Below are 52,061 nucleotides of genomic sequence, written 5' to 3' on the forward strand. Positions count from 1 at the left end.
CTAGTAATAACTAAGCCCTTATGCCTTCAACCTCATCTTCATCTCCTGTTCCTTTGTCCTTCGCTCCTTCCTAGCTGCTTACTCCTGGCTCTCAGAAAACTCTACAAGAGATCTGCTTTACCCTCTGCTCAAGCTCTCTTTTCCTCTCTTCTCCCTGGCCACGCGGTTCTGTCTCTGCTGTTCCTGCCTCACCCTTCATTCTTCCTCTCCTCTCTCTGGCCATGAGGTTCTGTGTCTCTGGAATTCTGCTCCAGTCCTTACTGCAACTGGTTATGCAAAAAGCCCTATTGTTCTCAGTCCATTGCTCTGGAATGCCACTAGGCTTGAAGGCAAGGGATGGTATGAGCTTCATTTGCACAAGAAGCAAAACTATGCATCTACAGCCTGCTTGTCTCCTAGGCTCAGTAGGGGAGTTAGTTATCTAGAAGTTCAGCAGGTCTGAGGAGCTGAACTGTTTGCCAAATGGTCTGGGAATATTTGGGCATGCAAGAATTTCATAGCAGAAGATAGCTGAAATACTAAAAACTGGATAGCACCAAATAGTCCATGGTAAATGGCTTTCCTTTTGCAGACCCTTGGCTGGTCAAAGTATAGCTTTAATATACGCTGAATCTCTATAATATATTCTTGTGGTCCACAAGACATTCCAGAGCATAAACAAAAGCAACACACCTTGAAATAATAATCTACAACAGTGAAGAGCTATACTTCAACATCTTTGTCACAATTTTTAAGGACTCTCTTCAATAGCTTCCTGTCTAGAGTGTTTCTTTGGGGGGGGGGTTGTCACAGAGGCCCCTCATTCAGTGTCTCTCATTCTCAGTTAGGAATCTGCAGTCATCGATATCACTGTGAAAGAAGCGTCCTTGTCCATGGCGCTCTGTGGCAGCATGGAACACTGACTGACCTCCCATGGTCTCTGGCAGCAACGTGGACTGCAGATCGACTTTTCTTTGGGCAGCCAACTCACAAAATACGACATGGAGACTTATTATTTATGAAAGCCCTGTCTTAGCTTAGGCTTATAACTCTTATAACTTAAACTAATCCATTTATATTAATCTATGTTTTGCCTCATGGCCTTTTAACCTCTCTTGCATCTTTCACCTCGTTTCCTCTCCATGTCCTCAGGCTGGCATCTCTCCTGCACCTAGATTCATCTCTTCTTCCCTCTCTGCCCAGAAATGCTGCCTAATCTCTTCCTGCCTAGCTTTTGGCCATTCAGCTCTTTATTAAACTAAGCAGAAGGTGCCTTGGCAAAGACACAGCTTCACAGTGCACAAACAAATCTTCACACTGTGGACCATGGACCTCAACATGGTTTCCAGTAGCAGCACAGATCACAAACGCCAACAAGGTCTCCTGTGGCAGCCCTGATCATGAATATCAGCATGGTTTCTGTCCCAGCACTGATTGTGGTGATATTGTGTTCCCCAAAATATTGTGCACCCTAATAAACTTATCTGGGGTCAGAGAACAGAACAGCCACTAGATATAGAGGCCAGAAAATGGTGGCACACACGCCTTTAATCCTATCACTTGGGAGGCAGAGATCCATTCGGATCTCTGTGAGTTTAAAGCCACACTGGAAACAGTCAGGCATGGTGACTCACACCTTTAATCCCAGGAAGTGATGGCAAAAAGCAGAAAGGTATATAAGACATGAGGACCAGGAACTAGATATGGTTAGGCTTTTGAGCAGCACAGTTCAGCTGAGAGGCATCCAGTCTGAGGAAACAGGACCATCTGAGGAATTGGCAAGGTGAGGTAGCTGTGGCTTGTTCTGCTCCTTTGATCTTCCAGCATTCACCCCAATACCTGGCTCCGGTTTTGTTTTTATTAAAAAGACCTTTTAAGATTCGTGCTACAGCTGATTGTTAGAATTCCTAGCCACTTCCCCAGCTACATGACCACACATGTGCTGTCCGGTAGCCAGGCAAGATGCTTAATCATCCTAGGGCCTTATGTCCTATGTAATCTGTGTGCTGTGTGATCATGTAATCTATGTGCATACGTGGCGTAGCTATGTAAGCCCATATGCACATGTGTGGAGGGAACCTATAAAAGCAGGTTCCACCCATTCCTTCCCCCTCTCCCCGCACAGTTATCCCATAGGCCCATGCACACCCCTTCTGTTCCCTTCCCTTAATAAAGTCTTAGAGTGGGTTTTGTTGTGGCTTTTCTCCCATGGTAAACAGCACTGCTTAATGAATAACACTGATCCCAGACATCACCATCGCCTCTGGCAGCAGCAGGGACCACAGATACTAACATGGCCTCTCTTTGGAGGACGCTTAATCCAGAAACCAAGCCATCTTCATCTCAGATATCTTGTTGCTCATAGTCAGGGTGACCATGCAGTTGGGTAGCACCCTTAGACGCAGCACCTGCAAGAGCTCCAGGCTGCTGTACATCACCCCGCCCTTTGTGCTGGCCACCCTGCAGCAGCAGCTGAGGCCAGGCTTACAGGCTGAGCGGCGGGACCGTGGGCACCTGGGTGAGGTGAGCAGGGGGTGGCCCAAGCCCCCCAGCAGCCCAAGGACTGGCTCCTTTGTTTGCTGAGGAGCTCCCAACCACACCACAGAGACTCGAGTTCTGATTCTCTCTGCTGAGCGCCACTCCTTTCGGCTATCTTTTTCTGCAGTTCCATGACATCACTTTTTAAAAGCATCTTCCCGTAAGACCTCCTTTCTTTGGTTGTCCCAGAGACACTGTGTGCTCTGCAGGATCATCCTCCGCTGCCGAGTCTCCTCCGTGTGTCTCTCAGGCTCCTTGGAGCCGCCGTACAGCCTCAAGGGTGTGCTTCTGCCATCTTTCGGTTTATCTGTTTGCTTGTTTTTTGTTTTTGTTTTAAATGGTCAACAGCAAATAAAGGCCAGAGCTACAATCAAAACTTAGGTCTGTCAGAGTTCTAAACCCATGGCATTCACTATGATGTCTTTCAGCAACAGGAGACACCAGCCACTGAGGCTACCGTTTTATATGGAAGATTTCCTCTTAAAAACTCGTTATAAAAGAGAAAGGTGTGGGGGGCCCAAATCAGCTTGAACACACAGCTGCCATGACAGGCTTGGAGGCCCAGACACAGCTTCTGTGACAGGCTTACTGGCAGGCAACACCCAGACCCAGGAAAAGCCACATAAGCTGACCCCACCCAGGGAGGCCTACATCTAAGGGAAACTACTTGGTATCCCAAACATTCCAACCACTAGATAAGGTGGCCAGATGTCCTTGAGTCTAGCACACACCTATTTATGTTTTACAGATACCCCTAGACAAATGTCAGCCAATTAGGGTCCTGAATCCTGGAAATCCCCTCACCCCAACCTCTGCTATGATAAAAACTCTACCCCGCCTGAGCTCAGGGCTCTCTGCTCTCACCACTGTGTGGGACAGAGACCAAGCTTGAAAATAAAGGCTCTTTGCTTTTACATTTGGGATTTGGTCTCCGTGGTGGTCTTTTGGGGGCCCCAGTGATATGGGCATAACAAAAGGTATTGCCAGGTGGTAGTGGCATATTTTAATCCCAGCACTCAGGAGGCAGAGATAGGTGGATCTCTGTGTTCAAGGCCAGCTGGGTCTACAGAGAGAGAGTTCCAGGACAGCCAGGGAAAACACAGAGAAACACAGGAAAAAAGAAAGGTATGAGTAAGGAAAATTCTAGGTCAAAGCCAGCAGACCTTCTTTCTTGTGTCAGCTCTATCCATTCCTACCCTCATGACTTCACATCAGTGTTTCTCTGTTATAACATAATCCCTGAAGCTGGATAACTTACAAAGTAAAGAGGTTTATCTGACTTACGATTCCAGTGGCCGAGAGTCTTACAGGCACCTGCATCCTGGCAAAGGCCTTATGCCTGCTCCCCTCATGGAGAAGTGGAAAGGAATCAATCAGAAGCAGAAGGGGCTAATGGATGGTGTGGCTTTGCTTGGAAACAACCCACTCAAGCCCGTTGCTCCGGGAGATCAGCACTGATTTATTTGAAGGGCAGGAGTTCATGACCTAATTATCTCATACTGGGCCCCACCCCTTACAGTTTCCATCGCCCCCGTGCCACCCCACCCCACCCTCCTGGGGACCAAGCTTGCTGTGCATGAACCTGTAGGGACATACATTCAACTGTATACAAACCACGATTTTTCTTCAGGATATGTGGAGTTTTTGTGCCATGGCCAGAGCCCAGGCATTCTGTATAACGTTGTGGTTTAATCTCACATTTGCACTTGAGTGGGGTGTACTTAGGACAGGCCTTAGGGCCGGGGTGAAGTGCTACAACAGCTTTAGTGTTTCAGCCTCAGGGTGGCAGGTGAAGAGATCTGAGTGAGGAGACTGTAAGTCTCTGGGAACATAGGGACGTCACAAGGAGCTGATGAGAAGTGCTCTCAGCTTGCAAGTGTCTCTGCCACTGCCCCTCCAGGGCTGAGGCCATCTTCCCAGCTGGCTCCCTGCAGGCTCCTGTCTGCTGGCTCTTCAAGCAGCAACCCCGGCTATCACTCGACTTCAGCCCAGCCTTTGGAAGGACCCTTCAGTGGCTCCTGTGTCTTCTGGGGATAAAGGCCAAATGACCCTGTGTAATGGTCCCTCCCAGACACCCAGCCTAGTCTCTCAGCATCTCATGAAGGGTTCCTTGCAGTCCTCCCTTAGAGGGCCCGGGACCTTCGAAGAAGCTCCAGGCATCCGCACTTATCACCTTCTCAGACTAACCATACTCCTCCACTTCTTCACACTCTGCTCTGTCTGACTTCAGTATACCTCATCTCAGGCTTCTCCATTGCTGGGACAGACTCTTCTCATGGGCTCCCCAGGCCCACCCCAGATTTATGGGGTCAGAGTAATTATGACAATGTATTGTGATGTTCCTGGGTCTTCCAAGCTACTTTGCCACACTGAGGCCATGGGCCATGCTTTCTTCCTCTTTGTATTCTCTGCATCCTTTGTGAGCAAGGACTCAGTAAAGATCCTTAGTATGAAGGGAGGAAGGAAAGTCGGGGGCAGTGCCAGCAAGCACCCTGTGACCCCATTTGTAAAAGTCAGTTCTGCCCAATGACTTAGTATTGGGGACCCTCAAGACAGAGTGATATTCAGACAGCCTAGGAAAATGTGGCATACACAACAAATGAAGGCATCATGTGTCATTGAGCTGAGCTGTGCCCTCTCAAAGCTGCGTCATTAGAAGGGACCCAAGGAATTAAGATTGGAAACAGCAAAGAAAGCATTATAACCTTTTTGCCCGAGGAGAGCCGTCTCCCAGAGGGAGAGGATACATCTTCGCCCCTTTTCCTTCTGGTCACAGACTGAGATGGCTCAAACACTGGAGAAAGAGTGTGTTAGTTCACGGGAGAGGGCACGTCTTCACAGCTGCTGCTGTGTGTGAGGCTATGCCCCAAGAGGAGAGAGGGGAATAGCTCATCCATAGGAAAAGGCTGGAGCAGCTGTGGAAACTCGGGCTGATCCCCAACACCCAGCATTGGGGACAGAGGACTTAGGACACCAGACCGGTGAGGGTTCATCAGCTTGTATGCTAGTAGGCATGAGATGGAAGACGATATAATGTCCTCAGAAACATCTAGTTTCCTCAGTAATGCCTTCAGGACCGGTGGGTTCAGCTGGACTCAGCAAAGCCCGGAGCATTGCCCTGAAGGACATGCTGCGAACACGTGCCAGACCACAGGCATGCTATGTCTCCTTCATACCCAGAAAACATTACAAAAGGTGTAAATTGTTGGCAGTGCCCCCAGGTGAGGGGCAGGGAACAGGACCCTGTGGATCACATCCTTTCCTCACGAGGAAAGCACTGGCTGTTGTGGAACCGGTCCCAGGCAATTCTGGTCCCCTCAGCACTACAGTCATTTTGATAGTTTCATTAGCACCAAGCTGTCACCAGCTCCATGCTAGACTCTGGAGACAGAACAACCAGCTGGAACCTGTCCCAGCATGCAGCTGGGACCCGAACCAGACTCCCAGGAAGAAGGTCTCCAGAACCCTGCTGGAGGCATGTACAGTGGGGCACCAGTTTCCAGAAGGTTCTGACTCCTTTAATGCTGGCCTAGAGAAGGCTTGCTCCAGGACAGACAGAAACACTCAGAACTCTTCTGTATGTGCCTGTGTCTGAATATGTCCCAGATAATAAAAGAAAAATGTCGCCACCGGATTCAAGAGCAGGAACCCGGCCTTGCTGTGTGTGGCCCTGGGTGCTGGGCTTCAGGCAGGGCCGCGATGCCGCTTTCCTGCCAGATCTTTCTTTCTGGATGTCCGGGGCTGCTTTGGCCTGCTTCCTTGTCCTCGGCCAGGAGCTTTCGGCACAGGGTACACCTGAGACGTGCTTCGACTGAGTTGGAAGTTCACCTGCAAGGGCGAGGCAGAAGCTGAGTGCCTGTTTGGACTGTCCCCGTCACACCAGGTTCTAAGGGTAGGGTACTCCAGACTCGGCAATTATCTCCCAAAAGAGCGGTACAGAATCAACCACTAATGACATTAAGTGTGTGGCTGGATGGACTAAATATTAGCAAAAAATCCTATTCTCACCTCCAATCACGCTTTTGCTTACACCCTGCTTAGGGCAAGAGTGATGAGCGGAGGGGTCTCCATCTCTATTTCCCTCCTAGTGGCTGTGTGAGTCGCCAGTACCATGCCCATACCTGCCGATGAGCGTCTCAACCTCCTGCCGCACTGCACCGCTTGGCAACCGGGGTCGGAGAGGTAACAGACATTGCATGGCTAGATTCTTTTTTCTTTCTGAGATAGGGTCTCACTATGTAGCCCCAGCTACTTAGAACTTGCTCTGTAGCCCAGGCTGGCCTTGAAATCACAGAGATCCACCTGCCTCTGTCTCCAGAGTGCTAGGATGAGAAGGTGTGGCCACCACATCCTCAGTGTGATGGAAGGGCTGTGTACAGCTGCCCTCTAGCCATGGGACACAAATGGGAAGATGCTGTGGACTGGGCGTTTGGGTGTGGGGCACCGGTGTGGGGCACTGGTGTGGGGCACTGGTGTGGCTGCAGAGCCATCACGGCAGCAGAAGAGGGGGCGACACATGTCCTAACTACACCCCCCGAAACCCCTTCCTGTAACAGGTTCCACTACTGAAGCAGCGGGGAGTTAAAACCGCGCCCTGAGTTTCCTGCCTCTTCCATAAAAATCCATAGCCAGATTTTCTGCTGGCTCTGTAAAAGGGGAGGGGAGTCGGAGCCAACTCAATGAGACCATTTCCTACTTTCCCTTTAGTAAACACATAAACCCTGGAAAGGAAGAGAGGAGACCTCAGGCAACAGGGGAGGAAAGGCAGAGCAAAGAGAAAGGCTCCAGCATCGGCTGCAGCAGGGGGGTGGGGACAGCCGGGATTGCTGGGCCCTGGGAGAGGTTTTAATCCTCTTAATTGTAAGATGAAAACCCTTGAGGAAACATCCTTTTTTCTTTCCTCAGGAAAGCGGCTAACGGCTCTAAAATTAAAATGGAAGCCAAGCAAAGGGCAGTGCAGTCAATGAAGAGAGGTGGCTGCTGCTGCCTCTGAATATCACATCCAAACGGCAGACTGTGCCTCCGGGTTAGACTTGACACAAGGGATGGGTATGCTAGTTTATTTAAAGGCTATGGAGGGTGGGAGGGAGAGCAAACTCCTTCAAAACAGGCGTAACTCAAGAGGCTGTGGAGCTGTTTACATTTGGCAGTGAGCAGGCTTGCCTACATCGCATGGTTTATGGATGCGGCTGCTGCTGGGCATTTGATTTTAGGGTGAAATGGGGAAGAAAGGGGCTGGCTGGCTGGGAAACAGGGTTCTCCGTGATGGGGTTGCTGTCTTCTCTTCCTGTCTGTCAGTAGAAAGCATGTGCCATACAAGTGTGAAGACCCAAGTTTGAATCCCCACAAGCCACTTAAAGGAAGACACAACAGTGTGTGTGTGTGTGTGTGTGTGTGTGTGTGTGTGTGTGTGTGTGTGTGTGTGTTTCTGTAGTCCCAGTGACTGCAGCAAGACTGAAGGCAGAGATGGAGCATCCCTGGCAGCTCCTGGGCTAGCCAGCCTGGAGCACACACATTGTGCAGCAGACAATGAAGAGACCCTGCCTCAAATAAGGTGGCAGGCAAGGACCGACACTTGAGATTGTCCCTAGACCTCCATACAAGTGCCATGACACGTCCATACCCTAGCCTCCCAACACATGCTCATACATTCATATACACCACACACACACACACACACACACAGAGAGAGAGAGAGAGAGAGAGAGAGAGAGAGAGAGAGAGAGAGAGAGAGAGAGAATATGTAGGAGGTGTTTGAGGGGGCGGTGATCTGTAAGTTTCAGAGGAATTTTTAGAAGACCCGAAGCTCTCTTTGCTCTGTTGACTTACGGGGTTCTGCACACAGGCAGGGAGCACAGTGTGAGTCCCTGTGACTCATTAGGAGGTGAATCCCACCCCCACCATCCACCCACTGTGTGATACTGAACAGTTACTTACAGGTAGCTGTGAAGGTTAAAATGGGTAATTGTGGGAAGCTCTCCTACAGTATCTGATGCCCAGCAGCTACTCAAAAGGTACTGAGGACGGCATTCAAAAATAGGAGCTGCTTGAGTGCATGGAGGGCTGACAGCACTCCCTTTATGCTCTGAGGTTCTGACATAACATGATCTACAGTGAAGAGTTCCAGGCTGTAAGTCAATGCTTCTTCGCTTCTCATCCTCTCTATAAGGAGAGCATCAGAGGGGGCTGGTCCTCGGTGGCTGCAATGGGAAGTGAGCCTGAGACCACAGGGCACAGACGGCTTGCAGATCGCCACCTAGTGGTGGTCGCTGTTCATGGTCTTGAAGAATGCAACCAGCGCAGCCTGGGGAATCTGCAGGGCCCCAGCGCTTACAAACTAGCCTTGTTGTGCACCTCTGTGGACGTGTGCTTTGTCTTTGCAATCCGTGAGGAGGAAGTGTTAGCACTAATGTACAAAGGAAGAAGCAGGATGAGAGAAGCAGGCTGTATCAAAGAGACGAATCAGGAAAGGTCAAGGGGAACCCAGCAACGGGGCTGTTTAAGACGCTGCGTGACATTTACGGAGCAGGTTAAGGCTCGGCCAGACTCACCAGTGTTGGTCCTGCAGGCCCCACAGTCACAGTCACTGTTTTTGGGTCATACCCTGGTGCCTTGGCGGTGACAGTATAAATCCCCGGAAGCAGCAGACGAAAGTAATCCCCGTATTCACCTAGACGTCAGAAGGATGTAACTCAGCCAGCTGACTTCAAACCTACTTCATACAGAACCTGGCTATGAAAGTGATCTGGGGGTTTGAGCTGACCACAAGCCTGTTTTTGGTTTTGGTTTTTGTTCTCCCTCACAGCATGATGAAAAACCCATAAACAGCTAAACCATTCAGAAGTAAGATCTTCCACAGGGGTCACTCCTGGGAAGGTTTCATTGTGCTCTGCCTCAAACTACAGTCTGTTACAGATCCCGGGTCTAAGACAGACTCATGTCCAGTAAAAAGTCGCTAGGGAAGAGAGAAGGTGGATCTGTCTGTTACTATTTTGCCTGATAAGAAAACTTTGAGCCCTGTGACATGTGAAAAGCCACTGCAATGAAACAACTTCCGTTTGAAGAAACCGTACCCCAAGTCTAACATTACATGGAGGCAGACTTCACCAGAGAGAAGCAGAAGCTACCGTGGTAAAAAGCTGTCGAAGAAAGAAACGGACTGCGTGTACAGCTGTGGGTACCTGGGAAGTTGAACGGAGGCCCTGGACGAGCTACCTAGCTGAACACTGCATACTCTGTACTAACAATCCTGGGGATCCGGGTTGGACAACCAACACCCGGGAATGTTACACATGTGAGAATCGGACTAAATGATCACTAACGGTCTGGCTTGAAAATCTTGCTTTTCTCTTCTCCCCCCACCTCCCACCTCCTCTCTGTTTTGAGACAACAGGGTCTCATGTGACCCAGGCTAGCATCAAAGTCACTATGCAGTCTGGCCTCAAATTTATGATCTTCCTACCTCAGCCTTCTGAGTGTTGGCATTACAGGGGTGTGCCACCATGCTGGCCAGAGAATATTATTTTTAACATATTTTTAAAAAGACAGGGTCTTATATAGCCCCAAACTTGCTATATTGCCTGAGGATGGCCTCAAATGTATGAACTTTCTGCCTCAACCTCCCCAGTTTAGGGATCACAGTGTGCATTACCATGCCTGATTTGTGTAGTGCTGGATCTCATGCATTCCAGTCTGGTCCTTACTTCGCGATGTAGCCAAGGATGACATTGAGTGCTCCCGAATGCTAGGATTACAGGCGTGTGCCCCTATGACTAGCTCATTCAGTGCTGGGATTGGACCCAGAGCTTCTTGCACGTTAGGCAAGTACTTTACCAAGCTACACCCCAGCCCTGTAATTTACTTTAAAATACTTTAGCAATTCAGCGTGTTATTATGCACATGTTGGACAGTTTAGATTATATCCTGAAACTGTTATTATCTTAACTGGGTGCTCACACTCGGGGTAATTAGCAATTGTGTTACAAAAGCTCCATTCTAGATGTTTCTTCAAAGAGGCTGTCTTCACCTGTAACCAACAACAGGTGCCCTGCCAGGCAGCCCATCAATGTCACTAAGGAGAGGAGTGACATCTATTTTGCATAATGGATATTGAACACAGGGCCTATCCATGGTAACCATTCTTAGGGACTCTGATGTTTTAGAGACCTTCCCATCCTTGCTTAAAGGGGTGAAAACCAAGCCCAGAAGCATATGCTCTTGGGGAAGGTGCTGAGGTCCAAGCTCTGCGCTGGGCTGGAAGATTCCCGATTGTCGGCCAGACGGGGGTGACACAATTCTTTTAGAACATTGGCTTTTCCTTAAACAAGCCTGCCACTGAAGAGGCTCTGAGACTACCTTCAGGGACATGAAGCACAGATTTCATCCAGCCTGGACAGACAGCCAAGAGCTATGAGATGCCTGCTTGGTAGCAAACAAGGTTGTTTTGGGAAGTAAGTAGCTACGACATCCATGAAAAGCCAACACATAGAAACTCCTACGAGTGGTGAGCAGTTGACTGCGGGGGGGGGGGACGACTTTGCAACACTACTCTTCCATGAGATGACTCTGTTACCTGTCGGCGTTCACTGTCCCTTGACAGAGTCTAGAATCACCCAGGATGGGCTTCTGCATGCCTGTGAGGAATTACCTTGACTGTGTTGACTGGGGTGAGACCGCTCACCCACTGTGGGTAGCACATTCCCTGGCTGGGATCCTGGGCTGTGCAAGTGAAGAAGAGGGGCTGAGTCCTAGCGTGTACACACTCATCAATCTGTTTCCTGATTATTGATGTGAGTTGGCCAGATGCTCCAAGCTCCTTCCACCTCGACCCCTGACTATGATGGACTAGACCCTGGAAGTATGAGCCAGAACAAGCCCTTTCTCCTCTAAGTTGCTTTTTATTTTCAGAGTACTTTATCATAGCAAAAGCAAAAGAAACCAAGACTGTACCCTTCCAGCAGGTTCTAGGTAATTCCAAGATTCTCCTCTACTGCTGACCTTGCCTCAAATCAAGTCTATAGGAGGAATCTTGTTGTGGAATATTATTTTAAGGTGTGTTACATTTGTTTATGCTGTGGAACATTGCTTTAATGATGCAAAGATATGTTGCATTCTTTATGTTGCGTTTGTTTAACTCTGTGAGGCTGTGTTACTGTGCCTGTCTAAAACACCTGATTGGTCTAATAAAGAGCTGAATGGCCAATAGCAAGGCAGGAGAGAGAAACAGATGGGGCTGGCAGACAGAAAGAATAAATAGAATAAGAAGAACATTAGAGGAAGGAGGAGCAAGAAGAGAGATCAAGGATCAAGAGAAGGAGGACGCAAGGGGCCAGCCACCCTGCTACACAACCAGCAATGGAGAAAGAAAGGAAGGAAGGAGGGAGGGAGGGAGGGAGAGAGGGAAGGAGGAAGGAAGAAAGAAAGAATGAAAGAAAGAGAGAGAGAAAAGAAAGAAAGAAAGAAAGAAAGAAAGAAAGAAAGAAAGAAAGAAAAAAGAAAGAGAGAGAAAAAGAAATAGAAAAAGGTGAAAGCCCAGAGGCAAAAGTAGACGGGCTAACTTAGGTTAAGAAAAGCTGGCAAGAAACAAGCCAAGCTAAGGCCAGACATTTATAAGTAAGAATGTATTCATTTGGAAGCTGGGTAGTGCCCCCCACCTAAAGAGGCAAAGAGTGAAACAACCAACTACAGAATCTATCAGCTTTTCTTGAATGGACATGTGGGAAATGCCTGACACAGAGGGGAGACTAAACATGAGCGTTACCGTCCTTCTCGGTCCTATTCCACGCCATCATTATTAATTAATATCGCCAAGCCCAGAAATACTTCCAATAAGACTATCTCCACAGTGGTACCTGGGCTCTGAGTAGGAGCTCCATCTGCATCAATGCTCCGTGCTCTCAGAGCCTGCTCACTCCAGAAGTGAAAGAATTTCCTCATCAACATCTGGCTGCTTGATGCCATGCTTCCTTTTTGCCCCCATATCCGGCACCTTTCCTTCCTCTGGTTCCTCACCCCCAGCGTCCTTGATGGCCGGTCACTCTGGCTTCCAAATGGTCCCCAGTTCTACTGGAGACAAGGAGCAGAAACTCCCTTCCTGCCTACCTGAAGTGACATCGTGATTGATCCCAGTGACAGAAATGACAGCCCCTGTGAGGTTGTTAGAGTTCTCATCAAGCACCATTCCCTTGATGCCCTGGTGAACCTGCAGGAGACAGTGGCCGACAGCAAGTTAGAATCACAGAACAGCTGCGCAGTGGGAGAACTCTGGCCCTTCTCATGGGTCCGCACCGAACGTCTTCACTAACAACCATGGCAGCTGCCTGCAAAGCTGTACTTCACCGCTCTCCCAAACCCCAATTCCCTTCTCAGTAGTTGGGGTGACCCTGCTACAGACTCAGTCAAATCATACTGCCTTTCTTCTCAAAGCCCAACTCAGCAAGGCCTTAGGCTCCTGGGCTGGTCCGTAAGGCTGCATGCAGTCCCCAAGAGCAGCCCAGCCTCCACAGCTACCCTCTGCCTGGTTCCAAAGATCTGCTTCCACTCCAGCTGCGCGTCTCCTCTAATCTTTTTAAAATTCTTATTAATTTCATGTGTTTGGGTAGTTTGCCTGCATGTGTGTGTGCATACCATGTGCATGTCTGGTGTGCAAAGAGGGCCTCAGATTCCCTGGGACTAGAGTCACCAATGATTGTGAGCCACCATGAGGGTGTTGGGAGTCAAACCCAGGTCTTCTGAAAGAGCAGCCAGTACTCTCAACTGCCAAGCCATCTCTCCGGTTCCTCCTGATCTAATCTTGAATTTTGCTTAAATTAAAGAATTTTAAATTGGGATAGAGGCTGTCGAGATGGTCTAGTGGATAAAGGCGTGCGCTGCCGAGCCTGGCAACCTGAGTCTGATCCCGGGACCCAAATGGTGGAAGGAGAGAACAGACTCCCTCCTACAAGTTGTCTTCTGATCTCCAAACACCACGGCATGGATGCATGGAAGCACCTATACCTACACACACACACACACACACACACACACACACACGCACACACGCACGCACGCACGCACGCATGCACGCACGCACGCACGCACGCTTTAAATTGTGATAAAAATACTCATACTGTAAATTGTACAGTCCAGTTTATCAGATACATTTGTAATGTGTGCCCAGCATAATGACTCATTTCTAGAACTCTCTTCATGTGATGGCACTGAAACTGCTCTCCTTAAGTAGTAACTCCCCATCACTCACTTCTGGGTTTTGAAAACCCACCAATCCCTGGGCTTGCTCCAAGCTCAGGACTTGAGATCCCACCAATCCCCACCCTGGAAATCTCCACCCCCCAAGAAACCCTGTACAAGTCTGCCTTTCAGTTCCCTGCTGCTTCTCGCCTGAGCAGAGGCGGCCACCCCCTTGGATCTTTCCCAATAAATCTCTTCTGTGAGGTGTGACTTTGTGGTATTCCTTGGCTCCCAAATGCCAGGAGGCCTTTCCCCTCAGAGCTGCAACACTCACACCTCCCACTCTCTACCCCACCTTCTGCTCCTGCAGCCCCAGCCATCACTCTGCATTCTGTCTCTAAGATTTTAAGAACTCTATCTAAACAAATGGAGTCACATAATATATGTCTATTTGTAACTGGCTTATTTCACTTAGCGTAATGTCCTCAAGGTAGTGTCAGAGTGTACTTTGTTTTGAAGGCTGAATAATATTTCTTCTTCCTTCCTTCCTTCCTTCCTTCCTTCCTTCCTTCCTCCCTCCCTCCCTCCCTCCCTCTTTCCTTCCTTCCTTCCTTCCTGTGTATCTGATTCCACTTCTTTGGGATAGAACAGTGCTGAATAATATGATAATTTTCTTTTAATTGTTTCTTTTGCAGATTTGGAGACCCACGTTTGAGTCTCTCTCATGCTGAGCAAGTACTTTATTATCGAGCTAAACTTCAGGCTGATCTTTAATGTTTTGGAGGTGCTGTCCCATTGTTTCCCACAGAAATGATGCCACTTCTCATTCCCAGCAACAGAGCTCATGGAGTCCAGTTTCTCCCCCTCCTCCTAAGCCTGGTCATTCCTGGTTTTGGCAGATGGTGATGCCGGGCATGCTTTCAGATGTGCAGCTTGGCTTTTTTTCATGTATCTATTTTGGAGGGCCCTGCCCCTGCTCTAGACACCTGGCACACCTGCTCTAGATACCTGGAACCCTGCTATAGACACCTGGCCTGACTGCGCCCCTGCTCTAGACAACTGGCCTGACTATGGCCCTCTGATCTTTGGACTCCTTATTTAAGAATCACTGTCACCATAAGGCTTTTTTCACAGCATTTCTCTTTTTAACACTTTACAGAGTTTACTTTCTTATTTTGTTTATTGTCTGTCCTGGTTAGAATGGCAGTTCCATATAGACAGAGATATGCTTGTTTACCCAGAGTCCTCAGCTTATAGTTAAATGTTTGACAGACAGTGATGCTCCAGGACACTGTAGGGGAAAAATCCCACAAGTAGAGCATTTGTTGCACTGAGTCAGAGCCAGGGCCAGGCCTGAGCCCACGGGAACCCCAGCCGCCACCGGAAGCTCCTCTCCTGCGCCCTACCTGTTCCAAGAACTGGATCAGGGCTTCCTGGTTACCCAGCCACTCCCGCTGCAGCTCCTCTTGGGGGGGAAACTTGTTGCAGCTCAGCTCTAGTGTGATCTCGAAGCAGTTGGTGTGGAGATAATTGAAGTCTTGCATTCCTAGGAAAAGAGGCAGTGACAGGTCTTCGTGTTGGGCACCCACCATTACCCCACCCCATCTTTCTCTTTGTCACAATTTCTCCACTACATCCTCATCACCTTCTCTTCTACCTCCTGACATCTGTTAACTTTTATCTACACATGGCTGTCCCCCAGTCTCAGGTGTGTCCCTTTCTCTCTCTCCAGTTTTCTTTGTGCTCATATCATCACCCGCATCCTTTATGCTCTGCTGCCAGCCACAGGAAAATGTAATGGAATCCAGCTACTATCACAAAAGCTACTACTAGGAAAGGTCAAGGACTTTTCTGAAGGTCAAGCCATGGCTTAGGAAGTCTTGGTGATATTTTACCATATATATATGATGATTCCTGCAATGATTTCCTTTAGGCTATGTATGCTTCCAAGAACTCATAACAGTGTATTTTATCTGAAATACCTATCAAACATCTAAGGCCAAACAATCTCCTGAATTAAGGCAAATTAAGCTCAGACCCTCCTTTTTTATATACCTTAGTGGTATTTATACTAACATTATAGACTCCTAACATTTACCTAACCACCTCTAGGAATGTAGTTCAAGGACACAAATTCCATTTTTCTGATATATTAACTGATTTTAGCTCTTAGTTGACCTCCTCCTTTACCACTCCCCTTTTGGGTTGTAAAAGAAAGCCTGATGGTCACTGCCTGAGGAAGACTCTTATCTGACTTTATGACCCTGTAAGAATTCAAGCCTGGTGACCTTGCTTTAGCTAGAGCATTGCTATTGCATGGGTATATAACTGTGAACCTCAGAGACTGAGGAAGGATTTTGAGGATTTTGACTGGAGAACTAGATGGAGAACTAGAACAATGAGATGGAAGATGAGGAAGAGCCAGATGGGGAAGAACGAGATGAGAAAGACCAAGAAGGGGCAGAACTAAGATGACAGAATTAAGATAGAACTTAGAGGGGGCAGCAGATAAAGGTAGAGAGAAAGCAGGCAAGAGAGGAGCTAGGCATGAGAACAGAACTGAAGCTGTGTAGACAGAATTTTATCTCAGAGGAATAAAGTAGATGGACAGAGAACTCGGTGTGCTTAGATCCTTTCTATTCGCGCTGTTTGCAGCTTCTCTTCTGGGCCCCTGGGAAGATTATTATGGCTGGACCAAATAATTTTCGAAAATGTTTCTTCCATTTCATGATTTGGTTCCCCTTCCGTGTGTGTGTGTGTGTGTGTGTGTGTGTGTGTGTGTGTGTGTGTACACGCGGGCAAGGTATCAGGTGTCCTGTTCTGTCACTCTCTGCCTTACTCCCTTGAGAGAATGTCTTCCCCTGAACCCAGGGCAAGCTCTTCACCAGCAAGCACAATGACTCTCCTGTCTTCTCTCTCCAAGTCCCAAGGTGATGGGGATTTGAACCCGGGTCCTCATGTCTGTGCAGCAAAGGCTGCTGTTGCTCACTGATCCACCTCTACGGTCCCTGATTTCTCCCTGTCCCTGTCTGCCCACTGAGTGTGCCCAGGTACCGCTTTCAGGAGGATGGCATTTCTCTTTGAGCTGTGGTGTTCTGCAGACTCGAGAGGCAAGAGGAGACGGACGCTTGCTTCCTGTCTCCCACCATAACCAGGTACACAGCCGTAATCTGAACAGTGGACTCATGGAAAAGCGGCAGACACTGTATTTTATCTTTTTTTCTCTATCATATATGGCTTCTTCTGAGTGTTTATATTTTTCACTTAGTAGACTGGATCAATTGTTTCAGTATTTTTTTGGTTATTAGAATGATATTTATATTGCACATTCATTTGGATTAAAATTCATCAGTTCAAAGAGGTCTGTTCTACCAAGAGTCACCAACCAACTCACTGTAACTTCTGATCGTTTTTTACACCTGACGTGCACTCTTAAATTTACATATGAAGTGTCCTGACTCAGTCTGTTGTCTGTTCAGACGCTTCCCAGTCTTCTACGCTCATCAGCCATATCTGCTTGGCAGCATATCTGGAATTTCGGTGACCCTGACCATGGTCCAGATGTATTAACCAAAATAATTACTAACTAACTGAAGAATAGAAGTAAAAAATAATTGTCATGTTATACCTGAAGTAACTACTATGTTCTGCCAAAAGCAGATGTTGCAAGGTTACTTGTCCCTCATCCAACACTGATGCAATTGTAAGTTTTGTCTTTAAAAATGCTGTACACCATTGGAACTTTGGCACCAAAAGACATTGAGGCATGAACTGGCTCTTGGTCACCAGCCAAGATTAAAAGTTTCTTATTCTCTTAATTGGCTTGATCAGCATGGTTGCTTGTATTTTTCTACAAGGAATTATTGCACATATAATCTTAAAATGATATGAAATCACAAAGGACCCACCTCCCCCAAAGCCAAAATAACTGTGGGGGAGAAAAAAAAAATAAAGCTGGAAACCTCACCACACTTCTAAGGTGATTGAGGTGATTTTGATTGAATTACACCAATCAAAACACTAACTAAAAATAAAGTTAGATCCATGTATAATGCCACACACAGAGATGGGTCATGGTAGTTTACACCTGTAATCCCAGCATTCAGGAGGCTGGAAGATGAGGCAGAGGGGATCATAAGTTCCAGGTCAGCCTGGGCTACATAGCAAGACTCAAGTATAAAAAAATAAGTGTCCAGCATAGTGATACATCCCTTTAATCTCAACACCTGGGAGGCAGAGGCAGGGGGATCTTTGTGGGTTTAAGGCCAGCCTGGTCTACAGAGTAAGTTCCAGGCCAGCCAGGGCCACATAGTGAAGTTTTATCTCAAACGAATAAATGAAAGTCTTATCTCATAAATAAATGAAAGAATGGGTGAATAAGCAAAGACTTCAATAGATACTGGTCTAAAGAGGATGTACAAATAGCTGGTAGGCACATGAAAAAGATATTCAACATCATTAATCTTTAGAGAAATGTAAATCAAGCTTCTGTATGATGCCAGCTTGCACCCATGAGCTGACTACTACAGAAAGATGAATACAGACAGAAAATAATGAGTGCTAATAAAGGTGTTGAGAAATCGGAGCCTGTGTGCTGTTGATAAGACTATAAAATGGTACAGCTACCACAGAAGAGAATTACCACCCAATCCAACAATTCCAGCTCTAGATAGGGATCCAAGGGCACTGAAATCAAGATCTCGAAGAGATGTTTTGACATACATGCTCATAGCAGCCTTATTCTCAGTAATCATAAGGTAGACAGAACCCATTCCATTGATGGGCAGTGTACAAACAAAATGTGGTGGATGAATGCATTGGGATTCTGCCTTCCGAAGGCAATGCCTTGATGAGCCGTGAGAATGCCATATTAAGTGCAATAAACTAGCCCAGACTCAAAAGACAAACACTGCATGATTCCAATATGAAATATCCAGGTTAGTCAAAATCATAGAGAAGTATGCACTGGGGCAAGATGGGGAGAGTCTAGAGACAGGGCTGGTGCTAAGGGCACAGTTAAAAGTGTGATCAGCAAGCCTGATGTGGCTATAGGTGCGTGCCTATAACCTCTGTCCTCCAGAGCCAGAGACGGGAGGGCTTGATATGAGTTCAAGGCTAGCTGGACCATAGAGTGAATGCTAGGCCAGCCAGGGCTACACAAAGAGAGACTGTCTCAAAATACCAAAGTGGGGAAAGAAGCACGTATCTGTCACTGAATACCTCCATACCTGCACTGGGGCATATGTGCTCACTTTCGTGTACACACACACACACATACACACACACCACAATGCACGAATAAGTAATTTTAAAGGGTTATGATGGAGCCGGGTGGGTGGGATGCTCCTGTAGTCCCAGTTCCTGAGGGGGATGAGGTAGGAGGATCCCTTGAGCCCATGAGTTCAAGATCAGCCTAGGCAACAGTGAGAACTAACCACAGGAAAAAGGATGGTAGGTTCTGTAGTATTTTGTCACAATAAAAACTGAAAAATAAGTATCCACTTAGTTAACTTCCACTTGTTCTTTGGGCTGATGAGAACAAGCTATTATAAAATGAATGCAGAGGGTGGGAGAGATGGCCCAATGGTTAAGAGCACTGGCTGCTCCTCCAGAGGACCCAGGGTAGACTTCCAGCACCCACATGGTGGCTCACAACCGTGTGTAACTCAGTTCTAGGGGATCCAAAACCTTCTGGCCTTCTCGGGCACCAGGCTCTTAAGGGTACACGGACATACCTCCAGGCAAATCACATGTACACATGAAATAAGAAAGAACGGAGGAAGTTGGAGACTGGTGGTCAATTTTGGTTGTCAGCTCTGCTGGACCTGGATTCCACTAAGAGATACGCTGCTGGGCATATCTCCGGGGGTCTTCCAGTCATCTGAAGTGGGAAGGCCCACCCTAAATATATAGGTGACATCCTCTGGCTGAAATCCAGATAAAAGGTGGTTCAAGGGAAAGCTTTGCACGTGGCCTGCTTGCCTTTGCGTCTTGCTGGTGAGCTCATCTACCCTGTTCTGAAGTTCATGTACTCTGTGGCTGCCATCCACCCCGACACTGGAACCCAGCTACAGTGGTCTTACAACATGGGCTAAAGACCATCCGCTCTTTACGCACCCTCTAGGCCTTCAGCACCAGACTGGGGGTGCAAAGGGACCTAGCTTTGTGAGCTGAGCAGGTTCCAGGGCCTCGAATCTTCAGTGTGAAGACAGTCACTGTTGGATTACTCAGACTCTATCCTATAAGTGATCCTAATAAACTCCCCCTTTTAACATACATTCATTCTATGGATTATGTTCCTGTAGAGAACCCTGACTAATCCAGAGACCAATAACCATAACTCCATACATGTTTTCCTACCATGCACTAGAGTCCCCGGGAAGCCTGGGCCATCCAGCTAAACACGGATAACTCTGGGCTTTACTCCCAGGCAAAGGGTCTAACTCCCCAAGGGGTACTGCTGGTGCAGGGTCAGAGACCACGCACTAAGACAATCATTGTGATTGACTAATTAATCAAGTTATTTTTGAGACTGTGCCAGTTTGCTTTAGAGTGGAGATTTCTGAGCAGGCATGGGTCATGCTTTCTCAGAGGACAGGGAAGGTGGAGAAGGAGAGGGGAAAAAAAACAAAACAAGGATGATTTGAAAACACATATCTAACGATTCCAATTTGTGGGATGGGGAGACTGGTTTCCTAATACAAGAAATTAGAATCTAACTGAATCTTCCTGCTTGTGTTCAAGTGGGTTTGGGGCCACACGTCTTAACTTCTCAGTACACAGTGACACCATGGCTTTTCTCCCCTCCACTCTCCCCAGGACCAAACATCAGCTCAACCCATCAATATCCGTGGAGAGAGTATGGGAAAAGATGGATGTGAACAGCCCCCGAGTGAACTCGGCTCCCTGTTCTAGCCTCCTTCCTGTCTTACAGAGGAAGGTTCACAGCACACATTTATCCTGAGCCTGTCCCAGGCAAGGTGCAGGGAAGGGTTGAGGATGGGGCCGGGCGGGGGGTGGGGTGGGGCAGGGTGCACCTGAAGTTGAGCTCCCCGACCTTTGGTTATGAATGGCCAATGCCCACGCAGGTTCCTGCTGTGGGGAGTTGGTAGCTCTGGTGCAGAGCTCTCCTTCTGCTGGCTGAAGCCCATCCTGCGCTGCTTTTGAAAACAGAGCATTTAGAAGCCAGGCGTTTCAAGTGCTTTACTTAAAGCAACAAATCCACGAGGTGAGTGTGTTATCGGGCTTAGCTAGAGATGGGAAAACCAAAGCGCAGAGGGGCCGTGGGATTAGCCTGAAGCCACACGGCTGGTACACAAGCAGGATGAACTCCAAGCCGATTCAGTCTCAGAGACCACACCCTTCACCACTGGGTCTCATTACTTTCTTCCTATGCCCCAGCAGATCAGGGCACAACCCACTAGTTTTACAAGACCACACATGATTCCCCCCTCGGTCTTTTAGGATCACAAATAGGCTATTGAATGCCAGCTTGGGAGTTCTCCATTTCCCCGTGAGGTGCAAAAGTCTATAGTATTCCCTATAGTGAGTCCCTGAGAAGGAGAAAAAACGGCCGCTCCCAGGACTCCGCTTACCCTTGCTGAGAGAGTACCAGGACGCCCCGTTGGTGATACCGTCTGGGAAGTAATCACCGCAGTTCCAACCGTGGTGCATCCATCCGTGTGCATAGGAGTAGACCTTGGCCAGCTGGAGGAAAGACAGGAAATGAATGAGAGAAATCCCATCCCACACAGCGGCGGCTCAGACTCCGAACTAGGGGACACCAAGGGGCAACATGGGGCAACATGACATGTCAAGTGCATTATATGCTTCAGTGCAAGGAAGTGTGACCAGAGATAAAGGAGGAGGTAATGAGGTGGTGGTGGTGATGGTAGGGTGTGTGTGTGTGTGTGTGTGTGTGTGTGTGTGAATGCGTTTATGTAAGCAAGCACACACAATTCGGACTGCAGTTAGGAATTCTGGATTCACTCTTTTTTTTTGTTTTTTTTGTTTTTTTTTTTTTTTCAAGACAGGGTTTCTCTGTGTAGTATTGGTGCCTGTCCTGGATCTCCCTCTGTAGACCAGGCTGACCTTGAACTCACAGAGATCCACCTGGCTCTGCCTTCTAAGTGCTGGGATTAGAGGCGTGCGCCACCACCGCCTGGCCCCTGGAGTAACGCTCGATCTCCTTCTCTCTGTTGGGTTTTTAAAGAGAGTCTCACTCTGTTGTCCAGGCTGGCTTTGAACTCAGTCCTGCCTCACATCCCAGATGTTGTAATTGCTATAGGAGCCCCGTATTCTGGTGTTTCCACTTTCTCGGGGATAAGTCTGTCACGTGCAGAGAAATGGACGAGAACAGATCACACAGAAGGTCCTTTTCAGTCAGGCCATTTTCTAGCTGAATTTAATGAAAGAAACCAAAGAATGAATAAAGTAGAAAACGTGTATTTTGACAGATGAAAGATGCGTGTTGGGAAGAGAGGCACATGCTTAGACTCTATGATCCCTATTATTCTTTAATAATTTTTTTTTATTTTGGGTTTTTTTTGAGACATCTGTTGCACAAATCCTAAATAGTTTAACAATAAAAACCCAGAGCCAGCGCCGGGCGTGGTGGCGCACGCCTTTAATCCCAGCACTTGGGAGGCAGGGGCAGGCGGATCTTTGTGAGTTCGAGGCCAGCCTGGGCTACCAAGTGAGCTCCAGGAAAGGCACAAAGCTACACAGAGAAACCCTGTCTCGAAAAAAACAAAAAAAAAAAAAAAAAAAAAACCCAGAGCCAGATAGTGGGGTAAATGCTGAAGATCAGAGGACACAAGGCACAGCCACTTCTCACCTCACCAACCCCTCAGCCGAAAAGAGAAGATTCTGTCTCCACAAATCCCCTGACTGAATGCCTCTGAGTCCTCATTGGAAAGGCTCTTGAGTTCCTGTCTCCTCACGCCTTACATGCTTTTCTCTGCCCAGCCATTTTACTTCCTGTCTCAACCTTCCTAGTGCTGGGATTAATGGTGTGTGTGCTTCCCAAATACTGGGGTTAAAGGCGTGTGCCACAGCTGCCTGGCTTCTATGTTTAATCTACTGGCTGGCTCTGTCCTCTGATCTTCAGGCAAGCTTTAGTAGAGTACAACAAAATATCACCACAACATCTTTCCTTGGCTGGCCTGGAAATGGCTCTATAGACCAGGCTGGCCTCAAACTCACAGAGATCCACCTGCCTCTGCCTTCTAAGTACTGGAAGTAAAATACTTAGACCACACACCACCATGCCTGGTCATTATTTTTTATAATAGTAGACAAAATATTACTGAAGAAAAATAAATTAATTTACTTCCTTTGCAAAGTAAATTGGGGTCATTCTCTATAACTCATTGATAAATTATAATAAATATTACTAATATTTTATTATCTACAGATATATTCATATTTTATAATTTAGTTAATAAATTTTATTACAAAAGATTATGAACTTAAAAATACATATTATGAATATATAACTCTATATTCATCTTTTTAAAAAAAGATTTATATGTGTGTGTCTGTATGTCTGGTGTGTGTGTGTGTGTGCATGTGAGTGCAGTTGCCCTTGGAGCCCAGAAGGGTCAGATCCCCTGGAAATGGTTTTGAGCTAACAAACATGGATGCTGGGAACAGAACTGGAGTCCTCTATAAAAGTAGCAAGAACTCTTAGCTGCGGATCCATCTCCCTAGCCCCTGTTCTACTGTTTTATATTACTATTTAAATCTTAATTTGCATGGCCTATTTTTCATTAAGATAGACCTATTATCATAAAAGTGTAAGTTAGGTTCTCTCAAAATTCATATTTCATTCCACTAACTCATAGCTTAAGTGTTCTTTTTTATTTTTTTTTATTTTTATTTTTTGGTTTTCGAGACAGGGTTTCTCTGTATCTTTGGAGCCTGTCCTGGATCTCACTCTGTAGACCAGGCTGGCCTCGAACTCACAGAGATCTACCTGCTTCTGCCTCCCGAGTGCTGAGATTACAGGCGTGTGCCACCACTGCCTGGCGCTTAAGTGTTCTTTACATCATAGCAATTATAAAAAGTCTTCCTTTTGATTTCATCATTCCTGGATTTATGGCCTGTCATCTGAAATAAAATGTGACTTACTAGACAGCCTCTCCCAAGCAGACCCTATTTACAACTGTAATTGTCTGTGGACCTGTGCATCTCTGACATGAACCTCCTCTCCTGAGCCCAAGTTCCCCTGCTGGGACGAGCCGCCGTTTTGCATACCGTCTGGAAGAGCTGGTCATCTGGTGTGGGGGAGTTGTAGGTGCGGTGGTGGGGACTTCGGAACCGATGCTCAAGTGACTTGTCATACGGGTAATTGGCCACCACAGCCCCGCCATGCAGATTGGCTGAGAGAACGAAGTTCAAGGAGCGAATCCACTGGATCACTGCCCGGGTCTCGGGTTCCACCTGTGAAGACATGAGAAGTTGGCAGCCAAGGTGTGGCTGAGCTGCCACAGGGTCCCTCAGAGAATCCTGTCAGGAAAGGGCCTGCAGGAATTGTGAATCCCACTCCCTCCACCCCAGATATGAGAACTGGAGCTGGGAAACTTTGACCTTGGTGGTAACGATTTCAAAATTAAGTATATGGGACCCCTTCCCAAAGTGAAATACGTGGATTATAATGCACAGAATAGGTGCAAAGAGAGCCTCCAGGGTAGGAAGACTCTTCAGTGCATGTGACAGTGATGGACACTTTCAGCATGTGCACCCACACCCACAGAACACCAAGGGTAATCACTAGTGGGACTGGAGATTTTAGATCCTGAGTGTTGGGCCAGGTCAATACAGGCGCATCGATTGTAATTAATGCACCACTCTGGGATACGATGTTGAAGGTGGGGTCAGTGTGGGAACAGGAAGTGCACCACTCTGGGATACGATGTTGAAGGTGGGGTCAGTGTGGGAACAGGAAGTGTCGGGAACTCTGTATTTTTTTTTTACTCAATTTTGGGAGAGGAAGAGAGGGAGAAGGAAAGGGCATAGGGGGAGAAAGGGGAGGGGGAGAGGGAGGACGAGAGAGCCGAAGGTTTCCCTGTTTATCCAGTGTAGCAAGGGCTGGGCTTCTAAGACATCTCTGCAAAAATCTAGGGTTCTAATAATAGAAACCACTTGCTTCAAGTAATGATTTCGGCCTCCTCTTCCTAACACATCTGCTGCACCATTTTAATGACACTCTGATCATATCTACGTTTCATGGATTAGACACACTAATTTCTACTGACTGTTACTTTGCCAGTGACTGGCAGGATTAAGAAAACCATGAACCCACTGGACCCACAGCACAAAAGTCCAGTCGCCGGTGCTGTTCTCCTCACACATGGGCCTGTTTGGTGACCTCTTGGGGTCAATGAGTTAACGGCTCTTCCTGGACCAAAGGTCCGTTCTAAAGGTCCCGTCTCTCCAGGCCCCAAAGGGGACTGGCTGAGGAGAGTTGGATCTCACACAAGCAGGACAGACGCATCATGTGTGGGCAGCTAAGTTCCCAGCCATGTTTGGTCATTTTGTCACTGTGCAAAGTCACAGAGTAAACTAACACAAACTAAGATGGCCACACGACCGAGGGGTCACTGCTGTACACGTGATCTCCGTCGGAGAAATTGTCATTTTGTGGTCTGTGGCTGCAGAACCAAGAGCTCAGGCCCTTTGATGCTCCACGTTCCAACAGGCCAGCTTCTGGTCCCTCCTTTCCCTCAGGGCTCTTCCATCAGGAGCACAAAGGAGTTCCCATGTCATTTTTCCTCTTCAGAGCTAGGCGGAGGACTGAGTAGGGGGCTCATTATCTTGTCTTTCGCAGAGAAACAAGTTTAACAATCAAAGCATGGGGGCTGCAGAGACAGCCCAGCAGTTCAGAGAGGACCCAAGTCCGGTTCTCAGTCCCCATGTCAGGTCACAGCCACCTGGAACTCCAGCTCCAGAGGCTCTGACACCCTCTTCTGGACTCTGAGAACGCCTGCAGCTAACATGGACACATCCCCACACAGACACACAGACCCCCACATAGTTACAAAAATACAAATAAAAATAAACCTTTAAAAAATTCAGAACGTGGCTCACAACAATAATCCCAGCACTCTGGAGGCAGAGCAGGAGGAACGCAAGTTCAAGGTCATCCTCATAAGTAAGTTTGAGGCCAGCCTGGGCTACATGATACCTTGCCTCAGGAAATAAAAATTACCTATGATATTCTTCTGCCTACATACACTGAGTAGGACCATGTTATTTTTTACTTACTTAACTGAGCCAAAAGGACAGCTGTAACCAGAAATCCAACATGTCAATATGACTTTTACATCATTTTCTAAAAGAATTTTATTTTATTTTAAATTATGTGTGGGTATGTGTGTCTGTGTGGGGGTATGTCCACAAGGATACAGGACATCAGATATTCCTGGAGCTGGTGTGACAGGCAATTGTGAGCTGTCTAATGTGGGTTCTCTGTAAGAACGGTAGACACTTTGAAGCACTGAGCCATCTCTCCAGCCCTCGTCATTTTCAAGGGGGAAATACTGACCCTATCCACCCAGGGACGTCCAGAGGAGAGGCCTCCTCCTGCTTTGTGTTCCTCTCCCCAGTCTCTACGCTTCGATGTTCACAGATGCAGTGTCGGAGCCCTCCCACCCAGGAGAGAAGTCAGGGCTGACAGGGATACTCTGAGAAAGGCAGTAGTTACTCTCACCGGCAGCAGGTCCACACAGGGCGGGGCCATTCACACTACCTAGGGCTTGCCAGATGCTGTCTCCAGTCAGGGCATGGGAAACAAGGGGGGCTTTAAGATGCAAAAGGTCACATCGGAGGAAAGAGGAGGAGCCACGAGTGAGACACCATTCTGTAGCTAACACTGTGAACATCCGATTCGTCACAAGTAGGAAAAACTTGTCTATAGAATGCTGGAGCTTCCTGTCAACAGTATCAGCAGAAAGAATGTTGGAAACATGAGTCAGAAAGTCTGCCTGTGTTTGTGCACATGAGTGTGTACATGCTGGTGTGTGCACATGTGTAGGGAGGTCAGAGGTTGAAGATGGATGTCTTTCTTTTTCACTCTCCACCGTACATTTACATTTTAAAAATTGCACTTATTTTGTGTGCATATGTGTGTGTGCATGAACACATATCATGACAGCCTGGTGTTGAGGTCAGAGGACAACCTGCAGGAGTCAATTCTCTCCTTCCATCATCTGGGAATCAAACTCAGGTCTTCAGGCTTGGCAGCAAGTAACTACCCACTGGGCTGCCTCGCTGGCCCTACACCTAGCATTTTGGCATGGGTTCTGGGGTTCAAACTCAGGCCCCCATGCTTGTAGGACAAGAACTTTACCAACTGAGCCATCTCCCCAGTCCATGCCTAGGTTTTAATATTGATTCTTTCAGTTATTACTTATGTAAATTTAATTTGACCTATAAATGTAGTAACTGTCAAACAGGGCTAATATTGGCTACTATTGCTTGCTGTCTTTCTGTATGCTGTGAATATGTATTGCTCTGATTGGTTGATAAGTAAAGCTGCATTGGCCTATGGCAAGGCAGCTTAGAGGCAGGCGGGAAATCCAAGCAGATATACGGAAAGAAGAAAGGAGAGGAGGGAGAGATGCCTGGCCGCCGCCCAAGGAGAAACAAGATGCCAGCAGACTGGTAATGCCACGGCCCCATGGCAAAACACAGATGAATAGAAATGGGTTAATTTAAGATGAAAGAGCTAGCTAGCAAGAAGCCTGCCATAGGCCATACAGTTTGTAAATAATAGAAGCGTCTGAATGATTATTTTATAGGTGGACAGTCAGTGAGGCCTTGCTGCCTGGAGGGCTCTCTCTATGCTGCCAGAGGGATGGGCACAAAGAAGCCTGAGAGCTAACATTCTTCTAGGTAGAGTAACGAGGAAGAAGTTGATGTTCAGTTCTCGACAGTTCTCTTGATGTGAAGAATGCTTAGCATCCCGCAAGCAACTCCAGGTGCCGAGTTACCAGCTTCTATTGCCAATTTTCATCTCCTACCTGACTTTTCCAGTTGTCTGGGAGGGGTAAGTGGTGGTTGGGGCCGCCATACTTCTCGTTGTAGTAGAAATAGGTGTTGAGGTCGGGGAAGTTGCGGTTCAGGTCCACTCCATTTGCGTTGTTCCTACCAACCAGATACCCAGATGTGTTTGGGCCCTGGGAGAAACAGAGAGAGGAAACATGAGCATTTAAGACAGAACCCTATATTTCAAGACTGTGGTGTAACTTTTAAAGGTACTAACTACATTAGTTATTTTTCTGTTTCTGTGATAAAACAAAAAAAACATGACCAAAATCAATTTAAGATAAAAAAAAAAGTTTTATTTTAGATTATGGCTCCAGAAAGAGAGGGGTGAGGGGAGAGAGGGTGAGTTTATAAAAATGGGCCAGAAAGCAGGGCATGGCTGACATGCTACCATGATCAGGGCATGGTAGCAGGAACAGGAGGTTGGCTGATCACAGTAATCATAGGACGGAAACATTGGGAGAGATCAGTGAGGCTGTAAATCCTCAAAGCACACCGACAATAATGTACTTCCTCTAGCAAAGCTCAACCTCCTAAAGGTTCCAACCCCTTCTGCCCAAAGTACCACTGATGAGGGATCAAGTGTTCAACCACGTGAGCCTATGGAGGGTACGTCTCATTCAAACCAACACACTAGCTTAATTTATGAAATGATGTAGCATTATTGCCTTTCATGTATCCAGTGGTTCAAATGTAGTCTCCATGAAGTTCTAGGGGGTCCCAGGAGACTCCTAACATAGCTTTACAGAATTGCTTAAAAATACACTTCAATGCATTTTAGTATGCCCACAGAGTGGGAAAAACAACACCACCGTCACGGTTATTCTAAAATCATAATTTCAGGACATTTCTGTCCCTGTAAAAATAAACCTCATTCCCACTCATGGTTGCTTCTTATTTTCACCCCAGTGCTGAAAAGCCATATTCTGTATCTGTGGAAACAGGATGTGTACAAAATGAGGTAACAAGCCATGAGCCACGTGGCAGCAAGTAACAGGACAGAAATGGGTTAATTTAAAATGTAAGAGCTAGTTAGCAACAAGCCTAAGCTATCAGCCAAGCATTTATAATTAATAATAAGTCTCTGTGTGGTTATTGGGAGTGGCTAGTGGGACAGAGCTGATCAGTGGTCCAGGAAAAAACTCTGCCTACATGATGTATACCAGGACGTTTTCTTTCTGGCTCCCCTGGCCTCCCCAAGTGTCTGTTTCTGCATATCTTTCCTTTCTTCTCTCTTATCTTTCCTTTCTTCTCTCTTCCCTCTGTGGTGGTTGGAATGATCCCATAAGTCTCTGGCCTTTGAATACTTGGTTTCCAGTTGGTGGCTGTTTGGGGAGTTCTAGGAGGTGTGGCCTTGCTGGAGAAAGTATGTCACTAGGGGTGAGCTTTGAGGTTTCAAAAGACCTGTACCATTCCCAGTGTCTCTCTGCCTTCTGCTCTCAGATCAAGATGTGAGCCCTCAGCTAACCCCGCCACCATGCCTTTGCTCTGCCATCATGGATTCTAAGGCTCTGAAACTGCAAGCCCAATTAAATGCTTTCATAAGTTGCCTTGGCCATGGTGGTTTGTCACAATAACAGGAAAGTAACCAGTACATCTATCCCCTTATCCTTCCCTCCCTTATGAGACAAGGTTTTATGTATTCCAGTCTGGTCTTAAACTAGCTATATAGCAAGGATGGCCATGAACTTTTGATCCTCCTGCTTCCGTTTCCGAATGCTGGGACCATAGGTGTGCAGCACTATGCCTGGTTTTGTTCTCCTTATAAGGGCATCAATAAAACTGGCTTTCGATTATGATTGTCTATAGATCCAGGTTTTGGACAGGGAAGTATATTTTTACAGGGGGCAGCCATTACCACAGAGGCTCATAACCATTCAAAGTGCTAAGAATATGTGACTGTTGATGGCTTAGCCTTAGATGGGGACATCTGCTCCCCTTCCAAGGCTCCAGGAACACTGTGGAAGAGGTGTGTAGAATGGAGGAGTGCTGTGGAATGCTAGCTCCCAGGCATGACAACAGTTGTTGAATTCATGGACTCACACCAGCTGTGATTCCATGTAAAACCTGCACAAGATTGGGCTCCTCAAAACTCCCTAGACCCCACCCTCTCCGAGGATTGACAGACAGTTAATGGTTGCTAGGGAGAAGGGGCTCCCAAGGCCCTGACGATCCCTGAAGAGCTACTGATGGTTGGTGGATACTGGGGAGTTCTTCAGTGGTCTAGCCACAAGTAAAGCGCTCATGTTCCAGTAACTGACCCTTCACCCATGCTCACAAAAGCAACCTTAATTAAACTCTGGGTCACACGCAGGAGCTAGAAAGGATGACTTTATATACATGTATGAAAATGTCACCAAGAAACCCTTATGTATAATTAACATATGCTAATAAAACCAAATTATGGAATAATAGGATTCTTATCTTCTGAGTAGTCTTAGACTTCTGGATCCCTTAACTTCTCTGTTCACAGTTCAGATTTTATCTTTATTTGTTCATGTATTCCCTCACTCACCTTCTCATTCATCCATCTAGTCAACCACCATTCACTTAATTCACTTACGCATTGTCAATCCAAGGCCCTCAGACACTGGAGAAAGAGCTAAGGGAGATGTTACTCTAGCCTCCTAGGGATTCATAGCACTTGGGGGGCTAGACACATACAGAAATAACCAGAAAGTGGTATAACAGAGGTGGGTTAAGATTACCATTAGTAGCCCGGCCTCTGTTGTTAAGGGTGCTTGCCTGGCATTCACAAAGTGTTCTGTTCAGTCCCTGGCACTGGTAAACACCAGGCACTGTGGCGTATGTTCAGAAGTTCAAGGTAATGTTTTGCTTCATAGCAAGTTCAAGGTCAGCCTGGGCTACATGAGATCCTGTTTCAGAGTGTGTGTAGCAGGGTCAGCTCTGTGTGTGTACGTGTGTGGGGGAGGTCATCAGAATTATTTTTTGTGTCACTGGAGAAGGGGAATAGTGTATACTACAGCCCTACAGATGAAGTGGGTAAAGCTCAAATTCTTGGCCATTCCCAGAAGTGAGGTGAACGAACCTCACTTTCTATTAGAAACTCAGAGATGTCATTCAAATTTTCTCTAAGAATCTTTATATTTCTCAGCGTTTCCCTTTTTACATGGGCATCCCACTCACATTTTATTCTTAGATTGCACTGAAAACATGACATTTTTAAAAGTTCTCTTCAGTTACCTACATAATTTCTGTTACAGTGCAAACATTTATGGACTTTGGAGTTTGGTATGCACCTCTAAGCAGGGCTTTTCTCGATACTTCTTGTTCTTAGCAATGTAGCTCTTTTTTTCTTTTCTTTTCTTTTCTTTCTTTTTCTAAGACAGGGTTTCTCTGTGTAGTCCTGGCTGTCCTGGAACTCACTTTGTAGACCAGGCTGGCCTTGAATTCAGAGATCCACCTGAATCTGCCCCTCAAGGGCTGGGATTAAAGGTGTGCGCCACCACTGCCCGGCAGCAATGTAGCTCTTAACTGTCCATATTAAGAGCAATGGGCTTTATTGGTTGATTTTGTACATAACTGGTCGTTAGTCAGGCTGGCAAGGAAGGGCTTTCTGAGCAACAGGTTGTAGGTTGGTGTCAGAGTGTTTACTTTGTGTGAGACTTCTGGATTTCATCTCCAGCAGAGCCAAAGCTGGGGGGGGGGAGGGTGAAGAGGAAGAAAAGGAAAGGGGAGGAGAACAGAAGGAATGAGAGGAGGAGGAACATCACCTAGCTGAAGGTTCCTAGGTTCCCATAAACAGAGCAAATGGTGTAATGGATTTCTATTGCTAAGCCGGACGGTGGTGGCACATGACCTCAGCTCTGTCTGCAGCCATAATTCTCTCTACCCAAGCAATATAACATTTTTCATAGGTTTGGGGATTAGGGTGTGGATCACCAGGGAACCTTTGATTCTGCTTCCCTGCACGTGGCTTTAAAGTCTGGCTAGGCATCTCTCCAGGCAGCCACGCAGACAGCTTTTCTCTGGGCAGTAGTCCTAGAACCTGCTAGGTCCTCTCTCAGACTCAACCAAGTTCAAGACCTGCTCGCTCTGATTAGGAACACACCAGGCGGGCAGAGAAGGGGCCACAGGGGTTTCTGCTCTCCCTCTTTTGCCTGTTGCTAAGGATGTGGGCAGCACCAAGCTGCTTCTCCAGCTTCCCTGCTGTGTACAGAGGACGCTAATGCAGGACAGGGGCCATGCTGGAGTTCTCCTTTCTCAAGGCCAGCCGGAGGCTTGGCAGGGCTTTCCATCAATTCTCTCTCTGTGTTCAGTCGCTTGTGCTGTCTCGGGCACCCTATCTGCCTCCACCCTCCCCGCCTCAAGCAGATTTAAAATACACTTTAACATTACCCTCCTTCTGCAAAGACATGAAGACGCAGCTTTTAAAAGAATGCATGTGCCGTGTGGACGGCAGCCTGATGCCCAGGCCTTTCTGTGACGCTAAGGAGACTGAACCGGGACCCGGAAGCCACATTTCAAAGATCTCCCCCTGTTATTCCGATACAGGGTCACAAAGCAGCGCCAGGGTTTAAAGGGAGACTTGAAGGCATGCTGCATTTACGTTAGGGAACGAAGGGCAGAGCAAGCACGTTTCTGTGCATCTCACTGCACAAACAATTCCAGAATGACGAACTGGAACGCTGAGCACTGCGCCAGCAGCAGCGTGGACTCCAGAGAAAGAGATGCCAGGCCTGGGGACGCAGCGTGGACCCAGCCTCCGGCGCCTGAGTCAGGCGGGGCCTGAGTTAGAGACCCGCTTCGGGAGGCTGGGGAATATAGTTCAGTTTATATTAACTCGGCTAGCAGGTTTAGTTTAAAGCCTGGATGGGCTAAAGGGGCGGGAGGGAGAAGAATCATCTAGAATTAACCTCCCACCCCAATATCGGGGGAAAGTGTGTGCTCTTCTGCTGAGGGTACAGGAAGGTGGGTATATGGTAACACCCTCGCACGTCTGCAGTATTGTACTGGTTAGCGGGACTGACGTGGAGGGCTCTGAGCTTCAACCAGAGCCCACAGTGGAGCACTTCAGGGACGCTGATGTTTTAACCCTTTGCTTCTGCCTTTCCCTGCACCCCAGACGTTTTACCCTTCCCTCCCCTCCCCCTCCCTCTTTGTACTGATATTTACAAAGGGACACGGGACACGCTGTCCACTGACTCATCTCATAATGGCTTTAGTCTCTCATTGCCTCGCCCTTGGACAGCGTACCTGCGCGGCAGCCACCTCGTAGCCGTCAGGGTTCATGGAAGGCAGGATGTGAATGCGCGTGTCCTGGATGAGGCGCAGGATCCGCTGGTTCCGGTTCCGGAACTCCTCACAGAGGAACTCCGACAGCTGCAGCAGCAGTTCACGGCCCAGCACCTCATTTCCGTGCATGTTCCCCACGTATTTGACTTCCGGTTCCACTGGAAACAGAAACACAACCCAGCTCTTGAAGGGGCAGGCAGGAAGACCACGAGTTCAAGGCCAGCCTTAGCTTACATAGTGAGTTCCAGACTAACCTAAGACTCACAAGACAGTCTCACCCCACTCCACCATATCACCCTCCTCCAAAAAATAAGAAATAAATAAAAGCGAAGAAAATTCAGGCTTTCATTAGGTCTTTCCCAGAAACCCCTGAGCCCCTTCCTAATAAATTGCGATTGGGAAAAGCTATAGAAATCCATGTCCGGGATAATAATGACCACCATGTATTGACCCCCCAAGCGTACTAGCTGTTCATGTCATTATTGCTAACCTTCACAGAGAACTTGTGGAGCAGGTCCCATAGCCTCGGTGTGAAGGAGAGTGAGTGGCGGAAGACGCTAACTAACGTGTCTGAGGCTGCCTGTGTGAGAGGTCAAAGACCAGGGAGCACTCAGGACCGTTTGGACGCATAACGACACACCCAGAACACTGCTGGGACACCAGTCTTTCCGGGCCGTCCATGGCAAACCCAAACCTGCCTCATAAAGTACCCTTGGTCCTAGAACAGGCTTCCCTGTTGAAGATGTAAGTTGTTTGGTCTATGGGGCTCTGGAATCCCTTCTTCAGAGCCAGAAAGGCATGTCTTGAGGCATGAGAGAAAGGAATCGCCTTTTGCCTGGGTCCTTATTCTTCCCTTTGGCCACGTTAGCTGTTAACAGACATCAGAAGTGAGAGTCTGTGAAAACCTCTAGAGCAGCGGTTCTCACCCTTCCTCACGCTGCGACCCTTTAATACAGTTCCTCACGTGGTGGTGACCCCCAGCCAGAAAATGATTTCCATTGCTACTCCCTAACTGTAATTTTGCTGCCGTTATGAACTGCAGATATTGGCTATGCAGGATATTTGATATGTGACGCTGTGGGGCCGCGACCCCCAGGCTGGAACCACTGCTTCAGTGTCCTGAGAGACAGCTGTGCTCTGCTCTGAACAGAAGCCTCTGCCGATACTGCCGTCTCTCCTCCACAGCACACTTCTGCTTCCTGCTGGTCGACTCTTCCGCTGGGTCCCTATTTCCTCGCTGTCCCCACGGTCCAGTTCAAACACCTAAGTCCATGTCACCAGCTTAAGCTCTTCTTGCTAGAAGTGAGTCCTTTGTGGCCTTCCCTTTTATGGTACTTAATGTTCTGGGCTCTGTCTACACAGGCACATACATGTCCTGCTTCCTTTATGGGACCTAGTATTAGACAAGTAGATGATCTTAACACACTTTAGAAAAAAAATCCATCATTATTTATCTTAGTGTTCCTGTATATAACAAGCCTCTCTAAAAGAATGCCTTCAGTCCACAAGGATCATATCTTTAAAAATAATATGCAGGCCTGGTATACTGGTGCTTGCCTTTAATCTCAGCACCTGGGTGTCAGACAGGCAGATCCCTGTGAGTTTGAGGCCAGTTTGGTCTACACAGCAAGTTCCAGGCCAGCAGGGCTACCTAGAGAAACCCATCTCAAGAAAAATATCATTTCATTTAATATGTATTCTATTGCTTTAATCTTTTGTCTTCTTCTTTCCTTTCTTCCTTCCTTCCTTCCTTTCCTTCCTTCCTTCCTTCCTTCCTTCCTTCTTCTTCTCTTCTCTCTCTCTCTCTCTCTTTCTTTCTTTCTTTCTTTCTTTCTTTCTTGTTTGTGTTTGTTTGTTTGTTTGTTTGTTTGAGACAGGGATCTATCTCTATGTAGCTCTGGATGTCCTGGAACTTGCGATGTAGACCAGGCTGGCCTCACAGAGATCTTCCTGCTCCTGCTTCCGAGTGCTGGGAATAAAGGTGTGCACTGTCACTCCAGCCCCTTTTTTTCTGTCTTTCTTTCTTTTTAAAGGAAATGTTTGTGATAGTAAACAGCAGGTATTTGTCTTCGGGAAAACCAAATTTGGAGAATCTGTTTAGTCTCCTCTCTTAGTTATCCAAAGCAGAGAGATTCGGGGGCAGAGGAACCACTGGTCTGGTGCACACAGCGTTGTGCTGTGTGTTCAGTGGGAGCTCACCAGCTAGCCCTCTGCTTATTTCCATAGAGACAGAACACAACCATTTCCCATAATAAACACCGCACCGCCGGTGATTACTGTGGCTCCAGCTCTCACACCTTCACACCTGCATCTTCGTAACCCATCTCCCACTTAGTCTTCCTGTATCTGTGTGGCTCCTTAGCAGCCACGCTCCCAACCGGGGGCTGACGAAACTTCTGTAAAGGGCAAGGAGGGGCTTTGTGGACAATGTCACAACTGCTCAACTCTTTCAGTAGAAGCCAGCACAGATAAATCGAGAGCAAATTGAATGTTATGGTGTTCCATGAAACTTCATTCACCCCGACAGGGAGGTAAGTGGGATCGGAACATGATGTGATATCCACAAAGAACCAATAAAAGTTAAACAAACAAACAAACAAAATGAACAAAAAAGCCCATTCACCAGAGCAAGTGGCTGGTCCTGAAGCTGCGATTGTTGGCCTCCATCCCAAGTTGTCTTTAAAGTCAGAGTACATCACTCTTCTGTCTAAAACTCTACAGCATCTCACTTTGCTCAAAGTAAAGGCCAAGATGGGTCCACCTGCTTCTAAGTCCCGAACAAGCTCCCTGGTGCCCAGTGCTCTCAGCCACCTGACTCTGACCTCAGTGCCAATTGTACTCTGGCTCCTGGGGGCTGCATTTTCTTTTTCCTTAGGCTGCCATGCCCTCCTCCTCAGAGACCTTCAGATCTCTGCTCTACATCACCTCAGCTAGAGAAGCCTATGGGGCACCAGTGACCTCTGCTTCCCTCTCGATTGCCACATAGCAGGACCATCTCTCCTTCCTGTTTAAGTTCTTGCTAGAGAACTTATTCCATCTGACATACCAAGCATTTGCTCAGTGCCCATTTATTGATAGTTTTAGTCCGCTATAATTCAGGCCTATTAAGGAAAAGCCTGTATCATTCTTTGCTGTATTTCTAAAGCCTACAACAGTGACAGCATGCCTGGCTGAAAGTTCTTTTTAATAAGGATCTCCCACACTCTTTCCTTCTGGTTTATTATTTATTCATATGTGTGTATGTATGGGTGTTCCATAGAGCCCAGGAAAGGGTATCGGATCCCTTTGAACTGGAGTTACAGGTGGGTGATCTGCTGGGTGCTTGGAACCAAACTTGGGGCCTCTATAAGAACAGCAAGCACTCTCTTGACAGCTGAGCCATCTCTACATCCCCAACAAAAGTTCTTCTCTCGAGCAGGCAATGGGTAACTATTTGTAGAATGGAGGGATGTAAGGAGCAAATGAAAGAACTGCTGACTCAGGGCAAAAGAGGGATCCCTGAGAACCAACATTATCTGCAACAGCCTCAAGAAAGGCCTTGAGCGCTAGAGGTAGAGGAGCACCAGGGAGGGGCGTGGCCCGAGGGGGCATGGCCTTAAGGGGCGTGGCTGAAAAGGCTAACCTCATAAAGTCCATCAACAGCCTTAAGCTTCCACAATAAGCGTGTGATCTGAGTAAAAGCAGGTGCTTGCTAGGCAAGACCCTAATCCCAGGAAACCACATCGTTCTTCTTGAGCTTTCTCTGTATAAAATTTGGAAGCTCTCACTGTCGGTATCCATTGTACCTTTAAAGCAGGAGTGCAAGAAGACTGTATTAGTAATGAAAGAAATGGTCTGGCCTCTCCCCGGCAAGTGAGAGGGTTCAGAGAAGGGTCATCTTTGGATGGGAGACCCATTGGGAGTGTTGTGCAATGACTGAAAGCAAATTATAATGCAGAATGGAGAAGGCTGGGTACGGGAGGGAGAAAAAGACCGTCTGAAGGAGGAACTGACATAAGTCACGTGTCTTAACTCAAATGTCACCATTGTTGTAAACAAAGCAACGAGAGACTAGAGACATCATCCAAGTTCATCAGCGTGTGAGCAGTTAATGGAGCCAGACAATAGCATGTTACACAGCCAAGAATGCCATAGAGGGTCATTCATTGACACAGAGTGAAAAGACACTTGCCTTTGAGAGGTAGGACTATCATGTCTGGAAGGAGTGATATCAAGCCATGTAAATAAAACTTATCCTTGAGTGTTTGGACTGTGTTTCAGTTTGTTATTTTTTTCCTTATCTAATTTCTAGTTTTTTCAGTTGGTCAGTTGTTTCAAGATGGGCTTTTTTTTTTAATGTTGCCTGGCTGGTCATGAACTATTTTTGAAGCAAACATGGATTGTTTGGATAATAGAAGCAAACTAACAAAAAAGAAAACGAACATCTCAACCTCTAAACTCTCTCTAGGACACCATGTTGGATCACTGCCCTTCCTGGAAGAGATCTGCCTGGAGCCTTGGGAGAATGAGGAGGTCAACCATTTCTGCTATGTTCACAAGCTGTTGGATCCTGATAGAAGGAATAAGAGAAAAAGACCAGGGGCGTGAGGGAAGAGAGGGGAGGCTGGAGGGAACAGGAGGAAGACACCCTTTACCCCCGAAGTTTTGAGCAAACGGAACTCAGGAAGGAGGAATGCGCTGTAAGCTCCCTAGGTCCCAGAGAATCTTGAGAGCCAAGTAGGACGGCCTGCCTTCTCAGATGGAGGAAGAGGTAATGCATTCATTTATATGAGGTCTCCTGCTGCAATAACCACCGTCTCTGGATTTGTAGAAGGTGTTAGTTTCTCAACACGCCCCAGAACTACTCAAGACTTACAGGCCTCGTGGATCCCCGGGTGGTCGCTGAACTCCAGCACGTAGAGGTACCTCCCCTTCACGCTGCGCCCGATATTGTAGAGCCGCGTGATGTCCGGGCATTGGTTGTGCACCTTGTATAGAGTCCGCACGAGGTCATCATAGCGGTGGTGACGGAAGGTCACAGGGGCAACTAACTTGGAGAGAAGGAGGAGGGGCAGGAAGGCTGAAGGTAGATCTGGCATCTCACCGAGCTTCCCAGCGGCTCTGCAACGTGCCTCCGTCTCAGGATGCAGAGCCAAGAGTGGCCAGGCCTGGCCTCGCACCTGCCACACCTGCAGAAGACTGGAGACCGGCCTCTGTGACTCTGGGAATTATTTCTGAGGTCCTGGGATAGCCACGATGCTCCGCGGGCTCATGTCTCTTCCTCTCTTAAGCCTAGAAAACCTTTGGGGAGGTTTCTGCGCATCCCCACTTTGGGATTCTGGCTTACTGATTAACTGGACTGTAAACAGGCCTCAAGAAACAGCTGCTTATAACCCTTTGGTGCCCAGGGGCTTTTAAGAGATTCGGCATGTGCTTGTTACAACTTACAAATGGGGCTATCTGTTCCCTTTGGCCGCCCCCCCGCCCCCTGTGCCCCATTCTGAAGCACCGTTCTGTCTTGTCCTCCCCACTCAAAACCAAAACAAATTGAGAAAATGAGGCACATGCTTCGAGCAAGCAATTGGAGATCACATATTTGATAAAGTGTATATAATTAATAAATTATTTATAACAAAACGATAGGAAGACGATCCTATTTCAACAATATCAAAGGACAATGGTTTTCTGAATAGGACTCTGACAGCTGAGGAAATTAGAGTAATAATTGGCAGATGTGATTGCATCAAACTAAAAAGTTTCGCCATAGCAAAGAGTATCACCCACAGGACAGGAGAAAATTTTTGCCAGATATTAATCTAATAGAAAATTAATATCCAAAATGTAAAGAACTTGGAAAATTCAAGCCCTGCTGGAATGCACTGGCACACACCTATAATTCTAGTACACAAAAGCTGGAGGATTGCTGGAGTTTGAAGTCAGTCTGGTCTATGTAGTGACTTCCAGGCCAGCCAGGGCTAGCTGATCAGACCTTGTCTCAAAAACCCCAAATAGGGGCTAGAGAGATAGTTTAGCAGTTAAGAGCAAAGGCTACTTTCCAGAGGACCCAGGTTTGAGTCCTGCACCCACATGGTAGTTCATAACCACCTATAACTCCAGCTCCAGGGGACCTGACAGCCTCCCCTGGCCTCCACAGGCACCAGTCATGGTAACAGACAGACATGTGGGCAAAACACCCATACACATAAAATTTAAAAAACAGTGTCTTAGTTAGGGTTTCTGTTGCTGTGAAGAGACACCATGACCATGACAACTCTTATAAAGGAAAACATTTAATTGGGGGTGGCTTACATTTTCCAAGGTTTAGTCATTATCATGGTGTGACATGGTGGCATGCAGGCAGACATGGTGCTGGAGAAGTAGCTGAGAGTCCTGTATCTTGACTCAAGGCAACAGGAAGTGGTTTAAGATACTGGGCATGGCTTGAGCATATAGGAGACCTCAAAGCCCACCTCCACAGTGACACACTTCCTCCAATAAGGTCACACCCACTCCAACAGAGCCACACCTCCTAATAGTGGTACCCCCTATGAGCTTATGGGGATCAATTACATTCAAACTACCACAAACAGCAACAGTAAAGTTAAACAAAAGAACGAATAGTCCAATCAATGAGTAAAGGAGCTGAATAGACACTTTTCAAATCAAGATGTTAATGTCTTTAATCATCAGGAAAATGCAAATGAAAACAAGACGGAAAGTCTGTCTCGCTCCAGTCAGGACGACTAACATCAAGGAAAGAGCACTGCTGGTGATAACATGGAGAAATATAAATCAGTCCCCAGACATTCCGGAAACAAGTCTGTGTGCTTCTTACAGAAAAATTAAAACCATGTCACATGACCCAGCTATCACACTCTGGGGTGTACGTCCAAAGGAATCTAAGTCAGCACAACAGGGTGAAACCTTTACACCTGTGTTCACCGTGGCTCTATTCACAACAGTCATGCTGTGGAGTTAGCCTTGGCATTCAGCAACAGATGGATGGATAAAACGTGATAAACACACACACAGTGGAGAATTATTCAGCCATAAAGAATAAACTATGTTGCTTTCAAGAAAGGGATGGACCTGGAGATCATGCAATGTTAAGTGAAATAAGCCAGATTCAGAAAGTCAGTTATTATATATGTTTTTTAAGTCATGGGTAAAATCTTATTTTAAAAAAGACATTAAGCTGGGCGGTGGTGGTGAACACCTTTAATCTCAGCACTCGGGAGGCAGAGCCAGGCAGATCTCTGTGAGTTTGAGGACAGCCTGGTCTACAGAGTGAGTTCTAGGACAGGCTCCAAAGCTACACAGAGAAACCCTGTTTCAAAAAACCAAAAAATAAACAAACACATTAAGTAGAAGGAGGTTATTAGAGAATTAAAATAGACATTTTACCAAAGTATGTATGGTCAGTTTTTTAAAATGCTCAATATTATTAGTTATTAAAATCCAAGGTTAGACCAGATGTCCCCTTACCTACCCCAGAATGACCCTAATATAGAGGAATGGTAACAGCATCGGTGAGGATAGGGACAGCAGGGCCCTCACACAGTGCTCATGGGAAAATCAGGTAGCACAGACATTTTCCAAAATAGTTCAACAGTTTCTTGAAGATTAAATATGCATTTCCCATATAACCCAACAATTCTACTCCTGGGTATTTACCCAAGAGAAGTGGGACCTGCATGCCCATAAAAGCTCGTGGGCATGCACATGGACGTCAACAGCAGCCCTACTCAGAGTGGAAGCCACACCAGGGGATGTTGTTAGATGACAGAAAGCCAAGAGCTGACACCTTGTGCAGTGTGGATGTGTGTTAAATGCTATGTCCCACAAGGGAGGCTCCACTGTGTGTGAATCCTTTCACTTGAGACCTTGACAAAAAGCTGACATCAATGTGGAGAAATCGGCTGTGGGTTCGAGGATTACCCACAGCTAGGCATGGGGGGAGGAGCAACTAGAGACAAGGTTTCTTTTTAGGGTCATAAAAGTTCTAAAACCTAGCAAGGCTGGTGGCTGTGGGTGTCCAACTGGAAATGTACTAACATGTATCTTTTAAAATTTAGATGTATTCATGAACTATGAGCCAAAGGCTGAGGGGCCCCCAGCTGGATCAGGCCCTCTGAATAGGTGAGACAGTTGATTGGCTTGATCAGTTTGGGAGGCAACTAGGCAGTGGGACCAAGTCCTGTGCTCATTGCATGAGTTGGCTGTTTGAAACCTGGAGCTTATGCAGGGACACTTGGCTCAGTCTGGGAGGAAGGGACTGGACCTGCCTGGACTGAGTCTACCAGGTTGATCGCAGTCCTGGGGGAGGATTTGCCCTGGAGGAGGTGGGAATGGGGGGTAGGCTAAGGGTAAGGGGAGGGGGTAGGAGGGGGGAGAATAGGGGAACCCATGGCTGATATGTAGAACTGAATGGTATTGTAAAATAAAATAAATAAAATTAAAAAAAATTTAGATGTATTTATCTATTTAGAACGGGGTGGGATGCGCGCATGCCATGGCTCACATGAGGAGGTCACATGACAACATGACAACCTGTAGGAGCTGGTTCCCTCCTTGCACCACGTGGATTTCAGCATCAAATTCAAGTCATCAATCTTGGCAGTGAACACCTTCAGCCACTGAGCCAGCTCACTGAACCTGCACACACACACACACACACACACATACACACACACACACACACACACTCATGAGATAGGGTCTCATTATATAGTCCTGGCTGGCCTCAAATGCACAGAGATCTGTGGTGATATTTTGTTGTACTCTAATAAAGCTTGCCTGAAGATCAGAGGACAGAGCCAGCCACTAGATTAAACATAGAAGCCAGGCAGTGGTGGCACATACATTTAACCCTAGCACTCAGGAGGCAGAGATCTGTCTGGATCTCTGTGAGTTCAAGACCACACAGGGCTACATGAGATTGATCCAGTCTAGGACAGAAACAGAGCCAGGCAGCCGTGGCACACACCTTTAACCCCAGTATTTGGGAAGCACACACGCCATTAATCTCAGCACTAGGAAGGTTGAGACAGGAAGTGAAATGGCTGGGCTGAGAAAAGCACGTAAGGTGTGAGGAGACAGGAACTAGAGAGCTTTCGGCTGAGGACTCAGGAGCATTCAGTCAGAGGATTTGTAGAGTTGGCGAGGTGAGAAGTGGCTGTGGCTTGTTCCTTTGTCTCTCTGATCTTTCAGCATTTACCCCAATATCTGGCTCCAGGTTTTTAATAAGACCATTTAGGATTCGTGCAACAGAGATCCAACCTGCCTCTCTTGTCTCCTGAATGTTGGGATTAAAGGCATGCACCTCCATTCCCGGTTGAACTAATATTTTTGTACTATCCACTTAAACCAGGTGAATTTATGGCATGTGAATTATATCTAGTGTAGCTATTTTTACAATGGTAATATAAAAGTAATTAGGTAAACCCCTCCCCATAGAAATAAATACAGTGGTTCCATTGATAGGCTTCTGCTCAAGAGTGTAAAGATTTGCACTCAAGAATTTTTATACTAGAATCGTTCATAATAATTCATAAGTGGATACTACACAAATGTCCATAAATTGGAGAATAGACATGTAAAATGTTAGCTAGACATGGTGGTACACACTTAATCTCAGCACTTGGGAAGCTAAAGCAGGGGATTTTAGAGTTCAAGGCTAGCCTGGGCCACATAGCAAGAACCCATTTGACAGGGTTGGGGATGTGGGAAGCAGGGCATGGAAAGAAGGGAAGAAAGAATAAAGGAAGGAAGGAAAGAAAAGTGAAATGTATATAAATGCAATTGAATTCTATTTATCAATAAAAAGGAATAAAAGCCTTGGTCCAATGTGGAGGGACTCCAAAAACATTATGCTCCATGAGAAAAGAAGGATGTGACATCGTACAATTCTACTTACATGAAATATCCCGTGAAGGAGAGCTGAAGTAGAAATTAACAGTGTTTGCCTGAGGCAGGAGAAAGGAATGGGGGATGGGCAGGAGAGACTATTGGAGTGATGGGGTGCCCTAAAACAGGGTGACATGCATGGGTTCATAACTTGGTAAATCTACTGAAGTCGCTGACTTGCCCCTTGAAATCCTCTGCCTTGCTCTGGTGGCCCGTCACAAAAGCTCCTCCTTCCAAGCACACAATCTTGCCTGAGTGCCGCTTCCCTGGGGAGCTCCACCCTACTCCAAATCCCTCTCCTGCCCTGCCAGTTGCTGCCTCAGCCTCCTGCCGCAGTGTTCATGCCTCAGCCTGGTGTGTGTCGCTCACGTGGAGCCGGAGGGGTCAGGACCAAGCACAGGCTTGCCTGGCCCCCTGTTCTGCCAGCAGCGCTGTCTCCAGCTCCACCCAGGTGACTGCTGCAGGTGACATTTGTCGAGAGAATGAACAAACGGGTCCACTCACTGACTTCCCTTGCATCTCCATGCTCTGCCCTTAGCTAACTTGCTCAAGGGACTCCCACGCTCTACAATCCACGCTCTACAACCCACCAATAAAGGTAACACTTCCCTCTTGGATATTCTGTGTGGACAGCACATAGCCTGGCCAGTGTGGCTCATAGATGGCCCCAAGGGTGGCCCCAAGGTCAGTGCTAAGTTTTACCCCTGGACATCGCTGATAAAATGTGATAATTTTCTGGTGTGATCTTGTCACCCTACATGATGAAGGAAAGGATCCAGAGAAAAGTTTGAGAGGACAGTCATCGCTACTGCCCTTGATCTAGGGTATTTACTGTCACTAGTGAGGGTGTGGCTTGGTGGCCCCCAGATAGCTCCAATTATTCCTCTGTAGGAAGACTGCCTCTCTGGGAAGTGTGCTGACAATTCTTTATGCAGACTTCAATTATGTTAAATAGACAGCCCCTGTTCTCTAGGAGAGGGAGCCCCCCTGACTTTCTATAGGAAACATTCTTTGTTAGCAGATTATTAGGGCTGAATTTGGATAGCTTCCCCTGAATCCCACAGAATTTTAGAGTATGTGCCTTGAAGCTCCAGGGCCCACAATGTCCCTCAAATCCACTAGAAGTAAGAGGAACATGAGCTTCAAGGGTCAAAGGTTAGATGTGAACTCTAACTCCAATTCCTTTCTTTGCTCATTTGACCTTGAGGAAAACTACTTCTCTAAACTTCAGCTTCCTTCTGCATAGCACGAGGAGATACAGCCCCTCCCTCATGGACTGTTGTGTCAATCAAGTAAGATGATGGATGTATTCACCAATTTGATTACCAGGGAAGGCCAGTTCAGGCACCCTCACCACTGTTGCTAGTAGTCTAAGCTGGGGTTGTCCTTGTGGATTCCTGGGAATTTCTCTAGCACCAGGTTTCTCTCCTACCCCATAATGTCTCCCTCTATCAAGATGTCTCATTCATTGCTCTCCCACTCTGCCCCCCACCCCCTGCTCAACCATCCCATTCCCTCATGTTCTCTCCTCCATCCCCTCCCCTCTATTGCCCTCCCATCCCCAGTTTACTCATCGGGATCTCCTCTATTTCCTCTTCCCAAGGTGTCATCATGGAGCCTTCATCCAGTATGTAATGGAAGCAGATGCAGAGATCCACAGCCAAGCACCAGGCCGAGCTCTGGGAGTCCAGTCAAAGAGAGGGAAGAGGGATTACATGCGCAAGACCATGATGGGGAAATCTACAGAGACAACTGAACCAAGCTCAAAGGAACTCACCAACTTTACACTGACAGCTGAGGAACCTGCATGGGACCGGACTAGACTCTGCTTACGGGAGACAGTTGTGCAGCTGGGTCTGTTTGGGGGCCCCTGGCAGTGTGCTCAGGATCTACCCCTGGTGCATGAGCCGGATTTCTGGATCCCATTACCTGTGGTCGGACACCTTGCTCACCCTTGATGAAGTGGGGAGGGGCTTAGTCCTGTGTCAACTGAATGTACCAGGCTTAGCTGTCCCCCCACGGGAGAGCTTACCCCGTTGGAGGAGGGGATGAGGGATAGGTGGGGAAAGGTGGGGCAGAGTGGGAGGAGGGATGAGAGAGGGATCTGTGGTTGGTATGTAAAATGAATAAAAGAAAAGAAAAGAAAAAGATGATGGATGTAAGGCCCTTTCCAGAACCTGGCATATGTCAAGTGCTCAGAAAACAGTAAATGGCAGCAAGAGATGTGGCCAGAGCAGCAACATCATTAAGAATCTGATCTATCCGGGATCCTGTACAGGCGATGGAGCAGTTCACCATGCATTCCACAACTGTATGTGGAGACTATGCTGAGCCAAAGACTACATGGGATGTCATTTTCCACCAAGGACCAAACCAACTAGAGCCCTGTGTGTGTGGTACTTGTAAACTTATTGAAGAGATGGGCAAAAGCACTCTAGCCTCCCAGATGGGCAAGCAGGTTCACAGCACCCAGTTTTGGGGGGATCAAGGAAGGATTTCTGGAGGGTGTGCAAGAGTTACGATTTCTAGAGTTCTGTCCCTTTTTGTGGTGGGCATGGGGTGTAATAAAGGTGTCCAGTTCCTGGCCTGTGTGGATGCCATGTTTCATGGCAGGGGAATGAAGTTTGCAGATGAAAACAGATTGCTAATCAGTTATCTTGAGATGGGGAGACTGTCCTAGGTCAGCCAGATGGAGGCCCCTGTAATTACAAGTGTCCTCATAAGTGACACAGGGAGTCACTATGTTTGTGGTTATTTTTTTTAACCAAAGCAATAGGAAATGAATATTTCCCACAAATATCTTAAGCTTGAGCTAGAATTCGAGCTCTTAATGGAGAGATTAAGTAGAGAGCTCAGTGGTCTAACATCTTCTCCAGACCTTGACTCAAACCTTGGGAAGCAAGCTTTGCAGATGATTGTGTTCCAACACCAAATAGTGCTTTCAGAGTTCCTGCTTCTCTCCACCCTAATTTCAGATATTCCCCTCTTCCTAGATTCTCAGTGCTCCCAAGGTTGTCCCTGTCTAGACCTTTGGGTCTCCAGCCAACCTTAGACATGTGTCACACATTGCCTTACAGGTTACTAAAGCCTTCCACATACATCCCTCACAACAGACCAGCAAAGAAGACACTGCATTTCCCATTTTAGAGAAGGAATCTGCTAAGAGTTACATAAATAATAAATAGGAGAGGGCAGTCGGAGACCCCATGCCCTCTAGCACAGTTAGAAAAAATATATCCTAACTCAATCGATCCCAGTGAACACCAGTGTAGAGCAGAGTCAGCAAACCACCAGAGAGACCAGAGCACAGGGAGGATGCTCCAACTGCAGAAGGCAGAGAGGATACCTACCCTTAGGGAGAGAGGTCAGAGACAAGTATCCTCTTCTGCGATCCTTCCTAGAGTCTACAAAAGAGAGGCGGCTGGGAAGGGATCTGTGTAGGCAGTTGAATCAACCGTCTTACTTTGTTTTCTGTTGTGATAAGTATCATGACCAAAAGCAACCTGGGGAAGAAATGGTTTATTTATTTAGCAGGTGACAGTGCATCGTCAAGGGAAGCCAAGGCAGGAACCGAAGGCAGGAACCGAAGGCAGGAACCGAAGCAGAAACCACAGAGGACCCCTGGTTATTGGTTTGCTCTCATGGTTTGCTCAGCCTGCTTTCTTATTACAACCTAGGAGCACCTGCCCAGGAATGGTACCACCCAGAATGGACCACACCTTCCTCCATCAACTAGCAATCAAGAAAATGCCTCCATAGACATGTCTGAGGGCCAATCTGATGGAGGCAATTCTTCGATTGAGAGTCCTCTCCAAATGTGTCATGTTGACAATGAGTCTTGGCTAATTTTCACACCAGTCTTGCTTAATCGGACTTGAGGCATCTTAGTTTTAAATATTCTTTCTTTGTATCCTCCAGCAGTGTCTTGTGGAGCAGTCTCAATGCAATTTAACCCTGATCGATGGGCTTAGTCAACTATAAATGAATTAAGAGTTTAGTCAACTCCCCAATCACTCTTTTTGAGAAGTATGTGGGTTTTGAGTGTCATGAGAGTGCAGGGCTCGGGTAAACTTGTACATGGGGAGGGATTATTGGTTCTTCATTGTCACCCTGACCTTTTGAATCAGCCCTCGAACCCGCCACTGCCACCCCATCCCCCACCCTGTCCACTTAATATGACTGGCAACTCCCTGATTTTTCTTTTATACTTCAACTTCTCTGAACTCAGAATTGCACTTCCAACTTTGCATTTGCGAACTGGATTTGCCAATGGCACCCAGGACTAACTGTCACCCCCACGGCAGTCCCCAGAAACAGAGTGAAACCTTACCAGACAGGATGTGCCAGGCTTTCTTGGAAGACCATCATATCCCATTTTCCTGTGTGTGTAACTGCTGTTCCCTGGGTGTGGGTTCTGGACTATATAAAAAAGGAAGTGAGCTGAGTGCTTGGAAACATCCATGTCGGCACCTTTCTCTGCTCTTCACCTTGGATATGACGTCACTGGCTTTTGAGGTTCCTGCTGCCCTGACTTCCCTGCTGTGACAGATAAAACCTGGAATTGTAGCCAAAATAAACCTTTTCCTCCCCAAGGGACTTTTTATCCGGGCACTTGATTACAGCCACAGAAATGAACCTGGGATCCACTAAAATGTATATTTATTAGTATTTGAATTTTATTACATTTAAATTTATAGTGTGTGTGGAGCAGTGTGCATGTGCCATGGTGTGTGTGTGTGTGTGTGTGTGTGTGTGTGTGTGTGTGTGTGTGTCTGTGTCTGTGTCTGTGTGTGTTTGTTGGGTGAGTTGTTCTCTCCTACCATGGAGGCTGCAGGGATTGAACTTGGGTCATCAAGCTTGGTGGCAAGTGCTTTTACCCAGAGAACCATCTCCCTCACTTCACACTAAAGTTTAAATGATTTACCTAGATCATATCATTTTAATCAGCAAATATGGAGAGAGTTGGCCTTCTGATTCCAAATCTGAGAGTTTTTTATTGTCTTCCCAGGATGTTGACTTAAACATCACATTGTGCCTATTAGCATTTAGGATTATTACTCATCAATGAGAGATTTAGCTGCATGTAATCTGCATCCTCCTAGTGCCTCAAGGCTGGTTACATTTCTTTGTCATGGTTTTATTTTTCTCTATTTTTTGCTTAGCTCTTCTAATTCAACCCATCTCCTTTGGATGATATGTGTCTGAGCTCATTCTCTGTTGTCTGGAATAATTTCTCTTGTGCTGTATTTTTCTCTAATAATCTCCACATGCGCCCCATTCTGGTTATTGCTCATGTTCAGACAGCCTGGGTTATTTAAAAACAAGGCAGATAGGGTTAGGGAATGTGAGAAGGCATTGTCCCAACTTCAGCTCTCAGCTACGTCAATCAGCTCCCTCCAGACGTCTCACGCACTGCTGCATCTTTTCTCAGAGCTCGGGAGGACAATGTGGCTCAGGACGACAGTTTACACACCACTCAGTATTGTAATCTGGTGGTTCCGAATTCCTCCTCATCAGCCAGCTTCACAAAAACAGACCTTTTAGAAAGATAACGATGCTGTCTGTGACAGGATGGATGACCCTTGGGCACAGGTACAGATGACATCCACGTTGTCTGTCTCTTCCTGGTCCAGCTCCTCTGTGGGTTCCCCCTGTCTCAGCAGCTTTCTCTACAGCTCTTTGGTTCTATACAGTGGTCACCATGCCCACGGCCACATACACTAGGGTTAGAATCCGCTGCAAGCGACAGGAAACTGACGAAGTTGGGAGCCTGTGTTGGCCTGACTCCTGCTAACCTGTTGTTCCTCCATGCTCAATGTGCATTTCTTCCCTTCTTGCCAAGGACAGTTCCAAACTTGTCTTCTGTTCCCATTCGGCCCCCAGGAAGGAAGATGCACTCTCTCTTCACAGAGAAAACACCCAGCCTTGCACAGCCAGTGCGTGAAAAGAAACCGAGCGGCAGCTGTGGAGCTTATTTCTGAGACTTCCCCCGACTTCCTCACAGAGCCACATCATAACCTTACCAACTAGCAGATTTACTCTGGGGTACCTACCCAAGACTCATGGGAAGGTGCGCCCAAAGACTTGTACATGAACACGGTAGCATTATTCGAAACAGCACCAAATCAGAATCCAGACAAATGTCCATCAGCTAACGCTTAGATAAATAGTGTGTCCTATCCAAACAATGCATCATAAGCCAACAAGAAAAGAAATTAACTTAGGCAACAACACAGGCGAACCTCAAAAACATGCTGAGTAAAGGAGTCAGACAAGGGAGAACACTTAGTGCATGGCTTCGTTTACAAGAAATGGTCAACACAAGCAAGTCTGTAAAGCCTTGGATTAGTGGTTATCAGGACCGGGGTGTTGGGGACTGGGGAACGGTAGACAAAGGGTACAGCATTTCCTTTGGAAGTAATAGACATGACCTAAGATTGTGTTGATAGTTACCTAACTCTGTGAAAATAATAAAAGCATAATTTGTTTGTTTTGAGACAGTCTCTGGGAACTTGTAATTCTCCTGCCTCATCTTCCCAGGTGCTAGGATTTTAGGCATATGCTACCATGCCTGACATCCCCCTAAAACCATGCTTGTTTAAGTGGCTAAATTGAGTGGAAATTATATTTTAATGAACCTTTAAAAAGAATAAACCTCAGAGTTTCTATTTATATTCTACAGGCTCAAGCTTGGTCACAGGGCCATGCCTACATGTAAGGAAAGCAGATAAATATAGTCACAAGTTCCAGACAACGATGTATCCAGTTAATCAGAGATTCTATCATGAATGAGAGAGCAGACATTACAGGACACTTGCCATCTCCCCCCATCTTTGGTAGAATCTAATACCATGTCCATCTACCCATCCACCACAGAGGACCACTCCATGAAACCATCAGGAATGCGACACTATGTTGGGGAAGATGGTCTGTCCTCCAGCATCTGTACTTGGATGGGTTGGCTCTGTGTCCTCACATATTTTGAACTGAATCCACTTCATTTGGCTGGCAGTCGTTAATAACAGGTTGTTTTTTTTGTTTTTTTTTTTTAATTTTATAGAAGCTTCTCTTTTCTTTGTGTTTCTATTTTGCTTTCAATTGGTTTTAAGAACTGAAGCGACTCATATATGTGTGTGTGTATGCATATATATATATGAAACAAGCATTTTAGAATATATATGTATATGTATACATTACCTTAGCACAAATTCTCTTACAAAGTATCCTTGTAAACCTCCTCTTTTAAATGCTTGCTCTTGCTATCTCAAAGTGTGACATCCTCAGAGTTTGTTGCTGCTGTTGTTGTTTTTGCATCCAGCCCAGCTCCGGGCTGTGGTTTCCAAAGCTCTCTCTAAACAGCTTGCTCCTCTCCAGATAACAGTCCCCGCCACTCCGCCCCCACACCACCTGTGTTGGTCGGGCGGGCGGCGGGCGGTCGTGTCTCTGTTTCAACAGAAGTGCTGTACAAACTGTGGAATGCTGTGCGTGTGTCAGTTCTGCTGCTTAATGTGGGGGCTGAGATGTTCTCTCTTCTGCTGGTTCTTCAGGGAAAGAAGACCTGTGCCCTCTCTCCATCTAGAGCTGCTCCTCTGGGGAAATGGCACCGCCCGTTGCCCTAGTCAAAAACACTGGAGCCATTCCAGTCTCCCGAACCTCTGTGCATCTGTCTGGAAGTATTCACCGGTGTCCCTTACCTTCCCCCTCAAGGGTACTGACTCTTTCTGATTCAGCCTTGCCTAGATCATGGTGACAGCCTCCCACTTACCTTGTGCCCAGGGTTCCACTCCCACTGACTATACCATGCTCTCCGTGCCTTTTTCCACTGTTCAGACCCTTGCTCTTCACTGTCCCAGGTTAGGTCCAGAATTCTTTCCTTGGCAGAGCCTTCCAGGACTGAACTATACTGGATTACCTTTCCACCGTCAGATTGTCTGACTCCCCTGCAATATCCAACATCCTCCAAGCCTTTAAGGTCCTTTTGAGCGTTAGGATCACTCTTCTCTCTCCATTTGGAAGATACCTATTTGTGTTAATAATAATAATAATAATAATAATAATAATAATAATAATACACTCAAGCATTCTTTTCTGAAAACTAGCCCTGTCGCTTTCCTGGTCTGGTTTCAGTGTCCTCCCCTGGCATTCCCACAGACCTCTGTGCACATGTCACAGACCCTGACTTCTGCTGTTATTGCTGGCTTGTTTGTCTTCCTCAGTTACAACACAAGTTTCTTAAGGACTGTTTCTGGGTCCCTAGCTCCCAGCCTCCACCAGCATGTCACCAGTCTTCACAGTGAACAGCAGTCAAAAGCAACAAACTCATCGCTGCTTTTACACTGTGTTGACTTTAGAGCAGGCTGGAAAATGACTATGTGGAAGTTTAGAATCCAAGGTTCTTCCAGGTGCCGCCATCAACCCTGCTTCCAAGATTGTAATCTTGTCTGTCTAGCCGATGGGAGGCTTGTGTGGTGTGGACTCTGAATCCGTTCTGTGTACCAGGCTTGCCTAATCTGTAAACAGTCTGTCCTGCAGTAATCTTCTCTGTCGGGGATAAAGAGCTTCTTTCTGACTTTGGAAAAATGAATGTGATGTATGTTTACTGATTTGACCTCAGTAAGGCTATCAGGGTATCTATCAGGTCGAAGGTTAATTGGAAACCAGGCCCAAAGCTCTAAATGGTCTGGTCATTTCAGAGGAAGATGCCATTACATGCCAGACTTTGAGTTGTCCTAATTAACTAGAGCAGGTAAATGGATCTCATTGATTCTAAGATGCTGTTTTTATTGTTGTTTGACATTTTAATGTCTCTGAAACAGAGATGTGTCTTTAAATAATTGTCTCCTTCATCCCAGAGAAATACAGTATTCTATTCATTTATTATGTATCCATTGTTCTGCCTGCATATATGCCTGCATGCAGGAAGAGGGCTCCAGGTCTCATTACAGATGGTTGTAATGTGGTTGCTGGGAATTGAACTCAGGACCTCTGGAAGAGCAGCCAGTGCTCTTAACCTCTGAGCCATCTCTCCTGCCTAGAAACACAGCATGCTAATAAGAAAGTAAAACAGAAACCAGAATTGTCTAGCCGTCTCTATGGTTGGGGATAGATTAAAAAGCTACATAGGTCATTTACATAGTTTCTTAGCAATTTCCTGACGAATCCTGACCCCTAAGGCAGGACAGCGC

The 52,061-nt window shown here is 46.9% G+C and overlaps 1 protein-coding gene across 1 annotated transcript; it reads right to left on the bottom strand.

Moving 5' to 3' along the window:
• Nucleotides 1-6,013: 6,013 nt before the first annotated feature.
• Cpn1 (carboxypeptidase N subunit 1) lies at nt 6,014-38,282 on the bottom strand. The gene is made up of 9 exons (XM_028888860.2): nt 37,847-38,282; nt 32,953-33,149; nt 27,711-27,866; nt 23,944-24,129; nt 21,282-21,393; nt 15,093-15,232; nt 12,619-12,718; nt 9,069-9,187; nt 6,014-6,345 (listed from the first exon to the last, which is right to left on the bottom strand). Exons 1-9 carry the CDS (start codon nt 38,067-38,069, stop codon nt 6,202-6,204), a joined length of 1,377 nt encoding a protein of 458 aa, XP_028744693.1. The 5' UTR covers nt 38,070-38,282; the 3' UTR covers nt 6,014-6,201.
• Between the last annotated feature and the right edge of the window lie 13,779 nt (nt 38,283-52,061).

Source organism: Peromyscus leucopus, chromosome 1 (genome assembly GCF_004664715.2).
Source record: "Peromyscus leucopus breed LL Stock chromosome 1, UCI_PerLeu_2.1, whole genome shotgun sequence".
NCBI lineage: Eukaryota > Metazoa > Chordata > Mammalia > Rodentia > Cricetidae > Peromyscus > Peromyscus leucopus.

Coding starts and splice junctions, on each gene's coding strand:
- Cpn1 (XM_028888860.2), bottom strand. CDS start 38,069: ATGCCAGATCTACCTTCAGCCTTCCTGCCCCTCCTCCTTCTCTCCAAG. Junction 12,719..15,092: donor TGATCCAGTTCTTGGAACAG/GTAGGGCGCAGG, acceptor TGTCTCCTGCAG/GTTCACCAGGGCATCAAGGG. Junction 6,346..9,068: donor GGCCTGCAGGACCAACACTG/GTGAGTCTGGCC, acceptor TCGCCCTTGCAG/GTGAACTTCCAACTCAGTCG.